General features: G+C 43.4%; 1 protein-coding gene across 3 annotated transcripts; it reads left to right on the top strand.

Moving 5' to 3' along the window:
• The first annotated feature begins 21,676 nt into the window (after positions 1 to 21,676).
• LOC148029874 (PGR5-like A protein) lies at positions 21,677 to 71,158 on the top strand. Of its 3 annotated transcripts, XR_015692109.1 has the most exons (8): positions 21,677 to 22,421; positions 61,003 to 61,065; positions 61,213 to 61,299; positions 61,420 to 61,657; positions 61,776 to 61,849; positions 68,996 to 69,327; positions 70,473 to 70,571; positions 70,679 to 70,695. XR_015692109.1 is itself a non-coding variant. In XM_087686169.1 (7 exons), the coding sequence occupies exons 1-7, from the start codon at positions 21,777 to 21,779 to the stop codon at positions 70,760 to 70,762; spliced, it is 1,290 nt and encodes a 429-aa protein (XP_087542295.1). In that variant the 5' UTR covers positions 21,678 to 21,776; the 3' UTR covers positions 70,763 to 71,155. The 3 variants fall into 3 exon arrangements, 2 of the variants coding, with proteins under 2 accessions (XP_087542296.1, XP_087542295.1); XM_087686169.1 differs by lacking the exon at positions 68,996 to 69,327 and having other exon boundaries at positions 21,678 to 22,421; positions 70,679 to 71,155; XM_087686170.1 differs by lacking the exons at positions 61,003 to 61,065; positions 68,996 to 69,327 and having other exon boundaries at positions 70,679 to 71,158.
• Positions 71,159 to 72,089: the final 931 nt, after the last annotated feature.

Here is a 72,089-nt window from a genome sequence, read left to right as displayed (position 1 = left end):
AAGCTCATTGCAATGTCGATTATGAGTTGCACCATATCCACCTAGCCGTTGGCAATGTCCGCATAGTAGCAGCTTTCAGCAAGGGCTGTGCGACTCCTACGAGATCCGCAAAGCTATTGGTAGAAACACACGTAGCCAAGTCTAAGGAGGGGGGTTGTGGCTTGTTACAATCCACCAAGCCTCTACGCCAACAACCCACTAAGGCCAAAGCCAATGCCCATGAACCCCAGTTTAGATGGATACCTAGACATTAGAGCCTGCCACACTAAGGAGAAATCAACCATGCCTTTGTAAGGCTAATAACGCAACCTCAAAACCTAGGAAGCCAAGACAAAGCTACAGACAATGACATACCGTCAAGCTGCAATGGGTTCCTAAGACCATATTGCAAGCACAAGGCTATTATGAGGGTAATCCCTAGATATGGATTCCTAAGGCTAAAATAACCAAAGGCACTGATCAAATGCCGCCCTCATGCTTAACCATACCCAGTCATACAACGTGTTAAGGCCTAAAGCCGCATAATGTGAGAAATGCGGGATCTAGAGCATGGTAGAAGCGGAAGCTATGAAGGATGGAAGATGAAGATACTACTCATGTTGACATTGACAAAGAAGACAACTGTTACACAAGTGAATTAGGTTTCAAGATTGAGACTTGAACTCATAAACACAATCTTGTGTAGGACTGACAATGACACAGAGACTTGACAGAAAGAGACAAGTACTATTGCATTATCATCATATGAAAGTGATAGTCAAGTACATCATTATATAGGATTGCTTGGTAGCACATTTCATCACTGTGCCTATGGGATCTGTTTCTCTTCCTAGAATGAACTGCACCTTCCTAGCCTAGTTGTTCCATACAAAGGGGCATACATAGGGTGTGATTGGCAGATTCTCAACACCCCTCCTCAATCACAACCTGAAAGTACAAAGTGTGTAGAGGCTTTAGTGAGAGCAGCACATGCAAAGTGTGGGCATACCACAAACATGGCAAAACACCAGAGGCTGTCGTAGAAAAAGGCTAAGTGTGGGTACCATAAACATGGTGGACATCCAGAGGCTGTAACAGGGGCCTCACAAAGTGTACAGAGGCTATAGTACAAGGCTACATGAGGAGTTTTTTTCAAGCTTATGAAAGGAACATTAAGGCAGGTACAATGCTTTTAAAACAGAAAATGAGAGACAAGGACTGATAGGCCCTTGTGGTCTTTTTCAGTATATGATTTCTCTTTGTCAGCATGGAAAATTTTCTTGTCTTTCATCTTTGGTTCTTCAAATGTGATCATTTGGTCTTCATGGCTGATCTTCTTCTTGTCCTTCTTCTCTTCTTCATTGTTTGTTTGGTCTGCTTCTTCTTTGACTTTGCTTGCAACTTTAGTCTTCATGTCGATGTCCCCCTCAAGCAAAGGTATCCTCTTTGAGGTACTGGAAATGTCTTCAAAATCTTCTGATGGATTCATTGATTGAACTTTGATGTAGACAGCTCCATGTCTTTTGGCATTTAAGATAGCCAAGTCTTGCATGCAATGTAAATGGACAACAAGAGTAATGTTACTCTTTATAACAGGTAACCACCCAAGAGACTTCATGCTTGGCATTTCCATGATGGAATCAGCTTAAAATTTCTGAAACTTTCCAGCACAGAGTTGAAATCTAATGTGTCAGAAGACACAACCAATGGCAGTGTGAAAACACACTATGTAGTATCAAAAGATACTATGGTTGAACTTGATGATGATTCTTGATGCTTTGATTTTGTTGATGCTTATCTTCTTGAATCTTTTTCTTGCTGGGAACTTCAGTAACACAGTGGATCAGAGTGACAGAGGCTTGGGTTGAGTGTCAGGAGAGAGAAAATGAAGAATTTTTGCGTTTGAGAGATTTTAGCTATGGTGGATTTTAGGGTTTCCTTATAGGGGCCTGGTTTTTCTAACATTGCATGAGCTATGGTGGATCATTTTTAAAACTTTTTTTATGGAAATGTAGCTTATGTGATGCTCTACCAAAGCCCTAATCTCCTCGTCCAGATCGCGGCCCGTACTGCACGTGCAGAGAAGAATATCGTGAACAGACGCAGTTCTTACAGATTTCCGCGATTTCGTCAATGTTGGAGCAGAGGGTGACCAATGTCATGGTTGTTGGTGCTGGGATGAAGCATCCTGATGTGAGGAATGATTCCTTAGAAGGAAGCAAGAGGAGATATGCTTTGTGTTGGGAGATCCAAGGACTCCAATCAAGGTATGTCCTGCAGGTCACAGGTTTAGGCTATGGCAGTGATTGACAATTTAAGCAATGCTGAGCTATGGAGTGGCCAATGTCAAGGATTGATGTGATACAAGGAAGCTTTGTGAGTTGGGGAATACTTCTCCAGAAGGAAGCTCCAAGAGATTTGACTTGTGGGGTGAGATATAAGTAGCTCAATCTGACAGGGTGCTGCTGGCTATGGCTGCCATGGAAGCTTCAGTGAGGATAGAGGTAAGAAATGGAACCATGAGCTGGACTTGAGCTGACCTGAGGTTAAGAGGGACTGACAGAGCAGATAAGGGAGTTATGCCATGCCCAACTGGGCTCTGATACCATGTGAGAAATGCGGGATCTAGAGCATGGCAGAGGCGGAAGCTATGGAGGATGGAAGATGAAGATACTACTCATGTTGACATTGACAAAGAAGACAACTGTTACACAAGTGAATTAGGTTTCAAGATTGAGACTTGAACTCATAAACACAATCTTGTGTAGGACTGACAATGACACAGAGACTTGACAGAAAGAGACAAGTACTATTGCATTATCATCATATGAAAGTGATAGTCAAGTACATCATTATATAGGATTGCTTGGTAGCACATTTCATCACTGTGCCTATGGGATCTGTCTCTCTTCCTAGAATGAACTGCACCTTCCTAGCCTAGTTGTTCCATACAAAGGGGCATACATAGGGTGTGATTGGCAGATTCTCAACACATAAGCCTTGAGACACCAAGTCCATAGACTCACAATTAAATATGCCCATGAAGACCGACCAAGTCTATCGGCCCAAATCTCAACCTGCTACTCCCAAACCAATACCACGTAACTCTACCAAGACTCAAGAAGCCGCATCTGTAAGTAGCAATGCCCCATTAGTAATCCATTGTGCAAGGGACCCAATTGTAATATCAAGAACGACCAAAACCACAACCATTTGTTGCCAAACTCTCTAGTTCTATCAAACCCCAACCACCCACACCCTTAAACCCTCCTACGAGCGGATATCATTCTTGATACTGGCCGCAAATCTAGCTAAGACATAGGGGATGATGTGATTGCTTGCCTTAGACATTTAGATGCCACATTCATGTCACTGGCTCTGAGCTATGACCACTTGGACTTGGACCTGTTGCAAGAGCCATTATCAATCGACGTTCGTATGATGCCTTGTTTATGGGACACATTTGAATTCGCATTCGTCAAAGCATCCCACTCAGCTTTAGAGTTGTTCAGCACTAAGATATCTAGAGAGCAAGCCATCAAACATCATCTCATTACGTCATACAATAAGCGAGCTACTTCTACTATCACTGACCAAGAAATCGAGGAGTTGAAACAGCTTGCTGAAGTCGAATCTCCATTCTTATGAAACTGGTACGCTCTTCAATTGCAATGGGAACTCAAAGGATGCCAAATAATAATCAATGCTGAGCAGCGACACACAATCAAGACATCGGAGTATGACCCAACTTATGTCTCTCCAACCTTGTATAGGGTGTTAACAACTATTTGTGGCCGACCCATGGAAGAGCACATAAAAAAACACCCTTACCTTGATCACCTGACCGAGGAAGAGTTACATATTGCTAGCCGTGTGGATTCCAGCGACTTCCTAACGGATGCCCTTACTTACATCATACATGTAGGCAGTTGACCCTTTGATCTAGACCAAGAAGCTCAGTTGGAGTACAATCGAGATTTCTATGCTTGGCTCATGCGAAGGCAAACACTCGACCTGTACCTTGAATGCCCTTGGCCCACTTACCTTCAATCTTAGGAGGGATTCTTCTCAAATCCAGAAGGGGAGGGGATAAGGTGAGTCAAATCAAAACCAATCAAAATGAAGCAAACGCATAAACACATAAGAAATAACAAACCACCATGAAAACCTCAGTTTACACTTTAATGCAGAAAGGAAAGAAACATGTTAACTTGTGATTGAGGGAAAATGTCACAAAAATTTTGAAATAAAGGGTAAAAAGTGTGAAAGAAAAGTTTATTTTGGAGCTTAAATGTTTTCATTCAACAAACATGAAGTCTTTCTTTTCAGCAAATAATTGTTTTGAAAGCACTAATGGGAATCATGGTTCATGACAGGAACGAAAGATGTTGCAGCAAGATCATGCTCACAGACTCCCTTTTATTGAGGAGGAGAGGATGGAGTACGGCATCAGCTTAAAAAACCGTACATAAATTAGATGAAATTCCGCAGTATCCATAACCTCAAGGAGGTGGTAGCCAAGGAGGAGGCTGCAAGGAGAATGGTGGAATAGTGTAACCTCTCGAAGTACCTAGAGAAGTTTGCACAAGAGCCTGACCACAAAAAGTGTGTGGAATTTTTGAGAACATACAATCCCGATCAAGAATGCAAAACAATGACTATGGGAAGAGGGGAGAATGCTAAACATGTGCAGGTGCCGTTGAACCAGGCCTTGGTGGAGAAGGCACTAGGGTTGGAAACTAAGGTGGAGAAGAAACATAAGAGAGATGTGTATGCTATACTAAAGATGAAGAGGGAGGATGTTTTGACAAACGACGGCATCAACATACAGGATATTCCTGAATCTGAGGCCCACATGCAGGCAAAATTGGTGCACTCACTCTTCTCCAGCTAGTGCTATAACACCCTCATGCACCGAATCAGTGTGCCTATGCTGGAGAATGTGGCAGGCCACACCTTGGATGAGGCAGATTGAAATGGCTATGTGCGCAAGACTATAGACCAAGCAGCCAAAGCACTAGCCCTGGGGAGCAAACCGATAGGCGGAGAGTCCCCAGCCTCTAAAAGTACTAAGAGAAAGAAACCTTCCTCAAAAGCCTTTTGATATGGAAGTGTGCTGACAACCATCATCCAGGAGGCTGTAAAAGAAGCTCAACAAGAAGAAGAAGGAGAGGATGAGACTCTAGATAGGTCACTGATCCACCGGGAGAAAGAGCCATCGAGCAACATGACAGAAACTAAGACAGAGAAGGAGGATCAGGAGGCTCAATCCATAAGGAAAAAAGCAAAGAAGCCCACTAAAAAGACAGCTCAGAAGAAGAAACAAGATGAGGGCAGGAAGAAGGAAAAAGAAGATCTAGAGAGAGCCAAAAGGGAATCCCTAAGAGAGACTGAAGAGAGGGAGAAGAAGAAAAAGCAAGATGCAAAGCAGTTGAAAGAGGAAGCCAGAAAAGCCAAGAAGGAGTCGAAAAAAGGGGCTGAAGAGAGGAAGAAGAAAGAGAAGGAAGAAGCTGAAAAACTGGCAAACGGATCAAGGAAAACAGAGGAAGAGAGAGAGAGAGAGAGAAGAGTTGCAAAAAAGGAGGCAGAGTTGAGAAGAAGGAGAATCAAGACATGGCCGAAGCAACTCACTGGTCCATAGAACAGCAAAGCCAACTCAATAACCTAGGGGCTTTAAGTTTGCCCTGGAATGAGGGACATGGCTCAAGCACTCATGCACTCGAAGTCATACTGCCTGTGGTCATCGAAGGCAAGGGCAAGGCTCCCATCCATCCCATCCCGCCCCTCTTGGCGCCCACCAACAAAGCAACCACTCTCACTCCAAGCATCCCGGCTAGTGTCAATGTAAATAATTTTGTGTCTTGGATGCATTGCTTCATTAATAAGGAACTTGCCCAAGGAAAGAGTGTGGAGACGATGACCACCGACCCCACAGATGCCAAGTCTAGGCAGGATCCAAAATGCCAAAAGGTTGAAGCTTCGACCACTCCAATCCCTACTACTATGATGCCACAAGCAAACTATGATGAATATGTTGTTGAACTGCTCTCTCAGCTAGAGAAGGCAAAGGAGGAAAGAAAGATAGCGATGGCCAAGTTGGAAGCGAAAAAGGAGTGGTGGCAACCTTCCAACTTGAAAAGATGAGGAAAATAGCTATGCAACAAAAGGAGATCTTTGATCTAAAATAGGAACTAAAGGACAAATATGACAAGGAGGAAAGCTAGCAGCAAACGGCTCGAAGATGAAAATCAAGAGCTAGTGAAAATGCAGAGAGGATATAAAATTTTAATCATGAAACATAAGGATTTGGCAACAAAAACGAATCGAATCGAACGAGGCATGGAAGAGTTTGTCGCAAGGGAAGAAGAAAGGAAGCAAGAAGAGGAGCAACACCACAGAGAGATGGAAACCATGACTAAAAAGTTGAGCCTTGAAAGAAAAAAGCAGGGGAGAATGAGCAAGGAATTGGAAGACTAGGACCAGAGACTCATGGCCCTAGTACAAAGACAAGGAGAAAGTATGGAGGAGATGAAAAAGAGAGTCGAAGAGTGGGAAGGCCAAAATGAACGAAGCGTGAAGACCTTGGCGCGTCGCCTAGCTCTCATGGAAAAAGAGAAAGTCCTAGCAGAAAGCAGAGCAGAGGTAGCCCAAGTGGGCTTCAATTCTCAACAACAAGCTTTCTTGAATACTCTGATGGATGCCACTCACACGATGAAGGGGAGTCCCTTGAGGTGGTAAAGAAGAAGTTGAGCATAGCATGCAGAGCCCTGCAAGCACGGCTACACATGCCACCACAACCCATTGCAGTTGGGTTGAGCCTTGATGAACAATGCAAGTACCTATTGTTGGTTGGCCTAACCCTGTAGGAAACTGATGCACTGGGGTTTGTAGAGGAGGTATAGCAAGAAGATCGCCAAAGAGGTGAAGTTGAACTACAACTTGACAGGGGCAGATTTGAAGAAGAAGTGATCCCACAACCCCCTTCACTCCACTCTGAAGAATAGTAACAGTCAACAAACACATCCGCGGAAAGAAAAACCGCCCCAAGGGAAAAGAGAAAGAAAATTGTGGAAGAAGCCAGACAAAGATTGAGGACCAAACCTATGGCACACCCATCCGCACCTCTTGCACCATGCCCAAGTGACCTGCCGGCCATCTTCCATGCAGAACTTGTAGTCTGGGAGAGACAAGAAAAAGAGAAACAACCTTTTAACTTCAGCTTCCTCCTCCCCAATGGCCTGCGTAGAGTCCTTCCCCTTAAAGTAGTGGAAGAGATGATCGGTGTTGGAAGCCAGCTAGGCCAACAATGGCTGGAAGAAAGAGAAAAGAATCCCACCCTCTGGGGCACCAAGGATGCGAAGTATTGGCAAAATAAGGTTTTTGAAGTGCCTCGGTTTGTGCCCAGATACAAGTGCCAGCCACTGTGATGGAGACGCATTTGAGATGGCAATATGTTCTCCTAGATGGATTTTTGTAATACCCTCCCCTCTGAGAGAAACAAACCCCACCTTCATGGCATATCCTCATAGGGTAGGAGTAGATTTTGATACAAACACCCATGGTCGCTACGACTTCCCCATCATATATAACCCTCGTACTACTACCTTAGGACAAGCGCTCATTTTGACCTCGGACAGCCTAGATGCCACCATGACCTGCTTCATTGCTGACTTCTCCTCCTGTCCCGATCCGGCCTTCATTACCACATACAAATACCTTAGGCTATTAAAAATATTACTTAAGCAAGATCCCACCTCGGAGAATGTGGTCTTCCCCTACTCTTTTTGAATCCTAACGCCATAGATAGCTGTGCAATGACCCGCCTAATGATGCGAGCCAGTCTTCTACCTTCCTTCTACCTAGCTATTCTCGAGGATATGAGTGATGGCCAATTCACCTGCTGTAACCACCCATTCGTCTCCACCACCTCTCTCCATGTCAGCTTGAACCTTAAGGGTTACATGCAAAGCTAGAAATTTTTGAGTCACGCCATTAAATCCCCTTCCCCACCACATTTTGATGATGATAACTAGCAATTAGCTACTGCCCGAATCATGTAACTCAGCAAGAAAAAAAAGAAAAAAGAAAAAAAGAAAAAAAGAAAAGCAAATAAAAAAAGAGAAGGCTGTTAATCCCAACACGAAGAAAGCAAAAGGAAATAAAAAAGATGCAGGGCAAAGGCGGAAAAAAGGTAGCTCAATTGAAGAAAGAAGAGGAGAAAAGGCCAAAAGCACAAGGGCAACCTTAAAAGTCCAAGGCAACTGCAAAAGGGGAAAGGTGCATTTTAAAATACAAAGGCACACCCTGAAATCTTGTAAAAGAGTGTCAGGCGGTGGAAATTCCGGAAAGCTAAAATAAAAGACAAAGACAAAGGCCAAGGCAAGAGAAATGGAAGGCAAAGGCGCACGAGGAAAAGCGCAAGACAAAACTTGTGTAAAAGAGCGCAAGCGTACCGCAGTTTAATTCAAGGAGCGCCGAGCTCTCATCCGTGCAATTTTTAAATATAGATGGGCGGCAGAAAGAAAGCCAGGAAGATAAAAGGACAATGGGAAAAAGGGCCTAGGCTATGGCCGGCCATATATAAAAGGGAAAAGGGAATAACCGCCCAAAAGGGATTTAGGATTTTGTATATAAAGTTGAAAAGTGAATGAGAAGCTCATTCTTGTGTGTGGCCAAAAGTAGCTCTCCTCTTCTTCTTCTTCTTCTTCTTCTTCCTTGCTTGAGCTTGTGCTTGAGAGAGGAAGTGTGAGAGTGTGAGGGAGTGAGTGTGTGAGGGTGAGGGACCGTGGGGTGGAGAAGCTCTCCATCTTCTCCTCTCTTCTTCTATACTCTTCTCTTCTCTTCTCTTGCTCGCGGTGATGGAGCTTGGAGCGTGGAGCTTGAGGATGGAGCTTGCTTGAAGCTTGCACTTGGATCGTGGAGCTACCGAAGTGCACGGGAGAGAAGGTAACTCGAACGGCATGGAGGTAAGCTCACTACATCCGTAGATATGGATGGCGCGTCGGCTATATGAGAGGTAGCCATTAGTGCTCGGCTTGGAACGCTTGAAACAATAAGCGGTCCGTGGGTCTTGGCAGTTGAGCGAAAGCTCCCCGGGACCAACGGATGCAAGCCTTGAGCGCTTGCGCGCTTCGAATCGAGCATCGAAGTAAGGGTTTTCCCCCGAACCGGTGCTTGAGATAGGTAGGAAGTGAGGGGGTTGAAGATGGTATTCGATCTCCTTGGCAAGTAGGTTTTTGCTTTTTTGAGATTTATGTTGTGAGATGGAGTAGTGTAGGTATTTACTTTGTGGTTTGGATGCATTAGAGTAGGAGAAAACAAAGAAAAAACAAACAAAATAAGCATTAGGGTTTACTGATGCAAAACAAGGCAAAAACATGGCAAAAATCGTGCAAAAAAATGGTAAAAGCTCGCTTGTGATGCCTAAGATCGCCAAGTGAGTAATAAGGGGCGTCAATACCATACCTGGGAAGGGGTATAAGGGCCAAAAGTGGCAAGAAAGGCCACATTGTGCACTGTAGGGTTTCAGGAGAGCAGGAGAGAAGAGGAAAGCTTGGTGACTGGATCCGCTTGGATCTTGGCATCAGAGGGATATTTGGCCAGTCCAGGTAATTCTACACCTTCCCCTACATGAGTAGGAGGGATCTGGAGCTACTTAACTAGGGGAAAGGCCTCCAGCACCCGGCAGGGCGAATTTTGTGAGGTTCGGTGAAAAAACGTGTGGCACCCGGCATGTCCGAGTGATGGCTACTCTGGGTCAAGGCCCAGAATCGGCCCTCGGACCGCTCAACTCGACCCACTTGACCACTACCACTCGGACGACCACACTCAGCCCGTCCGAATCGTGCACTTGGACTACCTCTGAACTCGGCCTCCACCCATTCGGCCCGCCTGACCTAGCCTCAACCTACTCAGCCCTCGAACACCCGGGTTTGGATCGGCCGAATTTGGCATTCGGACAGTTACATACGGCCCTTCCCATTTGGCCCTCAAACGGGCCGAATCAGGCACTCGAACCCTGCTATTCGGACTAGTTGGGCCGACTATGTAGTTTCACCAAATTCTCAGAAAACTTGACCTGACCCGGCTAAAACTCAACAATGCGAACTATCGAAAGCCCTTAGAACGCTCAGAACTTGATTCTGGCACACGGAATATGCAAAATCATAGGGCGCAACTGCTTAGCAGCTAGAAGTAGGCAGTTGCGAGACCAAGAACTTAGATGCAAACCGCTGAGTGGAAAAGCTTGATTGGACCCAAAAACAAACGAGGCAACGAATTAGAAAAACTTTGAACCATGAAATTGACCCCACAGGCTACATAGTGCGAAAGGTGCATCATAGATCCACCACTGGGCCAAAACTTCGAGCAAGTGGTTCAAGATTTGGCTGAACGATCCTCCAAACTGAGCATGGTGTTTACTGTAATGGACCTACAAGGAGGAGAGGGGACTGGCCCCCCGGACCCCCGCAGAGGGGGCTCTGCCCCCTCTGCACCTCCCCCAAGTAGATTGGAGAGAAAACTCACGTCGTGACAGGCCCTCCAACTTCGACCCTCAGGTAATGATGGCTCTACACGAGCATGGATTCTCACTTACAAAGAAGCAGCCAAAAGCCTGTACCCGAATAGAGACAAATAGAGACCCTAGAACCTCAACGGGCCAATCTAGCCATCAAGGGCAAGAAGGCCACACTGTAAGGACACATGTACATTGTGTTCAAACTACATCTAGTTAAAGCAAACTGCAACATCATCAAGCTACCAATGCAAGGATGGCTAGACACGACAGTCCTAACGATAGATGTACCTTGAGTGGCACTGCACAAACAACCTAGGATCTTAGTAGAGAATCCATGTTTGACTGTGCAACTAGGGACTCAAAGGCATGTATCAGAAGGCTTGAAGCTGTAAACCAGGACCCGAACGATGAAGACATAGTGCCACCTGTTTATCTTAGGGTCAAACTCACCGCAAAAAGAGAGCATAGTGTTGACGCTCTCATTGATGAAGGAGCAGATTTCAATATCTTGACTTATGAAGCATGGACTCTACTAGGTCAACCAAAGCTCAAACCAACTGATGCAACTCTTAATCCTTACGGGGAACACCCACAAGCACTTCTAGGGAAGTGTAGAATCCTTGTAACTATTGAAACAGAAAGCTTGTCAGTCCTATTCTATGTTCCTCCAAATAGCGAGAATTGTGGAAAGGAAATCCTCCTAGGAAGGCCCTTTAAAAAGGCAACGAAGTGTGAAGCCGACTATATAGCACAGAGGATACACCTAGCACTACCAGGTGTGAGGATAATCAAGACTTTTAGCAAGGGTGACCTCACCAAACCTCGAGGGAAAGGCAAGGAGCATTCGGACATACCAAGCAAGCCTAGTAATGAGAGCAAGGAGTTGTTGAAAGAGTTAATACAAGTGCAAGTTGAAAGGAGAGAACTGGTGAGTGAGGCCATACTTAAAACAAAGAGGTTAGGAGACAAGCCCAAGGATATGGTTTGGACTTACAAATATAATAGAAGATCACGAAAGAAGCCCAAGCCTTATAGATGAAGGCATCAGTGGAGAGCTAGCACAACGCCACGATGGATATCCAAGGCATTGCTTCATGCTCAAGGGTATAACCGCCTCGGTCAGAAGCCCAAATTAGGTCAAAAGCAACGAGGCATGGGAGGAACCCTAAATGAAAATCTGAGTCTCAAACCAAAAATATTGGAGTGATTGCACCCCTCACGATTGAAATCAAGAAACCGAACATGACCCATCAAAAATTAGATCCTCAATCTAGCATGCTTAGCAAGAAGATATCAGAGGGATCCGTCAAGTGTGTGCAAGGTCCACTAGTTCCTAGGGAGCCTTTGACTTCCCAAGAGGATAATGAGCACCACATGCACAACATCACTCATGATGAGGCTAATTGCTCAGAAAAGCTAATGACGGAATCCTCCAACAATCACGAGAAAATCATTCAGCCGATGCCAAGTCCACCTAAGAGTCCTAGGTCTCCTACGTCCTCTCTTCCCAAACGGACCCAAGAAGCACAACGATAGTTGTCAATGGCAAGGGCTCACTCCCAATCTCTATCTCCATCAAAGCTTCCAGACACCCAAGAGGGGAAACATGACATTAGCCATAGCTCTCGGCCCAAGGATATGCTCATGCGACCTAATGTGACTGGATCAACTCAGGATCGATCTACACAGGTGAATGCTCAAAGGACAACAAAAGACACGACCATGTCCGATCGCCTCAGGGACTCAACACTGCGATCCACTAAGAGTAACCAATCCACTGGACTAAATGCCACTGCTTCCAATCAAGGATCGTAGCAGTCATAGCCCTCGGCTGTGACTACACCCCTTGAAGAACATGTCCCTAACAATTCATCTGAGGAGGAGGTGCCGCAACCAGTATCCTTGACAACTCCAATACATCCTAAGCACCTAAAGCCTAGGCTCGAGGAGAAACCCCTCAAAGATGTGGCCAAGGAGATGATGCATCAAACCACTCAACCTAGCAAGGCTGTTCAGTGGGCCGCGACTATGTTCCATGAGGACACACTAGAGAAAGGAAATGCTAAGGCCCAAGCAGGCACAACAACGGTTGACCTAGTCCAAGGTCTTGAACCATTGAGAGATATGCCTTCATCACTGACCAAGAGAAAGAGGAGAAAATAGGGCAAACAACAACAGCTACAGGTGGTCGTGGACCCCAAGAGCATTGAGACCAAGAGCGCTGGAGAGCTAGGGAATAAAGCATCAAGTCCATCCACCAATGAACCCATTGATGTCTCTCTTGATAGCGATGAAACCTCAGACACATCTGTGTGCTTTGAAAAATTAAAGCAGCTGTTGCCATCAACAGTTGCTTTCAACACTCAATCCACTGACAATAGAACTCTCATCGACCAATCAAGAGTGGAGATAACGCTGTCACAACAGGGTGACAAATTCATACCAATCACGTCCAAGGAGAACCATGACGCAATAACAAAGCCTCAAGAGAAACATGGAAACCCCAAGCGCATGAGCACTCCTAGCGTTGACCAATCTTGCTCATCTAGGCCTGAGCCCCCAGCTATGCTAAAGCCCAGGTAAACTCCTAGAACCTTGCATGAGATGGCAACCGAGCACGCCCTCGTTGAATATAGAAGTGTCGCAGAATGCCTAGCTGAGTTGGATGCCAAGCTTAAGGTGTTCGCACGTGTCTATGTCCTGGCAGACATGCGCACATTCCCTAAAGAGTAGCTCGGAGAATACTTGCCCTTTCCTTTATCTTGGAAAGAGCAAGAACATCTTGACGAGCACTATAGCAGGCTCCTGCATGAATGCTTGCTACTCATCTCCGGCGAGGAAGCTGACAAACTGCGCTTAACTGTCACATTCAATGAGGCGCTCTACCAACCAAATCTCTTAGAGATAGAGCAACTAAAGCGATTGTCAGACAGTCGAAGACGATTTGAATAGTGTTGATGTGAAAACCGCGTTGCAATGGCTGAAATAGAAGCTGAGATCATGACAGTCTCTGAGGAGCGATTGGCCAAATGGTAATCCCAAAGAGACCCAACCTATGTGGCACCAACTTCCCTTCGAGTACTGACTGCCATTCGGGGCACAGACTTGGCTGAACCAAGCCAAGAAAACCCTCTGCTTGATAAGGTTCTCACTGAGGAGGGATTACATGTTGGTTCCATGCTACTCGATGTGGCAAAATATCTATCAGTATTAAGTAAGCTGCCACGTGTACTAGATGCGTGTGCCATGCTTCAGTACAATCCCGAGTTCTACAATTCGTTTCTATCCTCGTGAAGTGACAGGGATTCGTAGAAATGTATGTATATATATATATAAACAATGATTTTTGTGTCACCCTGTATAGACACTATCAACACCCACAAGCAATAAAAAGTCAAGCGTAGACAGAAGAATCGGGGCCAACAGGCTAGGCTAGTCCGGTCCCCCTTTCACACGATCATGTTTGCCTCCGGGTAAGGGGCATGCACCCCGCATTGCCACCATGGAAATCCCTGATCAACATCTCTAATGATGAAAGCAGGGCGCAGTCCCTCTCTATATACTTTTCCCTTTCCGGCCTATCCTTCCGAGGATGAGCCCTCCCAAACGCAGGACCACCAACCGATGTAACTCGGCATGAGTCAAGATCTGCTAGTAGCTAGAGGCTAAATGGACACCATTACGGGGGCCATCCCTCTACAACGAGTACAACATGTTTAGCACCTTCTCTTCTAGTCATATGCATTTGACAACCCACACTGAAATCCCTCCTATGCGAACAATCTTATTCCGTACCAAGGCCTAACCCTTGGATTGCATCTTGCAGGCCCCTAGAAGGAAAACATGGAGAACCACGGGTAACAGGCGTGCAGAGACGCTCTTCGCGGACAACGGGAACATGCGGCACGAGCCCCTCCGCCGGTGCGCTATGTGCCCACTCTCAAGAGATATGCAAAGAAACACGGACCTAAACGGTACCATTCCGGATGAAGGCCTAAAAATCCTCGAACCAGGAAAGTCGAAGCTCAACGAAGCGTGCAAGCCGTGGCAACACCAGTTGCACAAATCCCCCATGAGCGCTCAAGCACCAAATGCCCAAGGGCAGGAAAGGCTGCCATGGATAGGGAAGAGTTCAACGAATTATCTAAAGGCATTTTGGAAATAGTGGCGGCCCGAGACTATACCATCCATGTCCCGGCCGACATGTGCCCTGCCCGACCTCATGACAGTCCCGCACCAGCACTAGCCCAGTTGCCTAACCAATCGAACTCGCCCCACCTAGTAGAAATCGACTAAGCCCCTATGATGTACAAGCAGCTTGACAAGTTATCAGGACCTAACTTTTTGTCTTTTGATGGGTAAAAGGGCAACTCCCCACTTGTACATCTTCTTTTGCCTATCGCTAATATATGCCGCATCTTTGACAAGCAATCGCATGGGCATTGCAATTAACATCATAGTATTTTGAAAAGTCATGTTTTAACATAACTACATCTGTTGAATTACTTAACGAAATCAAGCATGTGCTCTCACGACGTGACAAGTGGATGCAGGATAACACAGGTCTTCGTGCAAACGTGTTCAACACCTGGGTCACCGCAAAACCACGACTGGGCACTAATCGCAATAAAGTCACGCTGCTGAACAAGAACAATCACCCTTGCGAGTGCCCACATCGCACGAACCAACTCGTAGTCATGGGCTACACTCTCTTCTTGGGCCAAGCTCTACACTCACGACGGGGGACGCTGCAATCGTACCAATATCGCAACAACGGCTCCCCTAACAACGAGGCTAGGGCCAAATCATCACAGTCATATCCATTGCCTGAGCCTCCGAGGCTTGACATGTTCCGACCCATTGAAAGGCTCATAGCCTCCGCATATTGCAATGGTTGTACTGTGGCAAAAAAAAAAAAAAACCGCACTTAGGGGTCCTCAAATTAGGTGCGTCCAGTGACCTTGGTCGGTTGGCTCCATCCCTAGTCCCCTAACCCCCTAACATCACCCACAATAGTTCATAGCACATCAAGGGCAAAATAGCCCTAGGAAGATTGTCTCGCCTGGGGTTAGACTTGTTACCCAGAACCATTCACACAATTTCCGCTTCCACTCTGTCTTACAACCATGGCAATCAATTGGGGCACGCACCGCACGAATGGCCACGAACAATACACCGTCCTCATCCACAAGCCCAATGTCTCCCACTTACGGCTCATACACTATCGTTGTGTCCTACTCTACTACGTCGTGCAATCACAATGCACAGGATGTTGCACCTGCCTTCACGTGTACTTCTTTCCACCATGGATCCCTTTGCTTCACCCACACGACCTTATGAGCCACCAGGCCGCGGTCTTCTACCTACATAATATTTAAGTATACACGAGCACTCACATAATATCTGCACAAAAGTCTATACACATGTCTCCCAAACTCATCAAAATATGTCTTGTGCACGCTAAGACGACTAGCACTACCCCTTAGGGAGAGACCACCTAAGAAGTTTTCCAATTGCAGGTATTCAAGACTCCAACGGCAACACCCTCAGCTCTACATCAATGCTCAACTCTAAACTCTTATCCTTCACTCCATCATGACAATCACCAGAGAATCATCACACGCAAACTCCACTAGGAGCATCCCGTGCACACTAACCCCCGTGCCAACTATGAGTGGCCGTTCCCAAGGAAGAGTCGCCCTATCGCCACCTATAAAAATCATTTCACCAAGCCAATCGGAACAGCCAGTGCCCCCAACGACCTTCATTTGTACCAACCTCAGAACTCCCCCAAGGCAAACCATAACCGTCTTTGCCACCCACGTCTTCAGTGCATGCTACCGTCTACTACCTACGATAGTGAGTGCCATGGGACTGACACTCGTCTAGGAGGGGGGTAATGCTAACCCCAACACGAAGAAAGAAAAAGGAAATTAAAAAGATGCAGGGCAAAGGCAGAAAAAAGGTAGCTCGACTGAAGAAAGAAGAGGAGAAAATGTCAAAAGCGCAAGGGCAACCTTAAAAGTCCAAGGCAGCTGCAAAAGGGGAAAGGTGCATTTTAAAATACAAAGGCGTACCCTGAAATCTTGTAAAAGAGTGACAAGTGGTGGAAAATCCGGAAAGCTAAAATAAAAGACAAAGACAAAGACAAAGGCCAAGGTAAGAGAAATGGAAGGCAAAGGCGCACCAGGAAAAGCACAAGACAAAACTTGTGTAAAAGAGTGCAAGCGCACCACAGTTTAATTCAAGGAGCACTGGGCTCTAACCCGTGCAATTTGTAAATATAGATGGGCGGCGGAAAGAAAGCTAGGAAGATAGAAGGACAATGGGAAAAAGGGCCTAGGCTACGACCGGCCATGTAAAAAAGGGAAAAGGGGATAATCGCCCAAAAGGGATTTAGGGTTTTGTATATAAAGTTAAAAAGTGAATGAGAAGCTCATTCTTGTGTGTGGCCAAAAGTAGCTCTCTTCTTCTTCTTCTTCTTCTTCTTCTTGCTTGCTTGAGCTTGTGCTTGAGAGAGGGAGTGTGAGAGTGTGAGGGAGTGAGTGTGTGAGGGTGAGGGATCGTGGGGTGGAGAAGCTTTCCATCTTCTCCTCTCTTCTTCTCTACTCTTCTCTTCTCTTCTCTTGCTCGCGGTGATGGAGCTTGGAGTGTGGAGCTTGAGGATGGAGCTTGCTTGAAGCTTGCACTTGGATCGTGGAGCTACCGGAGTGCGCGGGAGAGGAGGTAACTCGAACGGCATGGAGGTAAGCTCACTACACTCGTAGATATGGATGGCACGTCGGCTATGTGAGAGGTAGCCATTAGTGCTCGGCTTGGAACAGTTGAAACAATAAGCGGTCCGTGGGTCTTAGCGGTTGAGCGAAAGCTCCCACAAAGGCCAAACACAAAGACATCAAAATAATAATAATGAAAGGAGCACACGACACGTCCAAACACAATTCGTAGCACATAGCTCACAGTCACTGCACCTAGGGGTCCTCAAGTTAGGCACGTCCTATGGCCTCAATTGGCTGGCTCCGTTCCTAACCCCCTAGCCCTTTTTGACTTCCCACTTCACACTTAGGACACCTCAAGGGTAGGACCATACCTAGGGAGGCAACACTCACCTATGGTTAGACCTGTCACCCTAAGCTACACACACCGCATCTCCCTTCGCACGAATGGGGTTCTCAAGTGTGGGACATCAACCAGGCTTAGACTCAACTCCCTGTTTCACCAACACGAGCACAAAGCACTGCACGGTGAGGTAGACACTCCCCTTAGGTAGAACACTTTCTCCTTTCAGGTACAACAATATGCTGCAAACCACCAACTTCGGAGGCCCTCATCATCCACCTGACATACCTTGGGTTCTCCATCTAAATCATTACCAAATCTTCTTAATCAATGAAGTCCACATGTGGCCCTATCATCACGCCACTAGCCACTTGTCCAAAGCCTAGCCTAGAGCCCATCCTTCCACAATAGAGAGCTCGAAGTGCCATGGGACTGGTACCCGTCTCGGAGAGGGGTAATGCTAACCTCAATTCGAGATGGCGAAAATATGAAGCAAAGAGCGAAAAAATGACAAAAAAAAGAGCAAAGGCGCAGAGGCGGCCCTTAAAGCTAGGCTGAGGCAAAAAGCACAATTTTAAATGGAATGTGCCTAAAAAAACTCTAAAAACTCTTGTAAAAGAGCGCCAGGCTCTCTTCTATTCCATTTGTAAAAGAATAGACGGGTGTAGGCTTAAGGCATAAGGCAAGAGGCAAGAAAAGGGAAATAGGAAAAAGGACCTTGCCACAATGGCCATCATGTAAAAAGGGATGGGTGCCCATGGGATTTTAGGGCTTATATATAAAGTTCAAGAAGTGAATGGAAGCTCATTCTTTGGTGTGTGGCTAACAAGAGTTCTCTATTCTTCTTTTTTTCTCTTCACCTTGCTTGTGTGTGTGCTCTTGAGAGGGAGTGTGAGAGTATGAGGGAGTGAATGTGTGGGAGTGAGGGATCAAAATGGTAAAGCTCTTCACCATCTCCTCTTCTCTTCTTCTCTTCTCTTTTCTCGTGTGCATGTGGCTATGGTGATGGAGCTCGATGGAGGAGGCTTGAGGATGCTTGAGCTAGCATCTAGGATCGTGGAGCTAGTGGTGTGTGCGAAGGAGGATGCAACTCATTTCGGCATCGAGGTTAGCTTACTACGCTTGTAGGTTTGAAGGCGCATCAGCTAGGTGAGAGATAGCCATTAGAGCTCGCTTGAAACACTTGAAACAATAAGCGGTCCGTGGGTCTTGGCGGTTGAGTGTGAGCTCCCCATGAGCACCCATCCCTTTTTACATGACTAGCCATTGTGGCAAGGTCATTTTTCCTATTTTCTTCTTCTTGCCTCATGCCTTAAGCCTACACCCGTCTATTCTTTTACAAATGGCACAGGAGGGAGCTTGGCGCTCTTTTACAAGAGTTTTTTGAGTTTTTTGAGGCGCCTTCCATTTAAAATTACACTTTTTGCCTCAGCTTAGCTTTAGGGACCGCCTCTACGCCTTTGCTATTTTTTTGTCCTTTTTTCGCTCTTTGCTTCATATTTCAGCCATCTCGAATTGAGATTAACAACATGAGAGCTATGGCGGGAGAGTAAGAGCAAGAGAGAGAGAGACTCACAATGTGGGAACTCCAACAGTCACAATGTGTGACTTGCCTTCCCTTTATTCATCTATCACTAAAAGAATACAGAACAAAGTGACGGTGATGGGCGCCCGCCACCTCTAGTGTGCAGGTGCGGGCACTGTCAGTGTCGTAATACACGGACGGTTAGGCGGAGGCACCTTTACCCCCAACAAAAACTACATAGAATTAACTCTATGAGTGCTCAAATCTGTAGCTCTCATTGTGCTCATTGTTTCTAGTTATAGAATACCTAAATCCGATGTCATGTATAAAAGGTATAGCCAAAATATGAAAGTGTTGTCAAGTTGCCATAGCTATCCAACCATGACTTCTATTGCATACTTTGTATCCACTTAAAATGGTAGATAGAGTGGCCACTCCTCAAGTCAATTACTTAACAAGGCTTAGTTAAGTCTTGGGAAGCTCCTGGATAAAGCCGTGAGCAAGCTAGAATGAGCTAAAAGAAGGTAATACTCAATGTATACCTCAAGAGGAAGAAACAATGGTTGCCATGAAACCTTGAACTGAGGCTTTGAATCTGAGTTGAAGTAAAGGACGAAGAAGCTCCTCAAATGCTTGCTCTGATATCAGTTGAAAAATAAAACTTAAGTGGAAGCACATAAGCGAAAGCAAGAGGAAACCAAGAGGAAACCAAGAGCTATGGCGAATTGAGCAAAAGAGAGAGAGAGAGAGAGAGAGAGAGAGAGAGAGAGAGAGAGAGAGAGAGAGAGAGAGACACCGCATATGTAAAATCCAACAATCATAGTGTGTGGCTGGTCTTCCCTTATTCAATAGTCAGTGAAAGAATAAAAAATGAAGTGACAGTGATGGCCGCCTGCCGTCTACAATGTATAGGTGTGCAGCCACGATGTGTGAAGTAAATATAGAGTAGTGTAGGCACATGAGCCTTTGCCCCCAACATGTCTCTTAAAAAACTCATTCTTTATAATACCATGTGAACATGCATACAATATGTAAGGACCATATAGACAAAAGGTATTTGTTGAATAACATATATACAACTATCATTAAAACTTTAACATGGGAGCTTGGAAAGAAAGCCACATCAACTTAAAGTCTACATGCAAGTTTGATGTCTCCAAAGGTACTAACATGTATAAGTCACTGAAGAGCAATGTATAGTAACTATGACTTACCACATTAAAAAAAAGCCATACACTTGCATAGAACTCTTTGTAATTGAGAACTTGTCTCACCCTATTTGGGTTAAAGACCATGTGTGGATATTACATAATGACTCCCAATGTTTTGGCCATTTGTTGTGTAGAGGTTGTAGGAACCACCCTGTTCTCAATTTTTTCTTAGAAGGGAATGAAGCAAGTGTTGCTAAAACTTATATGTTAATGACACCATACTTTTTATCAACCATTGTCGTTCTGTGAAGCATTGGGTTCTTAGATTGGCATAAAACTAGATGGCCACTAAATAACATCCCAAATCCCCTTAAAAAATATTCCAATGTCTTGCTGCTGTTGACAACCCAAATCCACTAAGCAACACACATACTCTCTTAAATCCACCTTAAAAAAAGAAATCATATGTTTAGAGAGTCCCAAATCACCACATTCCCTAACACATGCACATGGAAGCAATGACATACATATACACTTATCATTATGAAACATTTGTGTTGATATGCTGTAGTGGCATAGACACTACTTGTGCACACATACACACCTCTTTTAAAGCTACACTCTTATACATACACACATGTGGTGCTTCTCTTCCTGCTTGAAAACCATGGAGCCTACAACAAAATAATTGCTATACAAAAACATTGCACATTGTGTGCTTGAGTATTGCTCGATGCAGGCTTTTCTTTTTCCCTTGTGCTAATTTTGATGGTTTTGATAAGAGAGAGAACAAGTTGTCATAAAAAGGAAAAAGAAAAGGAAAAAAACCTACAAGTGTTAGTTAAGTAGGGGTAACTTTTTGCTTAGGAATAGTAATCAAGCCCTTTAAAAAGAGCTAGTTAATTAGGGATAAATTTCATCTCAAGAAGAGGAATCAAACCCTTTAAATAAAATAAAAAGAAAATGAAAAACCCTATAAAGTGCTAATTAAATAGGGTTAATTTTCACCTAAACAGCATGGTAGATTTCCTTAACCATTACTATAGCATACCTTATGGGCAATGCCAGAACAAATAAAACTAAGTAATTCTAAGCCTAGTGTTTGTTTTTTATTAAGCATTTGTGTTTCTTTGAGCAACTTATTGTTATTATTGAGAATTGCTCATGAAAAACCGAGGTGTAATGTCAAGTAGATTGTAAAATCCAAAATTAAAGGCACAATTGAGGTTTAATGGCGAGTAAATTGTAAAATTTAAAATTAATGGCAAAAGTACCTTAAAATTGAAATTTGAAAATTTAAGGTTTTCCAAGTATGTACCGCATTTTCCATCTTACCCAAAGGCCAATTATTGGTATTGGCGATTATTGGAATTGGAATACTAATTACTTGGTGTCCTCATGCTGACATGGCGGCTTCTCAACCATGGAAGGGGTGGCACACGTAAGACGGGCTGAATCCATAATAAGAATCCTCACCTCGTCAGAGTTCCCTGTTGGTTGCAATTCAGGCACTCTGCGGCCCGAAGCTCTCTACCATGCTGCAATGGCGCTGAGCCTTAGGTCCGGACAGAAGGTCAACACCGAGCTGCTGACGAATTTATCTGGAGCGCCCAGACAGGAAGGACTAGTTCTGCTTGATTCTGGCTTTGATGACGGAAGAAGCAGAAGTAGTATCAGAAGAGGGAGAAGACGTAGCATACGAATTCCGGATTGGAGTAGCAGGAAATCAAGGAGGCACACAGGTGCCTCATGGAGACATGGCTGCACTTGTAGATGCGAGGATCGGAAACAGAGAATGGGATCTAGCAGACAACCGTTATTGCAGGTCTGCACATCTAAAGGAGCACTAGGCGTCGGTGCTGATGGCACGAGCGACAGAATGATTCTAGGACCGTTGAGGCAGTTAAGCATGTCCGGAAGACTGTGGGAGGCAGGTCTTATTGATGAGAGATGGAGATCAAGTATATGTGCATTGTCTGATAGGGGAGGCCGCATGTGCGGGCTGTATGGTCATGGTACGGTGGTGAATTCGAGTATAGCCACTTTAAGTTTTGGAACAATCCGGCAGGCCAGCTTGCAGACCTCTATTGGTTATGAAGAGCCCATTCTAGGGGAAGGCCCTTCATGTGTGTTTGTTGGACCACTGGAGACAGCTGAAAAAGGCAGACTAGAAGAGCTTTATCAGCAGGTAATTTGACATTACCAAAACTTATTTGTGGCTACTTTCAAGGTCTGAAGTGTAGTGACTCAAACCTGGGGAGGCATCGTATTTTTACTATCTGCGGCATTAAAGTTGCTACATAAGGTCGGTGTGATCATTGTGACCTTGACGTATGGACGGTTTGAGTGAATTAACTAAACATGATATATATATATATGTGATATCTGGTCAGATTTTGGATTTTGTTCTCTCAGTGGATGGTGGAATATTTCATCTGGGATAGTGCAGGTCTTTTATGGTTGTTATTCTTTGCAATTTTGAGTTGGCTGTAGATATTGTTTGGTGTCTGAGAAATTGAAACGCTCTTGTGAGTCTATTCGCTTTGCTGCAATTATTGCTGGATATTTTCAAGTCAAAGTGACTCTGAACGAGTAATGTGAATTCCAAAAGCAGATTGGCTGCATGTGGCAAACATAGGAGAAACCTTTGCATTCGATATTATTGAAATTCTTGCCTCCATGATGTGCATACCAAAGTACAACTTCTTAATCCATCTTGGTGCAGACTCACAATCTGCTGAACCCTGAGGTAAGAATGCACTCTCAGCTGGCTCACAAACTAAATGCAAGAATACGCCTTCTGAACTCACCAACGGAACCGACAGGCAACTTGCAGCAAAAGGGCAACCAGTGCTGGTCTCAGGCAGGAGATCATGATTCCCAAACTACTTCCTAAAGGGATAATCGGTTTACATGTGGTTGAAATTCCCTTACTTTAGTTATGATGCTCTTGTACATACTATGACCAAGTGGGAAACCTTGCTATCTCAAGTGTGCCTTTTTTGTAGAGTTCTCTTTAATTGTGAGTTGTATAGTGTTTAGGAATCGTCTGAGTATTGAAGGGTGGATTGTGAACTATAGAGAGGCAAGATAGCTCTAGTAATTGAACTTCACAACATCAATTTGAGTGGGTTACCAGCGCTTGGATCATGTGGATGAGGAATGCCATTCCAAGGCCTAGGTTTACCCTCCTTAATATCCTCCTAATGCCCATTAGACCTTGAGCATACCCACGTGGGGTCATCCCCTTGTGCAGTTGAGACAGAGTCCTACTCCTGCACCTTCCCCCATTATTCCTATCCCTCTTGGTGCCACATGACGTATGGCAAGCCGCTCGTAATACGATTTATGGACAAACCCCACAATTAGTGTCTCATGAAAATTCACAGTTGCCCGAAATGGAGTTTCAGACTTCCAAAACAGAAATGCCAAAATTGTGAAGACTTTTTGGAACCAAAACACTTTTCAGGATTGCTTTTTTTAGTTGAATTATTAAAAAAAAAACCTTTGTTTCTCCGGGACTGCCACCGTTGGGGCAAGAGGGAGGGGCTTGAACTTTACCCATCTATTTATTTTGTTTTTTGGCTGATGGTCAATGTGTTTTAGTTTTAACTTTCATTTACAGCCTTCAAATTCTACGAGGATGCATGGAGTCACCAATAAGATTTGCATAACTATGAATGTTGTACTAACTCTTTAACTCCTATTGGCAACTGGTAGCTACAAAGTAGTGTAATGGGTATGCTTGGCAATGTCAGCATCAAATTGTGTAATGGCTAAAGTAGTAGCTTGTAAAATATACTACAACTACACTCACACAATCTCACATACACTCTCACACCCTTATATTTATATTTATATCTATATTTTTCGGGTTCTCGATTTCCCATTTCACCATTTTGGACTAGGGCTGAAACTCCATTTTGCAAAGTAGGCAAGGTACTTATAGTCAACAAACTTAATGGGAGTTGATGAGGGAGATTGATATGTTGGTTTGATCTCTTGCCGCATACCCATTGATTAGATGAATCCAATGATCAAACGCTAGGGTCTAGGGGAAAGTGCTATAATTGTGAGTGAAACTTGGGTAGCAATGTGTGCATTAATTCTACATTTGTTGTGGGCCGTGGCATTAACTGTGGGACTCAAAAGACTTGTTGCATAAGGTTCATCCATGTTGTGAAGTTTAACCCGTTAAAATGAGTCTTACAACTAAAAGCACTTTGGGCCAAAGCAACCAGAATGTTGGTGCTAAGAGAAGGATGACGACAGGGATGGGAAATGGAGTACACTTGGGGATTGGTCCCCAAGTGCTGACCATGCACTAGTGACGTATGTAGAATGGGTTCTATAGTGTAACTAGTTTGACTAGACATAGGCATGGTTGCCAATTGAGTAGGCTAGGATAGGGGAATAGACGCATTATAAGCAGGGGAAGGATATCCTTGTGTTTGAGTGGCCAAAGGAGTGTGGATAAGTGTGCCATAAGTTGGGTATGGATATCCTCGCACTTGAGTGGTTGAGGATAGAGGTCTAAGGGGCTGAGGGGTATACGCAACACATTCACACTAGGATAAACAAGTGCACTCACTTGTGGGTAGATGGGAGGTATGGGGTGTTAGAATGCAGCGGTGCGGAAGCGTAGGACTGAGAGAGAGAGAACACAGAGAGAGAAGAGAGAGAAAGAGACAGTGGAAGATGAAGATCTGCTGTATAAAGTGTGCTGTATACAAAGATATGCAGATATGTACACGGGCGCAGTGCGCTGGACTGCGTGTCTCCACCTCGACGATGGAACCTGCTGTTCACCTCGAAGTCCGCTGCAGTCTGCACTGTCTCCTGTTAGAAATCTGCGAACAGAGACGGAATCTGCGGGAGCCACCAGTCTGTAATCTGCGAGCAGAAAAGTGTAGGAGACTGTGGGAAAACCTGGCTATAAATAGCCAGGAAACAGGCGCCAAAAATAGGCCTGTCGGCTGCAATGCAACCGACTGACAGGATAGGTCGGACTGCCACGTGGCAGTCCGACTGTGCAGTCTGACTGCACCTGGACAGGATCTGATCTGCTAACACCCCCTCTCAGAGCCTGGGCGGGGCAGAAGCCTGAGGGATCTGGAATGTCTCCGAAGGAGAGCCTGGGGAAGTGCCTTCGTAAATAAATCTGTAAGATTGTCCTCCGTCTTGCAGTACTCCACAGTGATGGTCTCATCCAGAAGCTTCTCTCTGATGAAGTGGTACTGGATCTCTATGTGCTTCGTGCGGGCATGAAAAACAGGGTTCCGTGCCAAGGCAATGCAACTCTCATTGTCGCATTGCAACAAAGTAGGAGGAGTCTGGGGACAGCCAAGCTCCGCCAACAATCTCCGAAGCCACACAGCCTCACATGTGATAGAAGACGCGGCCGGATACTCCGCCTCAGTAGTAGACGAAAGGGCTACCGTGGGCTGCTTCTTGCTACTCCATGAGATAACACCTACACCCAAGGTAAAACAGTAACCTGTAGTAGACCGCCTTTGGTCCACATCACCGGCCCAATTCGAGTCGCTCCAACCTGCAAGTACAAGATCTGAACCATCTGTCCCTGCGGAATAATGAATCCCTAAATTAGATGTCCCCCTCAAATACCGAAGTATCCTTTGAGCAGCCTGCCAATGCACCGTCTAAGGTTCACTCATGAACCCTGCCAAGAGCCCAACAGCAAAACAAAGATCAACACGAGTGTTGAGGAGCCAAATCAATGAGCCAATCAACTGACGATAGCGGGAAGCATCCGCCATGGGAAAAGCTGAATGGGAAGTGGCCTTCTAGTTCGAATCCATAGGAGTAGAAAGGGTCCGACAATCCTCCATTGCAAAAGAAACTAAGAGCTCCTATACATATCTCTGCTGAGAGATGAAGATCCCCCTTTGAGACTGATAAATCTCATGGCCCAAAAAGAAATGGAGTAGACCCAAGTCCGTCATCTCGAACGTCCGATGTAAAGCTACCTTTGTCTCTTGGACCTTCTGTGCATGATCACCTGTGACAATTAACCATCAACATACAACACAAAAAGCACACAACCATCCTCGGAAGTGTGAACATAAAGCTACGGATCGGCCTTAGAACGCCGATATTCCAATTGTGACTGAAGGAACGAATCAATCTTCTTGTTCCATGCACGCGGAGCTTGCTTGAGGCTATACAAGGCCTTCTTTAACCTATAGACTTTCCCATTTGAAGATCCAAAGCCAGGAGGTTGCTCGACATAGATCTCCTTCTTCAAATTACCATTGAGAAAGACCGACTTCACATCCAACTCGTAGACAGGCCATCTCCTATGGCTAGCCAAGGCAAGAACAGCTCGAATAGTCGCCATACGAGCAGTGGGGGCAAAAGTATCATGACAATCAATTCCTGGGCGCTGTGCAAAACCTTTAGCAACAAGGCGAGCCTTGTGCTTGTCCAAAGAACCATCGCTAAGGTACTTGGTCTTGAAGACCCATTTGACGCCAATCACCTTCTTATTCGGGGGGCGTGGCACGAGTGACTAAGTGCCATTCCTCTTAATAGCCTCCAACTCGGCTTCCATAGCTTTCTTCCATGGTGCGGACTGTAAAGCCTCCTTCACGGAGGTGGGCTCTCGATCCTGCATAACACGGGTCATCAAACAATAGTTAGAGCAAACAAGCTCCGTAGAATGTGCCTGGTGCCTCCATGACCACCGCGGACCATCCTGCGGTCCCCACTCCTCAGGAACCCCCTCGATCCCTGAATCACGGAGTGTGTCATGGGCCCAACGAGGAGGAGGTTGGACCTCTCCTTGTCTCTCTCCATTAGCTGAAGACTCTGGAATATCCACCGGTGGTAACTCCTCGGGGGGGACTGGTGGAACAGTGGACTCTGTGTCAGAAACAGAATCTGAATCATAAGACGCGGGCTCCAGAGGAACTGTAGCAGGAGCCTAACTCTCCCCTGGATCTCCAAGAACGGGATGCTCCTCACCCGCTGGTATGGCCGGAACCTCCACAAACCGCACATCTCGACTGGTGTACACATCCCGCTTGACGGGATCATACAAACGATAGCCTTGGGACTGGGAGCTGTAGCCAGCAAATACCTGTCTTTGGGAAGCTGCTTCAAATTTATCACGATGAGCCTTGGGAATGTGAACATAGGCATCACACCCAAAGACCCTAAAATAAGAAACATCGGGCTTAGTCCCAAAGTAAGCCTCAAAAGGTGTCATCCCAGCAACGGCCAAAGTGGGGGATCGGTTAAGGATGTGGACTGCAGTAGCCACAGCCTCGGCCCACAGAAACTGAGGTGTCTGTCGGTGCTCCATCATGGTGCGCGCCATCTCGATCACACTGCGGTTCTTCCGTTCAAGAATGCAATTTTCTTGAGGAGTGTTGGTATTAGCAAACTCCTGGTGAATACCTTTATCTGCACAAAAACGAGCAAACTCATTAGAAACAAATTCACCACCCTTGTCGGATCGTAAGGTCTTCAATCTCCGGCCCGATCGGTTCTCCTCAAAGAGAAGCCAATCCTTGAAGTGGGAGAAAGCTTCTGACTTCAATGCCAAGAAATAGGCCCATGTCATCTTGCTGTAGTCATCTACGATCAACATGAAGTACGAGCTCCCTCGCAAGGACTCGTTCCTCATAGGGCCACAAAGATCCGTAGATACAAGCTCCATCGATGAAGTAGACCGCCGCGAAGCTGTGTGGGGAATGGCATCCCTATGCTGCTTCCCATGAATGCAGGAGACACATGGCTACTGGCTCACCACTATATCCGGCAACCCTCGAACAAGCTGTCCACGTGACGTCCTCCGAAGATAATCATAGTTGAGGTGACCAAACCGAGCATGTCATAACTCAGACTGTGTCTGAGAGATAAGAAGAAGAGTAGAGAGGGCGGTGGAAGACTTCAATTTATAGATGCCGTTCTCCTCATATCCGGATGATAGAACCTTCCTTGACCCACGATCAAGGACTCGCACCGAATCACTGTCAAACTCCACCAAAAGTCCAAGGGAGCAAATCTTATGAACTGATAGTAGATGATACCCTAAACTTGGTACATGCAAGACCTCTGAGATATGGGTACCACCACATCCATCTGGAATAAGCTGCATCTCACCCCGTCCTGCAATAGACACTGAAGAGCTATCTCCAATGAGAATCTGCCCACGCGAGGGTCGCAACTGGGCAACACCATCTGATGGAGTCATGTGCCGGGAGGCACCACTGTCAACGATCCACTCTCGAGCCTGGGGAGCTGTCATCGCAGCATCAGAAGCATTTGGTGTAGAGTCCTCAATGACAGCTAGATGAAGAAATGCAGCTGATGAGGGTGTAGCCACCGCTCCAGAATCCTTCGTGTCCTTCTTGTCTTTGTCAGGGCAATCCTTCTTCCAATGGCCAGTCTTTCCACAAATATGGCATGTGGATTCTTTGTCCTTGTCCTTGTCCTTCTTTGACTTGTTATCCCCCTTCTTCTTCTTTTGGTCCTTCCCCTTCTTCTGAGAGGCTTGACTTGTCAGTGCCTCCGACTTGGAAGCATTCTGTCCCTTTAGCTGTTCCTCTTGGTCCAAGACCATAGGAACCAACTCTTCCCACTGAAGAGTGGACTCGCGCCCTGAGGCAATAAGGGCAGAGTAGAAAGCACCGAATCGTGGCGGCAACTGGGACAAGAGTGTGATTGCCATGTCTTCGGAGGAAAACGGCTTCCCCGCATTCTGAACCTACATCTGAAGCTGTCTAAGCTTGTTGATGTGCTCCTGCAACGAAGAAGACTTGTTCACGGACACGGTCCGCATCTGAACCTCCAAAGAAACCCGCTTCATTAGGGTCATCCGGTTATACATCTGATCAAGCTCCAGCCATATCTTCCGAGCCACCGTCAAGTGCTCGATGTGAGCTATCACGGCTGTAGTACAAGACAGAAAAAGAAAGGAACGAATCCTGGCATTTAGTTTGTCCCAGTGAGACTGTGCCTTGGCCAACTCCGCACGAGCATCGGAAGAGAGTTTGGACTCATCTCTTACCGAGGGCCGGTCGATTTCCTCCTGTACAAGCTCCGCCAAATCATAGGACTCAAGGATGGCCAATATCATGACGCGCCAGATGCGGTAGTTGTTGCCATCAAGCTTCTGATCTGCGGGAAGAGCCGGTAAAACAGGCACCTTCCGGTCCATAATCGTCTGGAACTCCAAGTCAATCTCGGTAGACATCTTCACCTGTAATGCCTTCACAAACGCAAAAGCAGCCCCCTCTGACTGTGATAACTCAGCTTGCTAGAGCTCTTCCGCGTCCTGAAACTTCTTCACCCGCCGGAGGCAATGAAAAAGCAAAACCTGCACTTGAAAGCTGAAAACTCAAACTTTCTCCTCGTCAAACAACAGTAGCAGCAGCAAATCCACCACCTGGACTCCTTTCCTGCGCGCCCACGCTCGCTTCAGCCTTGTTCCGAGGCGCGGCCCTCCTGCCTGCCCTCAAACGCTGAAAACGCAGCCTTGTGTCGCGATAGAAACTCCTCTTCAGGTTGGTTCTGCACTCAGTCAGCCCTTTAACACTGCTCTGATACCATGTCAGAATGCAGCGGTGCGGAAGCGTAGGACTGAGAGAGAGAGAACACAGAGAGAGAAGAGAGAGAAAGAGACAGTGGAAGATGAAGATCTGCTGTATAAAGTGTGCTGTATACAAAGATATGCAGATATGTACACGGGCGTAGTGCGCTGGACTGCGTGTCTCCACCTCGACAATGCAACCTGCTGTTTACCTCGAAGTCCCTTGCAGTCTGCACACTCTCCTGTCAGAAATCTGCGAACAGAGACGGAATCTGCGCGAGCCACCAGTCTGTAATCTGCGAGCAGAAAAGTGTAGGAGACTGTGGGAAAACCCGGCTATAAATAGCCAGGAAACAGGCGCCAAAAATAGGCCTGTCAGCTGCATTAAATGCAGCCGACTGACAGGACAGGTTGGACTGCCACGTGGCAGTCCGACTGTGCAGTCCGACTACACCTGGACAAATCTGTCCGACTGCACCTGGACAGGATCTGATCTGCTAACATGGGGTGTGTGTGACATTCCCGACAATAGAGTATCACTGTATGAGGGTGCAAAGTGGCATGCATTTGAGGGGGATAGTGTAAACCTAAAGGCCTAACACCTAGAGAAGAGGGAACTAAGCTTACTTGAGGAATGGAAAAGGAGCTTGGACTTGAGGCTGTAGATCCTAATCCTCATGTGTTGAAGAGATATGGAATAGGACCTAAAGTTGAAGATGCTAAAGTGGAATCTAATCCTAAGTCACCAAAGGCATGAGAAAGAGAACCTTATCGAAAATTTGATAAGGAGGGGACATGACATATTTTTTAATGAGTAACACCAAGAATATGCCCAAAAGATGAAAAGAAGGTAAAGTGGCAAGTGTATATGTACGCATTCTTCACTTCTACTGGCTTCTTGTAAGCTATCTCATGGGCTATGCATTGATCCCCTTTGATCCATGATTAGGCCTCCTTAGGCTTTTAGACTATCATTAAATGAAGTTGTTGCCCCTAGTGTCCTAGACCCAAAGTGACACTAGGGTTAGGATTTCATATGATGGCTAAGCCATTTAGGGTTAGGCTTTATTATAAAAAGGCATTTTGTGCATCACTAGCACATGAGTGTGGCATTATTCATTGTGGTCACCTTGAGTGTGATACTCTCTTTCAATCACATTGATACATCACCTCTCATTTTGTTATTGAGTATCATTGTGCATTGATCAATTCTTTCATTATCTTTCATTCTCTGTCAATTAATTGCACAATTACTCCACATGCTATCAATGGTATGAGAGCGGCTTACCTCCATTGGCATTGCTTGCGACCACCTTCTTGGCAGCCATTGCCATTGAGGGCGACACCTTGGCCGATTGTCACTTGAAGCCATTGCCATCATGTTGGCTTTCATTGCTGCCCCGACTAAGTGGTTCCGGGTTGTTGCACATCATTGTGTCACCATTGTTGCTATGACTTGGTCTCATCTTCGACATGCCAAGAGCCTATCCTTCACCTCAAGCTCTCTTTGTCGGCAACAAGCTTCTCTTGCTTGCTACCAATAGTTGCCGGTGGCTCCGCCCCCAAGAATTTGCTATGTGCCTTGATAGACTTCAGTCACCACTTGTAGCCTCTAGAGGATGCCACCTCCAATGTCTCGGCTTTAGCATTTTTGCCATCTTGGTCGCTGCCTGCAAGGTAGCAATGCTGCCTTGTGTTGTACCTTGCCCAATGCTTGTTGCCAGTAGTGTCACTTGGAGCTGACCACCTATAGCTGTGCATTGCTGCCTATGAGCCTGCTGTGTTGGTTGCTTGCCACACTATGTTCTGCTGGTCTCACATGGCCGCCTGTTGGTAGCAACACTGCATGGTCATTCAAACTAGCTGCCCCTACCTTGAACCATTGTCGCTTGTGGACGTGTCACCGCCTGTCTGCTGACCAGAGCTAACTTGCACAACTTGACATCACCTTCTTTGCCATGCCAACATTATTAACTATTGCATGTCTTCAATTGGGCCAGCACACCATATGTTTTTAAGAGAGTTATTTTTGGTTTATTGTTTATTATTTTACTCCAGCAAGGCCCGTGTTCACATAGTCTGCCCCTCCCAAGCATAAATTGGGCCAAAAATTTTCATATAATCTCTTGATTCAACCCAATTTGCAGAGAAAGATTTGGGCTTTCCATCAATTACCCAAAATTCATCTTCGAAATTGAAAATTTTTTGACACTAGTCAACATTGACAATTTTGGGGCTTTTTGTCAGACGTCTTCAAATGACGTTTTTGGTGAACGCCTATAACGAGCAAAATGGTCTAGGTGTATACAAAAATATTATTATTTGGTGTGCCGGTCCCCATTTCTCTCAATATCAGAGCAAATTTCATTTTTTTGGGCACTATTTTTCGGCGAATCTTCCCAGATTCTGCTGCTGTTTGCATCTTCAGCCATTAATCTTTGAATTCAGCTTATCGTTGATGCTTGATCGGGAAATATTTTATTTCACAAAATTATTATTATTAGCATATTTTTTCTCTCCTCAATAGGAAATCAACAAGAGAAAAATATTTTCACATTATTCAAAAAGGAGAAAATTGGTGAAACTTATTATTTTTAGTATGTATTTCTCTCTCCTTAGTAGGAAAGAGAGAAATTTTATTTTCATATTTTCAACTCCATTGAAGTGGCCAACAACTCTTCTATTAGTGGTTCACCATTATTTGGGGTTTCATTTCCATGCAAAAAACTATCTTTAGTTGGAAATGATCATTTTCTTGCTGATTTGCATCATGGCCAGCAATAATAATCGTTTATTGGGTATGCTTGGGGTTGAGGACAAGCTTGATGGCTCCAATTATACTATGTGGGGCCTGGGCATATATGATGTGATGTGTTCTTGTTGCGAAGAATCTATGTTGATTGTTCTCTTCTTTGTGCAAAGAAGAAGAAGAAGAGTTTTCCTTGTCCTTTTGATGGGCTGGATAAAGAATCCACGACTTTCCTTTGCCTTTATGATGAGAGGAGGCAAAGGCCTGATCATCGGATGCAATAGCAGAGTGGTTGAGATGACTTTGCTCCTCCTACCATAGAAATAGGGTTAACTCATCAAGAGAGTAGTGATGCCCATTGCGTTGAGAAACTACCTGCAAGATGGTAGCAAACGTTTGATAGGATTGTGGAAGTCCGTCAAGCACAATAGAGACAAGATAGCTCTCTGATATCTCCTCGTTAAAGCTCACCAATTTCTCGTGCCAATGTGTAATCTGTGTAACATAGGCATCCATGCTATCCCCTTGCATCTTCTTGGAATCTAATTGCTTCCTCAAATAGGCAAGACGTGTCTCATGCCTGATCTAATAAAGAGATGCGAGCTTATCCCAAGCACTCTTCGTAGTCCAACATGAGTGGATGTGCAGAATAATGAGTCTCTTGATTGAAAGAGTGATCAAAGAGTGAGCTTAAGCATCACATACATTCCAATGTACTTGATCATCAGTAGGAGGAGCTGCAGTAGTAACTCTTGAAGAGCTGGAAGTGGCAGTAGAACCACTTGAAGTAGAAGCACTAGCACTTGCAGGTGCAATATGGCCTGCTGGCCGAATCTTTGTGGGTATATTAGGGCTTGCTGGCCGTACCTCCAAACCCATGACAATTCTCCAAAATCCTTTTGCGACCAGTGCATACTTCATCATGTACGACCAAGTGGAATAGTTGTACCATCCAACTTGTCATCAACAAAAAGCATCCCAAACAACTCATTTTGATTTTGTGCCATTTTTGCACATGCTGAATGTACAAATGCAGCTGAGGCAATTGCTCCAATTTGTCTAAAATGGGAAGGGCATTGCTATCCCAACACTTGTGTGCGAGAAAACTGGTTAAAAAGTAAAATGAGGTGAGAAAGAGCTTACAATTGATGTGAATGCTGTTGTAGATGATGTTCGGGCGTTCACACAGAAATCTCAGGTCAACAAGCTGAAATTTGTCAAAATCGGAGTCAAATTGGGTGATTTGGACAAAAATCCCCAATTTTGCATGGGAATGTTCGAGGAATTACCGAATTTGCACAAATTCAATGAAGATCGATGCAATGGAAGGTGAATCCAGCAAAAGCCCCAAATTTTTTGATGGAAATTTCAAAAATTGTGGGTCAATTAAAAAGCCGGTAAATTTTTGGGCTTTGGGCATGTGAAATTGAAAATTTCTTTGAAATTCAGGATGAGACGAGCAAGTTAGATATGAAATTGCATAAATTTTTGAAAACCCCCAAATTCAAAAATTAGGGTTTTTGCACTTTTAGGGTTTTTGAGTTTTTCTGCACAGCAAAAAATGGTAGAGACAAGCAAAGACAGATGAGAAAACCCCCAAGTTCAAAAATTAGGGTGTTTGAAGTTTTTTTTTTTGGAGATTTACATAGATAATGGTTGGTAGGGTTGAGGAGATGGCAGGTAGGGCTGAGAGAGGTTGCGTGCAGGTTGCGCAGAGAGAGAGACTACATGTAGTGTGCGGAGTGAGAGATGCTGCGTGCAATGTAGCAGAAAATGGGCTGATATGGCTACAACCATGGGGGCTTTGGGTAGCAATCCCATGAAGGACTCTTGTTTCTGAGTTGGCAATGGAATTGATGCAGCAATGGCAGTGAGGCAAGTGGTACAATGGTTGCGATACCATTGGATCGAATGGAAAGCTCGATTGATGAGAAGTGGAGCGGAGAGTGAGTGTGAGTAGATACACAGAAGTGCGTAAGAATACCTTCACTAAAATGAATCAAAGAATGAATGTACAAGGTACAACCCTAAGGTTATATAGACAAAACCCCTTCCACGCAAGAGGGTAAAAAGTGCTTGTGGATAGATTATGTTTGCACCAAAACGGCTTAGAGGAAAATACATGTCGTATTTAACAAGAGATACGTTTGAGGAAGCTCAAGGAATGAAGGCTGTCCAACAACCATTGACTCTTGTGGGGGCGGGATGAGGGAGAGTATTGGAGTGCGCTGCCCTTTGAGAATGGATCTTGAGTGTAGCAATCCATCACTGTTGGAGACAACTGAGGTAGGGGATTGGAATGATGAAAATGCTGCAATGCACTGCCTAGGAATAGTCTCTAATAATGTAGAAAGGCAGTTGCTCTAAGAACTCAGCTACTTGGAGATCTTTGGCAATCAACAGCAGCTGTTTTTGGCTGAAATCAGACCACCTCGCAAAGAATTTCTGAAATTTCTCTCTCCTTAGTATTCTCTCTCATTCTCTAGCCATTTCCAGCCTTGCTCTAAAGATTTTAGCATCCTAATCCTTGGAGGTTGAGAAATTGTATTTTTCTCTACTATAAACCCTAATTTACCTAAAAAATTAGGGTTTGATAGCAAGCTCTGGAAGTGTGCCAGGAGATTGAAGCCTCAAAACTTGAATTTTCAGGTTTGAGAATTAATTCTTATCAGGATTCTAGTGAGGGACCAGCCAACATTTGAATTTGGGACAAATTTCATTTCCCAAGGAGTCAATGAAGGCCAATTGCCCGAGAAATCGAGGGGTAAATCAATTTGGAGACTTGCTGGTCATTATTGATAGTAAGGAGCTTTTGGATTGCGAAGGGGATTGAAGAAATCCCATTGTACTCGAACTCAATTGCAACTAAAGATAAAGAAATATTGAAAGGGGTGCCAGTTTTGTGGCCAATAGGGTGTCCAATGTCCAAGATTGATTGGTAAATGCTTGTGTTTCAGAATTTCATTAATTATTGCTTGTTGTAATTAAGTTATAATCAGGTTATTAACATCCCTCCATGGAAGGAAAGCTGGTTTCATGCTTCCATTGTTGGGATACCATCAAATCCTTTGAATTGGTGGGCTTGAGGCTCTTGATTGTAAGTCAGAAGCTTTGCTTATTGCTGAAATTGTGCTCAGCTGCTGATTATAGCAAGTATGTCTTTACACGGTGATATCGGAGGAAGTGGTGATGATGTATCTCAATTTGGTCATTCACATGGTGAAGGGGGAAATGCCATGCATGATCTTGAATAAGGTTCTCAGCATGGATAGCAAGCTGAACATGTGGGAAATGACCCAAATGTAGGAACTTCCATGCCTCAATATGCTAATGACCAGCAAGAGGGTGAATAATTTGATGATATGTTCAAAGGATCAAACGAGGACAGCAGCAACTCTGTTTGCTGAATTGGCAAAGGATCCTCAGTTTACTTGATTTTTGAAGGCCCAAAGAATGACATCAAAGGCAAAGAGAAGAAGATACATTCTTGAGCTTTGGGACAGCTTGAAGAACAAAAGGAAATGCCTAAGCCTCCATTGGAAGAGCCCAAAGTTGCTCATGAGCACAAATGGTTGGTACCCATGGGACAACAAGTGCAAATGCATGTCCAACTTGGTAGTGCCAATCCATTGGAATATGGACAGCAAGGTATTTATGCAAATGCAAACATGGGATAGCAAGGATACTTTGATGGTGGCACCATTTTTCATGCAATGGTTGGTCAAGGATTGCATATGGGAATGTATGGCATGAATCCCATGGTATGCAGCAACCAATGCATGGTTCTCAATGCCCAATGTGTTTGGGTATGCTAGGTGGAATGCACAATCCCATGTATGGTAGTATAGGTATGATGCGTGGGGCACAAAGTGGGCCATATGAAAATGTATCTGCACCCCTTGGGGCTGTTGGAGCACAAGGTTTTAGTGCTGGTCATATAAATGCATCTGATAGTGCTAGTTTTCATGGAAATGCAGCAAGTGCACCCTTTTTGCAGCAACCTATTTATGACAATTTGACTCCCATAGGTCCGGCAAAGGACTATGATGAGGGTGGAAAAAGTGTGAAGTTTGAACCTTTCAGTGGTGCGCAAGATAGGTTGAAAGCTCTCACTTTCATACAGCAAATTGATGCAACGTATTTGGGAGGCAACTTCACAGAGGGATCTAAAATTTGTAAGGCTATCACATTTTTGAAGGAAAATTCATTACAGTGGTGGTCTACACTTTTATTTAGGTAAGAGCACCTACCACTTGAGTAAAGTTCAAGCAAATTTTTCCCTCAAACTAGTTGATAGTAAGCTGATAAGGATGATAGCAAGAGAAAGAAGGGCAAAACCTCAGTTGGTTTAGTGTCTGATATAGTGGTAGATTAGTCCAATGATAATAGCACTAAGCTTTGTAGAGCATGGGGCAAAATTAGAGATTAGCATGCACTTATCTTTCTTCATCTAGGAGCACGATCAAACTTTATCTCTATTGACATGGTTGCTTGTCTAGGCATCAGAGAGGATGAGATGGGGCCCATGGGTGAGAGTGGTATGGCATGCAAGGGGCACGCAGAGACGGTCACTCCTATCATTGGAAAGCTTCATTTGCACATTCAGGGTTATGTGGGTAGTAAAGAGTTCTTTATTGTACCTTTGAAAGGATGTGATGTCTTGCTTGGGATACCTTGGTGCCATTGTGTTCATGCAGTTGTTGATACTGACGATAAAATTGTGACCATTTATCACAGAGGCAAAGTTTATACTTTGGATGTAAAATTGAAAGGGGAATTTGTCTCTCTTGTATCTGCTTTTGCCATTTCCAAAGTAATGAAAAATCATCTTTTAGCTTACTTGGTTTTCACTAAAGATAAAAGTGATAAAATTGTTGGAAATGTGACTCACTTGGAGAAAAATCGCATGTCATTTCTGAAAATGTATGCTGATTGCTTTTCTCAGTCACTTCTAAGGCAACTATTGCTTGAAGGGCTCGAGGGTCATGGCATAGTCTTGATTCGTGGCAGTAGCCCTCTTGACAAGCCACGTTACAGAGTTCGTGCAGCCTAGCAGGAGATTACGAGTCAGGTGAATAAGCTGTTAGAAAGGGCTGATTCAACCTAGCTCATCTCCATTTTGTTACTCAGTGCTTCTAGTACAGAAAAGAGATGGGTCATGGCGCATGTGTATTGATTATTGTGCGATGACTAAAATCACGATAAAGAACAGATTTTCGATCCCTAGGATCGATGACATCTTGGATAGATTGTAGGTGGCAGCCATTTTCAACCGTATAGATTTGAAAAGTGGATACCATCAGATTCGGATTAGACGTGAAGATGTATCTAAGACAGCTTTTCAAACATCTTTTGGTTTATATGAGTTTCTTATCATGCCATTTGGGCTTACCAATGCTCCTGCCACCTTCAATAGAACGATGGATCACATTTTTTGGCTTGTCTATTTGAAGAATGAGGCCAAGTATCGGAAGTACTTGGCAATAGTATTCAATGAGTTGTGTAAGCATTAGTTGTTGATAAATGACAAGAAAAGTGGGAGTTGGTTAGCTTAAAGGTACCACTTTGGGCCTTTAAGCGGGAGGTTGTTGGATGTAAAGTCCCGTCGTCTTCGTGTATAAAGTTATACGGGTGCTTGTACCCGAACATATAAATACATTCTTTATTCTTTGTGTATCATCACAATCTGGTACACCTATCTCTGTGTTCACTCTCTTTCACACTCAATACGACTGCTCGTACTTTTGACGTGCACTTCTATTGTGCACTTCACTTCTTAAATGAGATCCACTTTTTGAGGCACATTGTAGTGACTGATGACATTCTTATGGTGTCAGAAGTGGTGCAACAATGGAAGCATAGACAAGTGTTGAAATATAGTGTTGAACACAAGACAAAAGAGAAAGAAATAGAAGAACATTGCAAAAGAAGAGAACTCAGAGATATGCTCGGGAAATCGAATCCATATACCAAACACGAGACATTCACATACAACAGTGAGTTAGTGGCTGCGTGCACTGTCATCAGCTCCTCTCTCCAACAGGATGTCCACTTGATGAATGATGATGATTCAAGAGGAGGAGCCCTACTATGAATAGACAATAAATATGTCAAATACAGTAGCTGGCCGGCCAACATTAAATGCTGGCCGACTAGCATAAAATGTGACAAATGCCACAAATAAATCACTAAAATAATGCCTAAAATAATGATAATGTGCTCAGCCAAGACATGCATGCAGACTCACATATGAGTTGGTAATCTTGCTAACACCCTTAGATCATGGGTGATTTGATACAATACAATGATACAATGATAATAACTCATCATAGTCCATACAACATATAATCACTAGAGTAGAACCATGGATACCAAGTAGTGGGTGATCAAGCCTCCACTAAGGTGCCTTGGAGAAAACCTGATGTTGATGTTGATCGTGCTGGCTCCTGAAAATAGAGAAGAACCATAGCATGTCTTTGTGTCCTCAATGTCTCGCAGTAGCATACAAGACCATCTTGTCAAAAATGCCTTTGAACATATGTAACCATGGATTACTTACCTTTGGCTAGATTGCCAAAGTGTCCCCTCAAATAAGCACAAGTCTAGGAGCCAAGTCCGTGCTCTATCAAATAACCAGCTCATCATGAACTTGGATGTCAATCCCAGCTCTAGGGTTTGAACCTGCCAGTTGATGCATCAGGGACGTCCCTCTCTCAAACATGTGCACATGTATACTTGTATAGATGAGGTTCACCAACCCCTTCTAACCACCCTCTTACACTTCCTCTTTGGCATTGGAGAGTTGTGAGAGATGACTGCATCACTTGGACTAGAAAGCAACAAAGGAAGGGGCAGCCAAGTTCTTTTCTCGATTTGAAGAAGCAGGTTCCTTCTGTGCCATAGACTTCTCCTTGGTTGGAGGATCGGAGTCGGGGTTCGAGGAAGAGGATGACTCGTTGGAGGAGTTTGCATCCCGCTTCTTCTTCTTCTTCTTCTTCTTCTTCTTTCGTAAGGCTGCTAACTCCTTGTAGTTCTACTGCAAATGGCCCTTCTTACCACGGTGATAACACTGGGCCTTCGACTTCTTCCTCCTGTTGCCCCTCTTTGAAGCGGTAAAGGCCTCATTGGAACCTCCACAATGAGATGGATGCCTCACCTGTAAACACAAAGATGCCTCATGTTCAAGCAAAATCGAGGACATATGTATGAAGCTCACAGGTGTAGATGATGTTTGTGCCCTCAAAGCATTCGCCACTCCATCAAACTCCGGGGGGAGCTTGTAGAGTAGCGTTCCCATGAGATGTGCCTCTAAAAGGGCAAAGTGCTTGTGTCAAAGCTGGTCCTGTACCTGTGTAACATGGATCAAAAATGAGTGAATAGTGTCCTTAGGCTCAAACTTCATTTGCTAAAGTAGGCCATAAAGGGTCATTGCACGCATGGTGGAAGGTGCCTTGTACAACATCTGAAGCTTTGACCATGCTTAAGGAGATTTCTTACAGGAGGTAACCACTAGGAGAACTTTAAAAATACATGGAAGAAGAGCAGAATAGGCACGTTCATTATCCATATTGTGAAGAAATCAGAGTGCAAGCCAACATTGAAGTGTGTGCACAAGAGGGAGAGGAGGCACAAAGTACAAGAACATGTCTTGCTTATAAAGTTGCTTATGAGTACAACTAGAGTCACCTCACTCAATCAGTTGATGTAGACCCATGGATTGTTTATATAGCCCCAACTGGCTAGGATTAGGGTTTTCTCTTCCCCTCAGGACCATTCATACCTGCCTGCCTAGCTACAAGGATGGTTATAGGCAGAAAGGATATAGGGCTCAAAATAGTTGATCATCTGTGGATTGGGAGGAAAAATTGGCCTCCAATTCCTTAGGTACTTCAAGATGGTTAGAACATTTACTGGTAATACGTCCTGTCTCCTTACATTTATTACATTTCATATTTCCTAGGTATTTTTTCTAATAGTTGTTTACAATATGCCCTTTCTTTTTACAAATAGTACACTTATTGACAACCATAAGCACCAAGACTTGGTCACGGGATGTTGAAGTAGATGCCTGACTGGTACTTCCTTCTTTGTGATTTCTTTTTTCTTTATCCAAATAGGATTGGATGGTACTTGCCAAGGTAGGATTGGGAATATTAGTAAGAGTTGTTACTAGTGTGGAAAAGACATTTTTGACAGCTTTTAAAAGAATGGCAATAGCATTCTCATCATGGATTGGTGCTTGTGTTGAAGAAAGCTGTGCCACGAGGCCCTTTATATGAGAAATAAATTTTCCCAAGTCTTCTCCTTCTTTATATTCCAAGCTGAAGAATTCAATCTTAAGGAAAATCTTAGTATTTTTACTTGTAGCACCATAGAGCTTTTCAAGCTCATCCCATTTCTCCTTGGCAGTGGAGAGCTGATCAACATGATGAATCAAGGATTCATCTAAGTGTAACATGATTATTGCTTGAGCACATTGATCATCCTCCACATCAGAAGGATTTGTAGAATCAACAGCTCTAGTCCCTTGAATGAGAGACCAATAACCTCTCTCCATCATTTTGTACTTAATGAGTACTTGCCAGGGATGAAAGTCTTTGCCATCAAATTTACGAATTTGAGGACGAAGATTGGCATAGGCTGAGGCCATAGTTGTTGGGATAAAGGCCCTGTTTAAACCCCCCGTGTATAGTACACGCACATTGTACATGTGAATGCACCCTTTATGTGCCCATAAAGATGGGTGTCATTGATGACATTCTGACAAAACATTGACTGGACTAGTCAAAGCCTGCAGCTGAGCACTTGAGTGCATTTACAGGGATTCTAAATCAGCTCAAAGATGCAAATTTGGACTTTGATGATAAGTTGAGGGCGATCTTTTTGATCATGACACTATCCGACTCTTGGGAGACCTTGGTGGTTTTAGTCAACAATTACCCCAATCTCTCATATGATGGGGTGAGGGGTTCTATCTTGAATGAAGAAATTAGACATATGTCTAGTGGAGAAGGCAGCAACTCAGCTTATAATGTAAGAGGCGGGGCTGAAAAGAAAAATGCAAATGCAGGGCATAGAAACAGGAGCAAGAGCAAAGGAAAGGAAAAGAGTGACATTGCTTGCTATCATTGTGGTCGGAAGGGCCACAAGAAACCTGATTGGAGGTATTACAAGAAGGAACAAGAGAGAGAGAAGAATGCAGGAGATAAAAAGAAGAAGGAAGATAAGACAGATGCATGTGAGGCAACCAAAGGTAAAGAAAAGGCCAATGTGGCCTCTAGTGTGGTCATAGAGGAGCTTTCAGATACAAAGGCTGATGTATTATGTGCAGTTGATTATGATGCCCTTGTATGTCACATGTAGGATATGCAGATTACCAAGGCTGATATGATTGATGCACTCTTGTTAGTTGATGATGGTGTCGTTCAGACTTCGATTGTGGACTCTGGTGCCTCTTTCCATGTGACTCCTTGCTTGGAGTGTTTTGCTATGTCCAATGCAGGCAGTTATGGAAAGGTGTATCTTAGAAATAACCATGTTTGCAACATTGATGGGATTGGCATTGTACACTTGTCTTTAGACAATGGTCAAAAGCTTGTGTTGAAAGATGTCAGATATGTGTCTGGTATTAAAAAGAGTTTACTATCTGTTGGTCATCTTGACCTGCATGGCTACACCACACTGTTTGGTGGTGGTTTGTGGAAATTAAAAAAGGGTTCCATGCTGATTGCAAAAGGAACCAACAAGGGCACTTTGTATTGTTTGCACTGTAAAGCCTTGAATGGCAAGTTTCTTGCAGTTGCTGAAATTTGCAGCCACCTGGAGTTATGGTATAAGAGATTAGGCCATATGAGCCAAAAAGGACTTGATGTCCTTACCTCTGTGAAGAGGGTTGATGGAAAAGGCTCTAAACTTGACTTTTGTAAGGAGTGTCAGTTTGGAAAGCAAATAAAAAATTCATTTTACTTTGGTGTCTCTCGTAAGTCCAATGTCTTGGACTTAGTGCATTCTGATGTATGTAGTATGCTCCTGAAATCGTTGGGTGGTGCTGCATATTTTGTCTCCTTTATTGATGACTATTCCAAGAAGATTTGGGTATACTTGTTGAAAAAGAAAAGTGAAGTGTTTGCTGTTTTTAAAACTTTTCATGCATTTGTGACCACTCAAACAGGTAGAAAGCTGAAATGCTTGAGAACTAATAATGGGGGTGAGTTCACATTGACTGAATTCAAGTCCTTTTGTGACATGCATGGTATTAAGAGGGAGCTTACAACCCCTTACAACTCTTCTTCAAATGGGGTGGCTGAAAGATATAATAGGACTTTTATGTGAAAGAGTGCGGTGCATGCTGTCCACTGCTAATCTCCCTCATGAATTTTGGGGGGAGGCACTCAAAACCTCGGTTCACATTTGCAACCGCTCTCCAAACAGGTCCTTAAATAATGGCATCCCTGAGGAGGTTTGGTCTGGCAAATCGGCCTCATATGACCATTTACGCATATTTGGCTGTGATGCTTTTGTGCATGTTAGGGATGAGCTGAGGAATAAACTTGACCCAAAATCCACCAAAGGCATTTTCATGGGCTATGGTGATGAGGGTGAATTGGGCTACAGAGTGTGGTTACCTCAGTCCAAGAAAATTATTCGCAGCCGCAATGTTGTGTTTAATGAGGCAAAATTGCTGAAAGGTAATTTAGCCTCTAATAAAGATATGAAAAAGGTGAGGTTTCAGAGTTTACAGCCACCTATTACTTCAGAAAATGAGCCTCATGGTGTTGTACCACAGGCTGAAACTGATGATCAGCCGGTTATTTTTGAGCCAGATGACGATGGACAGCAAATAGGAGCACAAGGAGGTCATGGACAGCAAGATAGGCTTGCTGATTATGAAAATGCAGGTGCTGGAAATGAAGATGAAGGTGTTGTACAGCGTGAACAGCATGCTGAAAATGGCTTACAGCAGCCAATAAATGCTGAAAATAATATACCTCCAAATGTAGACACAATTCCTGAAAATGTTGATCATTGGGTATGTAGGTCTACACGCGTAAGAAGGCAACCACATAGGTTTGACCCATCCTTGCATTATGTGATGCTTACAGATGAGGGTGAGCCTCTTACATACAAAGAGGCCAAGTCATGTGAGTTCAACAGTAAGTGGGAGCTTGCTATGCACGAAGATATTAAATCTCTATATGCAAATGATACTTGGGATCCTGTGTCATTGCCCAGGGGGAGGAAGCCACTTCCAAACAAATGGGTGTACAGAGTAAAGACAGTTGATGGGAAACCCAAGTACAAGGCAAGATTAGTTGCCAAAGGGTATGCACAAAAGGAAGGGATTGACTTCCAAGAGGTCTTTTCACCTGTTGTAAAGATGATCACTCTACGTGTGCTTTTTGCTCTCACTGCTGTTTTAGATTTAGAGCTATATCAAATGGATGTAAAAATAACTTTATTGCATGGTGACATTGATGAGGAAATCTACATGAAACAGCCCAAGGGCTTTGTAGTTCCTGGAAAAGAGTAAATGGTGTATAAACTAAAACGCAGTCTGTATGGGCTGAAGCAAGCACCACGGCAGTGGTACAAAAAGTTTGACACCTTTATGCTATCTCATGACTTTACACGCAGCCATGCAGATCATTGCTTGTACATGAAAAAGGATACAAATGGCAGCTCTATCATACTTGTTTTGTATGTGGATGATATGTTACTAGTTGGAAAAAGGAAGACTAGCTTGGATGCTCTAAAAAATCAGCTGAAATCAGCCTTCTCCATGAAAGATTTGGGGAATGTAGAGCATATTTTGGGCATGAGGATTCGTAGAGATAGAATGCAGAAATTGCTGTTTTTATCTCAAGAAAAGTACTATCTCAAGAAAAGTACATTGGAAAGGTACTGGATAGATTTAACATGGTTGAAGCTAAGCCTTTTGGGGTACCATTACCTCCTTATCTCAAGCTTAGCAAAGCCAACAGCCCGAAAGAGGACGTGGAAGCAAATGCTATGAAGGGAGTTCCTCATGCATCAGCTTGTGGCTCTGTTATGTATGCTATGGTTGCTACTCGTCTAGAGATTGCTCCTGTCGTGGGAGTTGTTAGCAGGTTTATGTCAAATCCTGGCAAAGCACATTGGGAGGCTGTCAAGTGTATTCTTCGATACCTTAAGGGTACACAAAGAAAAAGTATTTGCTATGGGCAGGGTGCACTTAGTTTGCAGGGTTATTGTGATGTAGACATGGCAGGTGACTTGGACACTCGTAGGTCCACCAGCGGGTATGTCATTCACACTTGTTGGTGGAGCTGTTTCTTGGTGTTCCAGGTTGCAGAACATCGTTGCACTGAGTACCACTGAAGTTGAATACATATCAGCTACTACTGAAGCTTCTAAGGAAGCTATATAGTTGAGCAGACTTGCAAAAGATCTCGGCATGTCTATGGGTATTGCAGTTTTGGGATGTGATAGCCAGAGTGCTGTGTATCTGGCTAAGAATGCCATGTGTCATTCACGCACAAAGCATATAGATGTGCGATATCATTTCATCAGACAGATTCTGGAAGATGGTCAACTCACATTGACCAAGATTAAAACACAAGACAACCCTGCAGATGTTCTCATTAAAAGCCTAAGCAAAGCTCAGCACGAGCATTGCATATGACTAGTGGGAGTTAGTTAGCTAGAGGTTCACATCGGACCTTTAAGTGGGAGGTTGTTGGGATAAAGGCTCGGTTTAAACCCCCTGTGTATAGTACACGCACATTGTACATGTGAATGCACCCTTTACGTGCCCTAAGTATAAATACATTTCATTCTTTGTGTACCAACACAATTGTTGGTACACTCTTGTCAAATCGTACTTTCACTTTGCTCACTCTCTCTCCAGCTGTCACACTCTCACGCTCACTCCTCTTGAACTTCTGTCAATCTCAGCTGAGCACCAACAATAGGAAGGCCTTACTACTTGCTTAGTGCAAGTAGCAGTGTCTAATTCTTTACAAAGGGCCATTAGTGCAAGAACGAAAACAATGTAGATTTTATAATTAAAAGTGCAAGGACTAGAATGGTTGAAAATCATACATATGGAGTATTTCAAAATAGGGCTTAGGTGGCCCTTGCCTTTGAACAACCCTTTTTTTTATGTTTGATTGTTTTCCTTGGATTTAGTGAAGTGAACTTAGACCGCACTTCTGGCTCCTCCTGATGATGTGGCTTATTAGAGGAGTTCTTGGTGGAACAAGGCTGATCAATCAACTCTATGCTATGGGATGAATCGGAGGAGAGTACAATAATACTCATTTCTCTGATTTACTAGCAGCAAACAGTAAGAAACACCAGCTAAATACATCAGTAGTGCTGAAAAACCTCTGCATTTGAGCTCCATTGGGCAGTAACTGGTATCCTGACAAAGGTTTTCAGTGATTAGAATCACTATTGATAATGCCCATATTAAAAAATAAATCAAATGCCCAAGTTTGCAAGCTTTTGGCTATTGCAGACTATGACCCACAGTTAGGGTTTTGTCTGTTGTAGGCAGTAGGAAGAGAGTTAAGACAAACCCTCTTAGGGAGAGATGGCCTACTATAGGGGCTACAAACCCTCTGACAGGCAGCTATGGTGATCAATCAACTCTATGCTATGGGATGAATCGGAGGAGAGTACAATAATTCTCATTTCTCTGATTTACTAGCAGCAAACAGTAAGAAACACCAGCTAAATACATCAGTAGTGCTGAAAAACCTCTGCATTTGAGCTCCATTAGGCAGTAACTGGTATCCTGACAAAGGTTTTCAGTGATTAGAATCACTATTGATAATGCCCATATTAAAAAATAAATCAAATGCCCAAGTTTGCAAGCTTTTGGCTATTGCAGACTATGACCCACAGTTAGGGTTTTGTCTGTTGTAGGCAGTAGGAAGAGAGTTAAGACAAACCCTCTTAGGGAGAGACAAACCCTCTGACAGGCAGCTATGGTGGAAGAAGAGGATAAGATGACATGAACAACTCAAGTGCACTTAGTGGAGTAATGAGGCTGAGGGAAGCTAAGGATCAGAGGTGGCTCTGATACCATGTTTATGGACAAAAATGATCAGGACTGGGCCTCCCAGTTTGCTATTACCTGATCTGGCGTAGGGCTTAAGGGGAGGTTGAGGGTAAGCTTGAGTTATCTCCTTTAGATTCGGTGCATAGAAATAATGATCTTGTAGGACCTTTGAAATCTCCTCTATGGACTGGCCATCTACAAGTGGAACCTGGCTTCGGATTACACTTCGCTTCTATAGTTCTTCTTTTCTCTAATGCCAAGTACGAATCCTACTATGTCAGATTCTATACCAACTAATTCTGTATTTTATGTTGGACCGGGGGATGCTCGTCAAGAAGGGACTCTTTAAAATAACCTTTGGTTTTTAAGTAATAAGAAAGACACGTATTTATTTATGAACTTAAATCCAGGTAAAAAGTTGAAAGAAAAACTTAGAAGTATTTCTTACTTTCCTTTTCCTTCAAACAATTTTGTTTCTTATGGTGAATTTGGAGTAGATGCATCTTCATCCAATTCTCAATCTAATGTATTCAATGGACAAAAGGAACCAACCATATTTCCCACAACAACATCTATTACTAATCCATTTGGGCTCCCATCCATCCCTTCCTCATCTTCCGCTGCTCCTTCCTTTTTGCTTCCCTTAAGTGCATGCACATTTACCACCCACAATACACCGGGGGGTTTCTGAACACTTAGGTAGAGCCTTTAAGACCTCTACATTCCATTTCTGGGTGGTGTACCTATGACGGAGTCTCGACCTCCTACACACACACACTTTCGGGTTATCCCTCTAGGAGAGTATCCTAGAGAGATTCGAGTGTGGATCATTTGGTAGTGCAATTTGTCTCTATGTCATTACCTAGTGGACCATCCGATCATTATATTGTGCCCCAGTCAACATTTAGATAGGGGTATTATGTCCTAGTGCCTCCACCTCCACCTATTGTATCACATGGACCAATGTGAGTTTCGGTACCTCCGCATTGATTGGCACTCATTGGACATCAGTAGTCTCCACCATTACCCCTTCCTTCTCCCGATCCACCATCGCCATCTTATCCTTCACACCACCCCACCTATCCATCTTCACACCTCATGGTTCTAGCTCCTTATTTGCCAAGCATGCTTTTAATGACAAGACTCATTTCAATGGGTTAAACTACACCACTTGGTCAAACTTGATGAGGCATGTCTTAGACTTAGAAGCTATGGGATTTAGTGCAGAGGTTGGAATCCTAACCTGATCCTGCACTTTTTCCATACGAGGTTATTCGCTCATAGAAGGCTTGTAACACCTCTGCAATTGTCAAGCTTATGCAGGTCTTATGGCCTAAGTTTCACTCTCAGCTTTAGCGTTTTGACTTCACATCTGAGCATTGGGCACACTTGATTGACCGCTATGTGGCTTGGGATAGGACGTGTTGCATCAATTTGGACCATGAGCTCTAAAACTTTAAAAATCATAGATAAGGATGGCTTGAAAGTCAAGTTGACTGAGTATTAGTGGTTTCTCATTGAGTTCTCAATCACTAGGGCTCTTAAGTTCTCGGTTGGGTGTTCGATTCACGTCGGGTTCACCAGATGTCGCACGGAATACCCGGGTGAGTTCGCGAAACGTCGCTCGTTGTGAGGGACACGTTGCAAGATGGAAGTCCTCCTTCGCGGAAATCGCTTGTCGCAAGGATGCTATGCAAGAAGCCCTTCACTCTCCTCTCAAAATACAAGGAATTTAACAAGAAGAAGAGTAAGATATAGAACTCATATTAAGTTTCATATTCAAGAAGTCTCTTAAAATTCAAGAAGCCTCTTATGGTTCAAGAAGCCTCACATGGAATAGGATTCGATAAGGGTCTCATATCAAGATCAAGATACAAGAGGTTTCTCAAGGAGTAGGTTATCTCCCAACACCTCTTAACAAGAAACAAGAAGAATTTCATGGGGTGAGGCCCCAAATATCAAAGCCAAAATACCATAGATCAGCTTGATAGTGACTCTTTAGCAAATCCCAAAACCTTGTCTCCTTTTATCCTAATCTTGAATTTCCTTCATTCTTCTTTTCTTACATTCTTCATAAACTTCAATATGGTGTACTCATTCTTGGAATCTTCAAAATGGACATTCTCTTCATATGAACTTGTGTTTCATGCAATTTTCCGTAAGAAGAATATCCTTTGAAAAATGTGCGTCGTGTCCATCCATTCATGATTTGAGAAAAGATGCAATTGAGGATCCATAACATGCAACCAATCAATCGATGCTTCACACAAAAATATGAATGCACTGAAGAACTGTGCCTAGCCTATCTAAATGTGCTTGTGTGTCATGCATAATGCAAACAAAAAGACATACACAACGGAAAATGAATTTCTAATGACGCTGACTAATGAGTTCAAATTCCTAGCGAAAAACTGCGCCCTCAGGTTCGCAATGGTTGGCGTGCAGCGTCATGACAGCGCACATAGAGATTTGAATCATAGGGGATAGAATGGTATCCATGAGTCTGTAAGAACTCGTCCATCCTCTAGAACCAAGTTTTGGAGCTTGCTTTAGCCCATAAAGAGCTTTCCGCAAACATAATGCCTTATGCAAACGATCAGCAGAAGGAAACCCGGGTGGCTGTTCCACATAGACTTCCTTCTCCAAATAACCATTCAGAAAGGTGCTCTTGACATCCATCTGGTATAGCGGCCAACCGTGGTGAGCAACAAGCGTAACTAGCAAATGAAAAGATGTCATCCGAGCAGTGGGTGTGAAGGTCTCCTCATAATCAATACCTTGCTTTTGATGAAAACCTTGCACTATAAGGCGAGCCTTGTACTTGTCTAGAGTCCCATCAGCCTTTAGCTTAGTCCTAAAATTCCACTTTGTCCCGATGACCTCCTTGTGACTAGAACAATCCACCAAGGTCCAAGTCTCATTTTGGTATTCAATTCCTTCTCCATTGCCTCACGTCATAGAGGGTCTTGGAGAGCCTCCTACCAATTGTCGGGCTTGGAATGTGCAATGTAATCAGCTGTAAAGACTGAAGCATATGAAGCCTGAGGGGCAAGCCAAGCAGATCTTCTAGGGCCCTGCAGAGAGCAATCTGGTGGAACGATTCCCGAATCTTGCATAGTCTACTGGGACCAATGAGGTAACGGGTCTCGCGGAGGGGGCCTGGGAGCGGAAGAATCTTCAGGAAGGTCAAGAGCGGGTAGTAGACCCGACTTAGAAGGCACAATGTCAGATGATGTGGGCTGAGGTAAGGACTCAGAGTCCGGTGCATAAGACTGCACTATGTCCCTCTCATCAAAGATGACATCCCACGTAACGATCACCTTGTTCGCCTGAGGATCAAACAAATGATAGGCTTTCGCTTCGGAAGAATAACCCATAAAGATCAATAGATCAGCTCGGGGAGTGAGCTTTCCTATCTTGTCGTTAGGCGTGTGCGTGTATGCATGTCTTCCGAAGACTGTGAAGTGGGAAATAACAGGCCCCTTCCCAAAGAATGCATCGTAGGGAGTCCCTTGAGGAAGTGTCGTGGTTGGGTATTAGTTGAGAATGTACACTGTAGTGCTAACAACCTCAATCCATAGACGATTGAGAAGCTCTGTTGCAAACGGCATAGAGAGTGTCATGTTTAAGACTGTCTGATTCCTACGCTCTACAACTCCATTCTAGGAAGGGGAGTTGGTAAAGGTGAGGTGGCGAGAAATGCCATGCTCTTGTAGAGACTCAAAAAATTCGTGGGAGATAAACTCGCCACTATTATCACTCCTCATGATATCTACACGACGTCCATTTTGGTTATGAACCAGGATACCCAAGCACATGAAATAGGTGAAAGCATCAGACTTGTGCTTAAGAAAGTACACTCACATGTATCGAGAGAAATCATCCACTATAAAAGAGAAATAAAGTGTACCATTTAAGGTGGTAGTAGGGTTGGGCCACAAAGATCAACGTGAATCAATCTCAATGGAGCCTCAGCTCTATGAGTGGACTATTGTGGAAATGGAGTACGGTGTTGACATGCGACCTCTCGAGATAGCTTTAGATGGAGAATGCCATCAACCATTTGGCGAGGTGACGACTCATAAAGAGAGTCGCATTCAAGATGTCCTAAGCAGTAATGCTAGAGACGCTCAGTGTTGCTGCTCAAGGGCTCCCATGCAGTGGCTAAAGCTTGGAAGTGATGGAACTCGGAGTTCTTGGTTGTTGGCACGATAAGAAAGTGCGCCGGGTGACAGGGGCTCTTAGGTTGTGCCTTGCCGCAAGCAATAACTAAATCAGTCTTAGTCATCAATGACTTCTACGACGGTCGATGTAAAGAAGATTGCTTGCCCCAATTGACAAAGCTGTTGAACAAACAATAAGTTTATCCCAAGCTGGGGGACATGATAAATGTTGTCGAGCGTAGCATGATCTTGACTCTCATCGGTGGCAAAATGGATGCGACCACAAGCTTGGATCTTGACCGAGGAGTTGTTCCCTACTTTGGCTCTCCCAGCTGTAGGATGTCTGGTGAGAAAAATGTCATCTATAAGGGTCATGTGATGAGTAGCTCCACTGTCTACAATCCAAATAGAAGTAGAAGTGCTTGGTTGTGACAAGTGAGCCTCTATGACCGTCTTCTTGGAAGACAGCTCACAGATATGGACGAGACTAATCTGATGCCTCTAAAGAGATGGTGGGCCTTTGCAGACCAGTCAGACAAGCCCTTTGGCATTGAGAACGTTCTCAACTGTGATGGCTAACCGGTGGTAGCGTGAGATTGAGCTTTCCATGACCCCTGAGATTAGTTGCCACCACCTTGCTTCCCTTGTTGGGGGTTACCCTGTTGGGGTGCGGAGGTTTGAGACTTGGATTTTGGTTGTGTACCTCTTGCCTTTGATCGACACGTCGTTAAAATGGCTAGCCTTGTGACAATGTTGATGATACCTATTCTTCTTAGGTACATTCTGCCACCTTGGTTTAAGAGAGGATTGACTGTTCACTTAGGTCTCACTAGATGAGGTTTGAGTGGAATTTTGAAGTTTCTTACCCTTTCCTTGCTATCCCTTCTGAGAAGTGGCAACAAGGGCCCCCGCTACAGGAGATGCCCCATGAAATTGATCGAACAATCTAGTATATCGCAAGAGCTGACACTCAAATTCATAGAATGTGGGAATAGTGGGTTGTGAGATGAGCTACTGCACAAAGTTAAAGTATTTCCCTGGCAGCTTGTTTAGAAACAACATGACCTGGTCATCAAGGGACTTAGGAGCCCTCGTCACAGAGAACTCAGTAAGCGAGGAGTTGCCGATACTTAGACAACTTGACCTTAAAGTCATTCTTAATATTAATGGTGAAAATCTAAAGCTCATGGTCAAGATTAATGCGACAGGGCCTATCCCGAGCCGCATAGCGGCCAGTCAAGTGTGCCCAACGCTCTAACGCTTAGTCGAAATGCTAAAGATGAGAATGAAACTTAGGTAGTAAGCCTTGGATCAGCTTAACTATAGCGGAGGCATTACGAGCCTTCCATGAGCGGACAACCTCGTATGGAACAAGTGCGGGATTGGGTTGGGGCTCCAAACCTTGCACAAGATCCCATAGGTTATGGGAGTCTAGGACATGCCTCCTCAAATTAGACTAAGTGGTGTAGTTATATCCGTTGAAATGAGTTTTGTCATTGAATGAGTTCTTGGCAAACGAGGAGCTAAAACTATGAGGTGTCGGTGGAGGGGGATAGGTGTGATGTGGTGGTGGATAAGATGGTGGAGGATAAGGTGGGGGATAAGAGATAGGGTAGGTAGAAATAAGCTGCTGAAGTCCAATGAGTGCTGATTGTTGTAGAGAAACTGGAACAAAAGTGCTTCCATAAGGTGCCAAAGGTGGAGGTGGAAGGCATTGGGACACGGTAGCCCTGTCTAAGAGTCGGTTGGGGTACAACAGAATGACCAAGTGGTCCACTAGGTAAAGCCATAGAGGCAAATTGTGGTACCAAATGATCTACAACTCGAAGAATGCCCTGGAGAGGGAAAACTTGAAAGTGTGTTTGTGGGAGGATGATCTCCCATCAGGGATATACCATCCGAATAGGAGAAAGGAGTCCTAAAGTGTCATGAGGACATGTACTTTTGAAACCTCACTTAACATGTGGATTAATTTTTAATCACATGATTAAGTAAATGTTGCACATGTGAGGTGCAACTGGGGTTAGAGTAAATTTACGAGCTCGGGACCCGAGAAAATCACGAGATATCAAAGGCAAAAGTTGGTATAAGTTATGTTGCACATGTACTTGGTGGTATCTAGTGTCAATTGTTGGCCTAGGTCATTCATTTGGCCATAAGTGTCAGTTGGTGACACTAGAGATGGCGTTTAATGGTACATAACGACGATCTAATGGTCAAAGATGGCACAAAGAGACTCGGTAGTGGAAGATGTCTAGCCAATTTAATTATTGGCCAGTCAGATTATTTTTCTGGGCACTAAAATAATTATTAGATTAATTTTGTTGGGGTAAAAGGCCCTTGGGCCTGCCCATGTATAGTGACTGTCCATATTCTTTATTCATATATATATGAAAGTGCAATAAGGCTGTCATAACATTGTTGACAGCACTTACATTGTGTGTGCTCTTCTCTCCGCGTCTCGTGCATTCCTTTCAACTGGTATTAGAGCAGGTCCTTTGCGAGCGCTTCCCGGCCTTTTCCGGCATCTACACGAGGTATGAGAGCTTGCTTCTCACTTAGTTCTTAGCCATTCTTTGACATGAATAGCAAGGTTTCATGAAGAGGCAGCCATAGCTTCCATCATTGAAGCTTGTTCTCTTCACCTCTTGCTTGGACTTGTCCTAGTCTCGTGTAGGCCTATTGTAGGCCTTCATTGGGCTCTTGCTTATTCCCTATCCACCCTGATTTAGCTCCTCAAGTACAACAGCATGCTCATGTTTTTTTTTGCGCCTGTTTGTAAAAATGGCTCAAAAATCACTCTTTTTGTTATATCTCGGACATTCGGAACTTGATTCAGGCAAGGTAAGAGTTTAAGTTGGGGTTTTGGCACACTCCGGATGCGATGGTGATGTCGGATTTGCCAAATTCTGATGACAAAATATTCTGCAACAGATTTCAGGTCTGAGACAGCATGTATTTGTTTGTCTATGGCTTATGTGATGCTTCTACTGATGTCTATTGATACCGGATCACTTATGGATGTTATGCCTCTTATGTGAGACGCATTTGGAGCTGATTTAGCTCAGCCATTGACTGTTTTGAATAGTCCCAGATTTGTCCAAAACAGGGCAGCCACCTGTTACTTCAATTTTATGCTTACAGGTCTTGGCATTTGATGCCCGATTATGCCCAGTTGGTGCCTATACATACGGGAATGTATGCCTATGGTTTGCCTATGGATTTGAGCTTGGATTGAGCACTGATTTTCTCAGTTTACAAAGGTTATATGCTGCTGGAAACTTCAGGGCTGAAGCTATTTATGCTACAGTTGGGTTATGCCTATTGGTCACGGGGTGCTCCCGGCTACTCGGTATGATGTCATGATGTATTTGGACTATGGCCCATGTCTTGTTTATGCTTCGGAATGCTTTTGAGCTGAGATTAGAGCTCGATTTGTGTTTGATTGTCACTTCTTTGTAGCTGGCATGTCATCTATGACATGGTTTATGTCTAGCTACCCAGTACGGGTTATGATGTCTTAGTGAATGCTTTATGCTTTGGCTGTAGATGGCAGTTGTTTGAGCTTGTCTCGACATTCATTTGAGTATTCCCTTGAGCAGTTGGACATTGACTTGGCTTTTTTCGTTATGACCTTGGATGCTATATGGGATTTGATGCTTTGATTATGGATCTTGGCTATAACTTGGATGCAGATACATGTTTGAGTAGTGTTTGCTCCATTGTCTTAGCAGTTGGTTATTGAGCTTTCATTGCTCATTGATGCTTGGTTCTTTGCGGGTTACTTCTTGATTAGTGGACTTCTTGATAGTGCTTGGGTTTAGCAGTTATGGCTTTGTTGCTTCTGTGTTGCCTAACTTCTATGCTAGTTGGGTTGCTTTTGCCCATACAGGTCAGAGAGCAGTTGCTCTTGATGCTTACGCGGCTATGCACTTTGTCTACTATCATGTACTTTATAGAGCCACTTATTTGGATGTTGTTGCACAGATACTTGGGCTTCTCTTGGAGCTTGACCATTGCAGGATCTTATGCCACTTACCGGTCTTGCATTGACTTGGATGCTACTATGTGGTTTGATATACTACAGAGTCATGTTTGCCATTATGGTTATGGGCTGATTTTATGGCTGAATACCGTATGCTCTTTTGACAGATGTCTTGGCTTTTACACTGTTGTGGTTGGTTATGTCATGCACTTAGCTACAAGTCTTTTTCATGTGGGAGCTTCTGCATCCCTAGTTGATGCTTTTGTGCTTTCCTCTCCAGTGCGGATGGAAGAGTACTTGTAGTAGCATGCTTCTACCACTTGTGCTTCTACTGACAATTGTCTTGATGAGCAGGGTCCCTATGTTGGGACAACCCTAGACTCTTTGAGTTCCTTGGATGTGGATAGCCCTATTCATGATGAGTTGGATTCCTTGTTGTCTTCTATAGATTCTTCTACTTTAGATGTTGTTTACTTCCATTGTGGGAAGCTTGGGCATGTTCAAAGAAAATGCTTTAGACGGATTAGAGAGCAGTAGAGACAGAGACGGACTCGACATGAGGAGAGAGTTAGCGATGCAGCAGGTGTCACCACTCTTTCTAGTGATGAGGTACATGCAGTTACCCATGATGTTGCACTTGAGCCTGTCCTCTTGTTATCTAGTTTCCCTACCGCTTTCCTGCTCAGTGATATGGCCTACGCCTCAGATTGTCTATTGGATTCTATGGCATCTTGTCATGTTACTCCACATAGAGCATGGTTCTCTACTTACAAGGAGTTTGATGGATGCATTTCTATTCTTGGTATAGGGAACATATACCTAGCTTTGCCTAATGGGACTTCTCTTATGCTTAGAGATGTTTTATATGTTCCCATGCTCAGTAAGAGCTTGATTTTAGTCAGTCAGTTGCATGATGCAGGTTACTCTGTTTCTCTTCAGAATAGGTCATGGAAGATTTGTCGTGGTTGCTTGGTTTTGGCTAAAGGTTCTAGAGTTGGTTCTCATTACCTAGTGCATGTCTCTCATGTGGGAGATTCTATGGTTGCAGTTATCCGGATACCACATGCATTATTATGGCATTATCGCCTAGGCCATATGCACCATAGAGAGATGGAGATCTTGTCTCGTTGAGACTCATTGCTGTCTCCTATGTCACTTACAGATCTTGATGCTTGCCCTGATTGTACTCTTGGTCCTTGCAGAGCTCCCTTGGCTTATGGCGATCGTACGAGGCATGCTCCTCTAGATCTTGTCCATTGTGCAGTATATGGACCTATGCCTTTCCAGTCACTTGGTGGAGCGTCGTACTTTGTGACATTTGTTGATCATGCTACCCACCGTGTTTGGACTTTTCCCTTGGTGCAAATTGAGGATGCTGCAGTTATGCTTGACAGGTTTATGGATTCTGCTGGTAGCAGGCTTGGGGGCTTGCAGATGGATTATGAGTCCTGCTCTCTCTCTGAGCTTTCGGACCTCTTGTCAGCAGTATGGCATTGATTTCTTGTGCCCACGGTATTATGGGATTGCTCATGGCATGTACCTGACCTTATAGGCAAAGGTTGCTTCTATGCTTACCACACTTGGGTTGTCTTATGGCTTTTGGGCTGAGGCCCTTATGACGACAGTCTACTTGGTTAATCGGACGTCGCGTTTCTCTTTGGATGTTATTACTCCGCATGAGGCATGGAGTGGCATGAGACCCTCTTATGATCACTTGAGGATGTTTGGCTGCCAGGCATCTGCTAGTATGCCATATGAGCCTATGTCACGCAGATGCATACTCCTTGGTTATGGAGATGGTGACTTTATAGCTTACAGGTTTTGGGATTTAGATGCCTAGCAGGCTCTACGCAGTCATCATGCTGTCTTTTATGAGACACAAACACCTCTCAGGCCTCTTGATGTGCGTTCAATGCACTTTATGGCTGATTCTATAGCCGTATGTCAGTCTTCCGCTTTGCTGAGGCCGCATACTGTCTTGAGACCCCGTTTGACTTGTGTCCGGGATGCGGGCCCTCTTTCGATGATTGATCTTGGAGAGTCTGTATGCTCTCGGCTGTCTTTTATGCGCTGCGCTGATGCTATGTGCTACTCTGATGCTTTACAGCCGTGCACTTATGAGTGGGATTGCTTGCTTTATGGGAAGCAATCATGGATTGCTCTATTGTCTAGAGCTATGGGATCGCTTATCTCCTGGATGTCATGGACTCAGGGATGCTTAACTCTTTTTGTGAGGAGGTTTCCGGTACTTATTGCACAGCTCGCTTTCCGATTGAGCGTTGGGTGAGATGTCATGATTCCTCACCCAGTCTCTTTTCTTTTGTTTTGTTTTTTCACTCCTTGGCCCATTGGCCTTTTAGTGGGAGGTTGTTGGGGTAAAAGGCCCTTGGGCCTGCCTGTATACAGTGACCGCCCATATTCTTTATTCATATATATATGAAAGTGCAATAAGATTGTCATAACATTGTTGACAACACCTATATTGTGTGTGCTCTTCTCTCCCGCATCTCCTGCATCCCTTTCAAATTTTTAGTAATCAAAGGCTGAAAATTAATATTTAATGATAGATAATGTTGGAAAAACCATTTGGGAAGGCTGCCACTTGGCAAACTTGCCCATACAGGCTGGTAAAAGGCTGAAGAAGAGGAAAAACGAGATGATTCTTGTTGTAGCAAATGCGGGAGAGCTGTGAGCAGCCATGGCCAGCCTATTTTCAGCCATTGCAGCCAGCCACGGTGAGTTTTGAGGAGGCGATTGCAGATTTGGACCCTCCACAGCTGGGCGATTGCATCCAGGTACAAGGCGACAACTGATTTGGATGTCTCAGCTATAGGCGATAACATTTAATGCTGTTGTGGCAAGGCAACAGCTGCACTTGACTGATTTTCAGTCATTCTTCGCGACAAAACTCTGAATTCTCTCTCTCTATAGCTTTCTCTCTCATCTCCCAACCATTTCACAGCCTTGCTCCGAAGATCTCAGTATTTGGACCCTTGGAGGTTGAGAAATTGCAAATTTCTTTGCTATAAACCCTAATTTACAATAGAAATTAGGGTTTAGCAGAAGCCTCGAGAAGCTACCAAAAATTGGAAGCTCCAAGACTTGGATTTTTTAGGGTTGAAGGCGAATTTTCAGCTAAATTCAGGTGGAGGACTAGCCAGCCATTGAAATTTAAGGCATTTCCATCGTTTATGAAGTGGGTGAAGGCCAATTAAGTGCCCTAATCAAGGGGCAAATTAGATTGAAGAGTTGCTGTCACTTTGGACAGCAAGGGGAGTTTGGATTGTGAAGAGGATCGAGAGAATTGTAAATCAACTTCTTCTTCAATAAAGCTAAAGAAATGCCGAAAGGGGCGTCAATTTAGGGGCCAATCGGATGCGCATTGTCCAAGATCATTAGTAGGTCAATTTGTATTTTCAGTTTTGCGTTTATTGTTTGCGGTTGTAATTAAGTTGTAATCAGGGATTTACCACCCATCCACGGAGGGAAGGCTGGTTTCATAAAGGCTGTTTCCAATGGAGGACCCTTTGGTGTGGTATGTGGTGAATACATAGGTACACTTAATGGAGATTGAAAGGAATATGCAATGGAAGATGAGGGAGGGATTGATGGGAGCCCAAATGGATTTGTGATGGATGAAGATGTGGGAAACATCATTGGTTCTTTTTGTCCATTAAATGTAACAAAATGAGATATACCTACTCCAGTATGACCATGAGAAACAAAATTATTTGAAGGACAAGGAAGAGAGGAGGGAGGTCAACAAATGAACCAAAAGATGGGCCCCTAAATAATAATAAATAATCTCGTTTCGCATTTTGCTAACTTGGGTGATAGCAGGGTCTTTAAAAAACATGGACGATTGGAGGGGACGGGATTCGGCACATGGTAGTGGCGTGCTTGCTTCGTACTATTCTTGAATTAATTATTAATTGATTTGTTTGCTTGAGTTGATCTGAAAGAGAAAAAGCAATATAATAATTGTTGGATTGGATTCCATCGCCTTACTTATGCTCATACACAGTCATGCCATGGTCAATAGTTGGCAGATAATATTTAGATTGGGTTGGAGATGGAGATGAGATAAGGTTTTGATCAAGAGCACTTTTCTTTCAAACCAAAAGATGTTATGTATCACCCCTTCTTCAAGAGAATCTCCCGAACCATGAGGAATAGAAGAATTAGATACCACAGAATCAGAAACAAGATTGTGCATACCTGGCACTGGAGAAAAGAAGTAAGATGGAAGTGATATGTAATCCGTGCTAGTTTCCACTTGAGGATGGCTAGTCCAAAGTGGAGTTTCCGTCGTACGTGCATGGTCTATAGTTCTGTGCATCGAATCTAAAGGAGGAAACTCAAGTTTACCTTCAATCTGCTACGGAGCCCTATGGATAAGGATGAGACCTTACTTAGTGGCTGAAATCTTATACGGTCGATGGACTCAATGATAGTCCGAAGTTTCTCCACCCATGCCAGATCTAGCAGGGGCAAGGTGGGAGGCCCACTCCTACTCGTTTCTTGACATGCTTGGCTGTGGAGTTTGGAGCAGTGTGTTGGTGTTCGAAGTCATCTGAACCTTTTGTTATTATTGCTTCTGTGAATGAGCTCTTCGATCAAGTCCAAGGTTTCTCAAAGAGAACTTGGCTTTGATACCATGTGATGAGATGCTCGAAACACAAAAACACAATACCAATCGTACGACAAAGCACAAACTAATAACACAGAACACAATTAGGGTTAGGGTAACTCAGAGACAATGAACACTAATAATAATAAAGTAAATGACTGTTGAATATACAATGCTCATGTAGCAAACACACTATGCAAAGAGTGAATATTGTACCACAAACTCCCGTATCTCAAGGATTAGGGCAGGGGTAATGAGCTGGAGAGTGTGTTGTACTCTGAACGGATCCTGAAATGCAGCAAGGCCAGCCTACGAGTGTTGAACACTAGCAAACACAGACAAGAAGGATGGATTGGATGCAAACGGCAGTGTAGGAGAGAGAAAGACTAAAAACGCAGGTGAGGAGAGAGAAAAGAGCAAAACGCAGCCTGTTTAGGCTGGGTGACAGCTGTAGGAGTGAGAAAACTGCCAGATGCAGCCAGCAAAGGCTGGGCGACAGCTGGAGGAGAGAGAAAGCTGTGCAGCTGGCAGCTCCAACAGCAAACGCAGGCAGATTGATGATGTGGCAGGCTGGCAACAGCAAGGAAAACCAGCAGCAGCAATTGCTTGGCTGAGATTAGCTCTGAACAGTGGGTGGAAGGCTGGAAATAGGTGCTAGACTGTTGTAGACAGTAATGGCCAGCTTGGACCGCGATGTCCTCCGCGTCCGGGGTGTGGGTAGCAAGCTGAAAGACCTGAAATCTGCAAAAACGAGATTGGGGAAGAGTGGAGGGCAGACTGCCTATTTATAGAAAGTTTGGGAGTCCCCACTTAACTCTCTCGAACCGTGCCCCATTTTAGGGTTTTAAATAAAATAAGCCTAAAATAGGCATAAAATAAGCTGTTTCAGGCTGTTTAAGTGGCTAATGACATTTCTTAGCTCAACAGGAAGCACAATTCACACTAGAATAATGAAAAAGACAATGCACATAAGTTGTTAACTTTGAACAAATCCACTAAGGATCAAAAGTGTAATGGTAGAGTGCTAACACGCACACTCTAGATATTCCCTCTCTCCACACCGAGAGACTCTGCAAGTACAAGTTTATGAGTGTGGCCACTCATGCTGTTTTTCACGAAAATGGTGATTTGATTTATGAGGAGCAAGTCAGTGAACTATCAAATAGGCAAAAATGAAGCTGACCCTGAATTAGATCTTGGGCGCACATGAACCTGTGAAATAACAACTCCCATTGGAAGGTGCTGCCTGTTTTTGACTAGAACCACTCAATGAGGTGCTTTGCAGTATGTTCCAGGAAAATATCCACCTCATGTTCTTTGAAAGAAACTCAGCGCAATTTTCAGCACCTGAATTTGGTTCTCTCCTTACTACCTATAATATAGCCATTGCCTTTGAAAGAACACCAAAAATATTGGTTGTTGCAAATGTATACTTATTACACCAAGAAATTGATGGTATTTCCCCCAATGGGATTGATGTACGAGAGTTTGCGTAACAGTTTGGTTTACTGATTGCTTTCCCTGGTTGGCATATCGTTGCAGTAAGAAATGTACTCTTTTGAGTTACCAACTTGCTGAGATCTGCTGTGAATGATGTTTGGCTTTGAAGATTTTATTGACTAGTACGCTTTGTTCTGTATAGGCACGAGATTCCTACTACAGTGGAGAGCCCTTGATTGTTGACGACATGTTTGATAAAGTAGAGGTACTAACAATGAATGAGATTATACCAGCTGTTTTTCTGTTTGTTGGCCTGATATCATTATTATCTCTGGCCTGTGAGCCTTAGGATTGTCTTTTTTGCTCTAATATCAAGAGTTCTAATGAATCATGTGTAAATGATGCCAAGCAGGTCAGGCTGCGTTGGTATGGGTCTAAGTTGGTCCTGAAATACCCCCGCTGCAGTTTAAAGCGGTTATCCGTGTATGCTGATGCTGAGGTAAGCTCATTGTAATTGAATCCACAGTCTGAAGAGTATGAAGGATGTTTTGAGCATGATCATTTTCTTTCAATAAGAAGGTTTCTATGTTGATTGCGGGTATGGAGGGAGGGGGAACAGGCTGATGATTCTCAGATGTGGGCACTAGCTAGCATATGGATAATGCTCTTGATAGGTGGACTCGTGACAGCTGTGGGTCCACCTGCTTGTGCGATTAATAAGATTTGCAAAGATGCTGTCCTTCTGCACTTCTCACGTCATTTTGCTCCATTTCCGTTTGAATCACTAACAGCATTAAATGGGATAATAGGAACTGCAATTGGACTTGCAGTGGGCATCCCAATATCAACAGCATCATGTAAGCTCTTCTCCATCTTGAGACTCAATGTAGATTGAAATATTGTCTTATAGTCATGTTTTGTTCTGCTCTGGCTAATAATTCATACACCATGTTCATAATTGTTATTGTTAAGCAGTAGGAGCACTCAATGGTCTATGGAGGGGCGATCTTGTTGCTCTGAAGGGTTCTTGTCCGAGCTGTGGAGAAGAGGTAAACATTTTGTCTGATAGTGGCAGAAGGTATATCCGAGTAGAGATGTTTGGGTGTGGTAATTTGGCTACCTGCCCTATACTGCATCTTTGAACTGACTATTTATTGTTTTAGATGTAAGGTGTATTTAAAGCCCTTATACTGCTCAAAGATGCATTTTAGTTTGACTACTTTGGCCTCAAACACACCCCAGTTTATTTCCAAGTCTGCGAAGTTCTGAAATAACGCTTTCTTGCCTCTTCATTATTATTCAAAGCCACATGATGAGTAAATGCTACTTGTATATGGTAAAGCGTACATTTTAGTTTTTGTGAATTTGTTAATTGTTGTAATTAAGTGCTTAATCAACCACCCTTTCCAAGAAGGAAGATGGATTTCATGGTTCCATTGTCAGGATACCATCGAATCTCTTGACTTAGTGGGCCCGAGGCACTTGATTGCAAGCTAGGAGCTTTGTGCTAGTGTTGAATTTGTGCTCAGCTTAGTAATTACAGCAAGATGACTTCATACAGTGAGATGGAATCAAGTAGTGATGATGCCTCTCAATATGAACATTTAAATGGGGAAGAAGGAATATAATGCCTGATCTTGGACAAGGCTCACATCATGGGCAACAAGCTGAAAATGTTGCTGTTGGACAAGATGCAGCCTTCAAGGAAAAATGATGTTGATGACTAGCAAGGGGAAGAGGAATTGATGATCAATTCAAAAATTGAATGAGGACAACAACAAATCTCTTTGCTGGATTGGCAAAGGATTCTTAGTTCACTCAATTTTTAAATGCTCCAATGAAGGATAGCAAGGGCAAGAAGAAGAAATTATCTTCCACACCTTTAGCACAGCATGATATACTGAAGAAAGTGCCAAAGCCTTCTCATGAAGCTCCCAATAATGCTAATGAAGAAAAGTAGTTGGTACCAATGGGGCAAGGTGTGCAAATGCAAGGCCATCATGGAAGTGCCAATCCAATGGATTTTGGACAGTTGGGCATACATATGATGATGGGGTGGTGAGGATACTTTGGTGGCAACACTATTTTTCATGCAGTGGTTGGTCAAGGACCGCATATGGGAATGTATGGCACAACTCCTTATGATATACAACAACCTATCTCGTCCTTTCTAATGCCTAGACGGGCTGCCATATTTGTAGAGATGAAGTTGGCTTGTTCTCCATTATCAAAGAAGATTAAAGCATGCTGATCTTTGATTTTTCCCCATGCTTTGCATAACTTAGCAGCATCATCATTGGGCTGATCACTAATAACATCTGGCACCAAACCAATTGATGTTTTGGGCTTCTTACTTGGGATCTCCCCGATTTTTAGATTTTCTAGCTTGCTGTGTATTGGGACAATCCTTAGTAATGTGACCCTCCTATTCTCAAACAAAGCATTTATTTGCAGCCATTAATTTCCTACATTGTTCAAGTGATTTCCAACCCTTTCTTTGCTGTTTTGACCTCTTTTTAGGCTGATTTTCAGATCTTCACCTTTTCTCAACCTTTGACAACTTATTTGGCTTCTCCCCACTTTCTTGGAAGGCTGAATCTTTCCCATGCAGCAATGCGTCAGTTGTAGTAGTAGTCTCTATGAGCTAAGACATGCTAGAGATGGTGGATTTAATGCAAAAATCCTTGATTCCTTTAGGCAGCCCACATACATATTTTTTCACTTGCTTATAAAGAGGAATTGGAGGATAAGAAGTTACTTGCAGCAAAGCATCCCAAAACTTCTTATTATACTTATCAACCAATTCGATGCAAACATTTTCTTGAATTGTATCCATGTTAATGGTGCTTTACCTTACATTAAGAGCGTCGATCACCATTACAATGCATTTCCCTTTAAGAAAGTGATTGCCTTTCGAATCTTAGAGGATTTGATAAAGTTTCCCCTTGAATAGATTGCATCAAATTGTTGAATAAAAGTCAAAGCTTTCAGTCTATCTTGTGCACTAGTAAATGACTCAAATTTCATCACTTTTCCACCCTTCTCATAGTCTTTTGTTGCCCCTTTGGGAGTCAAGTTGTCACACTGGCTGTTGCAAAAGGGTGTATTTGCTATATTTGCCTTATGACCAAGACCAAAAGAAACATTTGCATGATCAACATTCCTTCCTTCAGTCCCATAAGCATTTGGTAGTGCAGACACATTACCAAATATGCTACTTTGTGTCCTAGGCATCAAACCCATAGGATTATGCATATTACCGGCCATACTCGAGTACATTGGGCCTTGCACACCATACATAGGAAAGCTTCGTTTGCACATTCAAGAATATGTGGAGAGTGAAGAGTTTTTTATTGCTCCACCTAAAGGTTGGGATGTCTTGCTTGTTATGTCGTAGTGCTATCATATGCATGTAGTGATTGATTTACATGCTAAAGTAATCGCTATTTAGCATAAGGGCAAGACCTATACTTTGGATGTAAAGTTGAAAGGGGAATCTTTCCTTGTTATATCGATTGCTGCCATTTCTAAAGTAATGAAAAATCACCTTTCAACGTACTTGGTTTTTACTAAGGATAAGGTTTGATATTGAAGATGTTGGGAACATATCAAAGTTAGAGAAAGATCGCATTTCATTTATGAAAATGTATGTTGATTGCTTTTCTTAGTCACTTCCAGAGTAATTAGTACATGCAAGGCCAAAAGATTATGGCATAGATCTTATCTCTGGAAGTAGCCCACCTAGTAAGCCACCCTACAGAGTTACTGTATTGCAATAAGATGAGATTATGATAAAGTGAATGAGCTGTTAGAAAAAGGGTGATTCAGCCTAGCTTTCACCGTTTTGCTCTCCAATTCTTTTGGTGCAGAAAAAGGATCGTTCATGGCATATGTGCATTGATAATTGTACTTTAAGTAAAACCATGATAAAGAATCGATTTTTGATTCCTCACATCAATGATGCTATGGATAGGTTGCAAGGGGCAGCCATATTCAGTCATATAGATTTAAAAAGAGGGTATTATCAAATACACATTAGATCGGAGGGTGTACCTAAGATAGCTTTTAGGACATCTTTTGGGTTGTATGAGTTTTCGGTCATGCATTTTGGACTTACAAATGCTCTTGCGACTTTTGATTGGATGATGGATTGCATCTTTAGGCCACGTAGGGCATTTATAGACACTTTCTTTGATGACATGATTGTCTACTCAAAGAATGAGGTAGAGCATAAAAAGCACTTGGACATCATGTTCAATGAGCTGTGTAAGCACAGATTGGTCATTAATGACAAGAAAAGTGAATTCTTTTTGCAAGAAATCCACTTTTTGGGGCACATTGTATTGGTTGATGGTATTTGTATGAACCCTACAAAGGTTGAGGCAATATGTTCATGGCCACCTTTGAGAAATGTAAGTGAGATTCATAGTTTTTTGGGTCTATGTTCGTGTTACAGGAAGTATGTACGTGGTTTTTCTGAAAATGCATCTCCATTGCACGCTTTGCAAAAAGGAGTACCATTTAGATGGGCAATAGTGGAAATTTCAGGATTTGACAAGTTAAAGGAAAAGATAACTTTAGATCATATGCTTGTATTGCCCGATCTAAAAATGTCATTTTTGGTTAAATGTGATACATGTGGGAACAACATTGGGACTGTATCAATGCAAGATGGCCAAGTTGTGGCTTATGAGAGTCACCTTCTTTATGGTCAAAGAGGAATTTGCAGGTCTATGAGAAAGAGCTCTTGCTTGTAATTCATGCAATGTCTACATGGACACATTATTTGTTAGGGGCTGGTTTCACAATGCAAATAGATCATTAGACATTGAGGTACTTTTTGATGTAAACAAAATTGTCAGAGAAGCATATGAGATAGGCAAACTTTCTCTCCATGTTTCATTTTTAGATTGTACACATTGATGGTAAAATAATGTTGTGGCTAATGCACTATTATGTAAGCCTCAGATTTCAACCGTTAGCATGGTCTATCACATTGAGTTGGATACCATGAAGGATCATTATGCTGCTGATTCGGATTTTACTAATGTGTATGATCGGCTTTGTAATGGCCAGAGGCATGAGCACTTTGTGCTTAGAGATGGTTTTCTGATGATCACAAAGCAATTGAGGCCTAGAGTGATCATTGAGAGTCATACTTTTTATGCATGGCATAGAGGGATTAATGCCACAGTCAAAGCAATGGAGCAATTTTTTAATTGGCCATCTTTGAGGCATGATGTAGAGTAATTTATCAAGATATGCATCGTATGTTAGAAAGTGAAGCATGATAGGTAAAAGATGCTAGGTTTGTTATAGCCCTTGGCTAATCTAGATAGGCCTTGGCAGAGCATTGCTATGGATTTCATCTTTTAGCTTCCTAGGACACCTATGATGGGATATGGACTATCATTTGTAAGTTCAACAACCAAGGCCCATGTCCATTTCATTCTAGTGAGGAAAAAGATAAAGACTGATCATATGGCGTGCTTAATTTTGTAGCATATATTTACGTATCATGATATACTAGAGTCAATTGTGAGTGATCGAGATTCTCGGATGACAAGTTTATTTTGGAAGGGGTTGTTTGAGAAAATGAGTTTTATGTTGAAACTCTCATAGTCCTTCCATCCACAGACAAATGGCCAGTTTGAAGAGGCAAATTTTAGAGTGTCAGATCTTTTGAGGTGCTATATATATGTCCATAAGACATAGTGGAAGCAGTGTTTGCCATTCGTAGAGTTTGCATACAACCATAATGGTGCATAGTTCCACTAGCAAAGCTCTATTTGAGGTTATTGAGGGTGGCTAGAAGATATCACCTATTTTAATTTTTGCACACTAAAGATAAGAACTTTGAGGTTGGTCGTTGTATCGAAAGCTTGAGTGCGGCCTATGCAAAGATAAAGTAAGGTACTTTAGAGATCTTAGAAAAAGCAAAAGAAAGCAGTTAATCACTATAGATACTCTTTGCACTTGGCAGAGAGTGATTATGTGTTGTTGCATTTTAAAAAGGAAAGGTTGAAAAAGATAAAAGGTAGAGAGAGGTTGTATTTGAAGTTGAGTATGAGATACTATCAGCCCTTAGAGGTGTTGGAGAAGATCAACAATGTTGCATATCGACTGAAATTGCCTCCATATTGGTGGATACACAATGCCTTTCATGTGAGTTTGTTGAGGCTCTTTCATGGTAAGGTGCTAGAAGATGTATCTGCTGAATTCAGCCTGGGGTTGAGGAGCTAGATGAGATTTTGGTACCTAAGCAGATTTTGGCACACAAAGAAAGAAATGTCTAAGATAAAGTTTCTAGAAGGTATTTGGTGAAGTTTCAGAACTATGTACCAATGGATGCTAAATGGATGGAAGAGGATGACTTAGCAGACCATCCTCAGTTTTTGCAGCTTTATCTTGATACCTTTTAGTTAGAGCTGACTTTGCATCGGGCTCAGTCAGGTTCAACAGAGTAGGGCTCTAGAGCATTGATTGATGCTCAAGGAGGAGGTGGCACTTCCACTCCGCTAGTAATGGATAGCTCTTGTATGTAGTGGATCTTGGAAGTATTTAACATACATCCAAGGTATTGTGTTGACTGTATGTCTACCATGAGGTTCACTATTTAGTGTACTAGTCACTGTGAGATGTACATAGATGAGTATGGTTGTAACCGTGGCTCTACAACTATACATTTGCATCAGCTTTTGCATCAGTTTATGATCAGCTTATGATCAATTTGGGATCACTTTTGGATCTGTTTGTGATCAGTTTTGAGATTAGTATATGGCCAATTTATGCTTAGTATCAATGGTTTTTAGCTGGTTCTATGGACAACAACATGTTTGGTAAATGCCATTGACAGTTCAGCCATGGTTTATGTTTAGTTTATGCTTTACTATGGTTCTTTAGTCAGAATAGTTGAGAAGCATAAGAAATGGATGCATCCGATGAGTTTCTAGCAACAGTTTTGGACTATTTTTCAATTCTATACTATGTTTATGTTGGCTGAAAAATTTCAGGAGTGTTAGGCATGTGGCATGGTTAAATAGTAGTGGCCAATGTTGTGTTGATTATGATGCCTTATAGAAATTCGAGTGCAATATACTTTTTCTTTGGCACAATGCAGTGCAACCAACGATGATTGTAGGGATTTCAAGGGGGAGGTCTGTCACAGAGGGACGTGAAATTTTTGGATGCTTTGCTTTTGCTAGAAACATTTGATTAATTTAATAATCAAATGTGTAATGTTGTAATGCACATGTGATGCACATAGAGTAGTTATTTCATGGTAACAAGCCAAGGACCCCGAGGAAGCAATGGGTGTCAAAGGAAAAAGTTGAGACAAGTTATGCTAGCTGGGTTCTGGGTGACAATTGGTGTTCGTTTGGCCCTAGGACAATTAATTGGCCAATAACTATCAGTGGTGGTTACACTAGGGACTAGGTACTAAACAATTAATTAATACCTGTACATGGGTCAGTTAAGGTTGGGGACCACTTGAGGTTGCAAATGGCCTAGCCAATTAAATTGTGGATGGGCACATCTTTTTCGCTCCCCTCCGCCATTTCTAATCTCTTTGACATTTACCTTGGCCATTCTCAACCATTCTCAGGAGTTGGTGGGCAGCAATGATGTTTCAAAACCTAACATGAGGGTTTCTCAGCCACCTTGAAGACCGTGCCCATTAATTGAAGACCCGGTGGTTAGTGTAGCAGCAGTGATAGAAGAATTCACAGCTGGTCTGGAGGGTTTGCCTATCTACATTTGATTTGTCTTGCATGCAAGTTTTCATGCCCAAACTATAGCCAAATCAAGGGGGCAAATTGATTCTTGATACCCCTAGTCATTCGTGACAGCCCACAATGTTGGAATTTGTAGAGGGATCAGCCAATATCTCTTTGTACTACAAGTTCAAGTAGTACAAGCTAAAGAACTACCGCAAGGGCACTGGTTGTTGGGGCCAATTGGGTGTTGGCTGCCCAAGATTAATCATGAAAAGTATTATTTTCAAACTTCGTGGATTTATTGCTTGCTTTAGTTTAAATCAGATCATTCACTACCTTGTCCAAGGAGGACTGGTTTCACCTGTCCATCATGCACATCTTGCTCTTGCTTCCTCTCTGACATCCTCTCCTCTTGTGTATAGTCAAAGTTTCGTTGCTGCTTCCTCTTGCTTATAGCAACATTCTTCTTGTGTGCAGGTGTCGATTAGTCGGTCAAATCAAGCTTAAAGATGCCCAAAAGAAACCTCTAATCCAATGCTGGAGCAGCCCGTAGCTGACATCAAGCCTATAAACTTCCACTTGATCTTTAGCAAGGATCAACTCTGCTGTTTGTGGGCCATAGAGTGGGAATGTTGAAAGGCTACATTTTTGATAGGATTGCCAGACCCTTCTTCAGACTTCGTATTCTGCAATTTGCTCCAGGCTTTCTTCCTCTTGGACACAATGCACATTCCTGAGGCTGTCCTTTTTGGCATAGGGGTCTTCATGCGGCGTGACCTCCAAAGCAGCATCCTTGTTGTTGCTATCTTGTAAGCATCATGATTCACATCATCTACATGATTACTTGGTTCAATGGTTTAAGTGTGGAAACTTAAAGACAGAACAACATACTATGCTTCTCTCTTGTCCTTCTTTTCTATGATTGACCATTGAGTGCTATTTTGGGAGCTTTTTGGTACCTTTTTGTTGGCATGTTCGTACATGCAGTCACTGGGGCAAACAGCTTGAAGGTATAGGTAGTGGTGTTGGATTTGTTGGTTTGTCAGTCCAGATGAGCCAAGTTAGTTTAAAGTTCCCATATGATGAGATCATCACGATTGTTTGTATTCTTCATGGGCATTGACAAGGAAGATAGAGCAAGGTCAACAGCCACAGTAGAGGGCCTGCCAGCTGGCAAGTGCAGTCATCATCAATCTTCCCCTCTGAGCCATTCTTTTCTGGCCACAATTCCCTGCGTATTTAGCATGCACAAGCAGCACGCACACCCACCACCACCACACACGCCCACCACACACACATGACCTGCTCTGCAGACAGATCTCTGTCCCAAAAAAACAAAAAGGAAAGGAAGAAAAAGACCTAACAAATCAACAGGCCAAAAAACAAGTGTGTGCTAGCATGCGCTGGAGCACTGCCTGTTCCTCCCGAAGAAGGGCACCATAATTCCAAAAGGCAAGGGTTCTTTTAAGATTTTGCTTTAAAATGAAAGAGAAAGTTTAGGCAAAAAGTGAACTTGATCTAAACTAAATTAGCTCTTAACAAGCCTAAAAGCAAGCCATTTAACTCAATTTAACTAGGGGTGAATTTTCAAAGAATCACCACCTGGTTGCCATACCACTGTAATAGCATATGCCCTGGTGGGCAATGCTAAGAAAAGAAAACAAAATCACCCCCCAAAAATACCAAAAAGGGAAGGAAGAGAGAAACCCGACAAAACTACCTCTTCCACTCTCTTCCCTTTACAAACTCCCCTCCCAAAACACACTTCCTTAACTTCAGCAGACACTCCCGCTTATTGCTAAGTTCATGTGCATCTAAAGAGATACATCGATTAAGATCCCCGAGACGTGTGTCAGCATGATAATCAAATCGCATGTTGACAGAGAAAAGTGCTTCAAGTTGATCGGCACATAGTTGCAGTTTGGTAAAGCTTTTGTTTGTATGCAAATTGCAGGTATATGCCTTTGTCCGAGCAGATAGCTCAAGTCACCCACGGCATAAAAGTGAGTGCCATGTCTGTGAGCACCCTCTGGTTTTCCATGCAAAAGTGGAGGTATGTATGTAGGTCACTGTTCTGCTGTTTTGCAGTTGTACATTTTCAGAAGTATAAATGAATATCTCAGCACTTTGATATTTAAAGGATGGATAACTCTTTTGCAGCGATCAGGATCATCACTTGGGCGACCGTGGGCCTATGGACGAGTCTACCTAGTGACTCGACCAAAAGATTTGGCTCCTCCTTGAAACCTATGCCCAATAAAGGATTATGTAGATTTTACATATTCATCTGCTTTTGCCTTGATACATTTGCTGTAAACAAGGCCAGCATTCTTGGCTATTGGATTTTGGTTCAAACAATTTGAGGCTCAAATGTCATTAGATGTAATGGTTTTTAACAGTCTGTTCCTATGCACCATGAGTATATGCCCGACTGTATGGGGAATTGCTCCCCAGCTAGGAATGGTTCATTTTCTATCTGGCCCACCAGGCATCTTTAGAAAAGAGCATCTGCGTTTTTATAGTTGTCAGCATCTTCACAGTTTACATGATAGTCAGATTGAATGTTTGCATAGTTCAGGTGCTAAGATAGTTCTTTACACCCAATATACCTTAAAGTTGATGTACTTAAGTGGTTGCCCTGACAGATCACATGTAAATAGAGTTATTGTGGTTTTGTATTGATGATCGTGACAGTGTACCCTGATTATGTTTTAGAATAGCTTGCCTTGGTGAAGCATGTACATGGAAGTTAGGTGTACCATTCATGAGAACTAGTCTCTATAAGGGAGACAACATGTACCTTGCACGATAATTAGGCTCTAAATGATTGGTGATCTTATCAATGTACCTCAATAGTGAGGCATGTAAATGGGAGTTAAAGGGGTGTGTTCATACACGAGCAGATTCTAAATGTTGATATATTTGACAATGTGGTCAATATGCATCATCTAACAAATAATTAAGTCCTATATATGGGTTGTGTAATTCACTCTTGGATTACTCTCTTATTTGCATTGGAATATAGAGCTCAAATCAAGTTATATTTTAACCTAAAGTAGACTATAGGTTAGTAGAAACATCTCTTCAACTATGTTTAGCTCCTTAGCATTGGTTTGGTCGAGAATGTGGTAGTCTATTCCTTGAGAGAATGTGTTTGGTTGAGAATGGGGTAGTCTATTCCTTAGCAATAGTTTGGTTGAGAATAGGGTAGACTATTCCTTGAGAGAATGTGTTTGGTTGAGAATGGGGTAGTCTATTCCTTAGCACTAGTTTGGTTGAGAATAGGGTAGTCTATTCCTTGAGAGAATGTTAGTAGCCTTTCAACTTTAGTCAATGTCACAGGACTTGGTAATTACATTTTGAGAAGTTAAAAGATCTCTTTATTTTGGTGAAAAAGAGCTTGTTTTAACATTCTTACCTTGTATTTCAATGAGCTAATATTGTTTTTGCAACTTGGTGCACTCCGAGTGATGGTCACTTTCTTAAGTGAAAGCTTTTAAAACATTGGATGTACTAAGCTTTATTGCAACTTAATCATACTTTGGCAAGCGTTCCATTCAATATGTTAACC

This window comes from Lygodium microphyllum, chromosome 10, assembly GCF_053477565.2.
Source record: "Lygodium microphyllum isolate KBCC chromosome 10, Lygodium_microphyllum_v1.1.10, whole genome shotgun sequence".
Lineage (NCBI taxonomy): Eukaryota > Viridiplantae > Streptophyta > Polypodiopsida > Schizaeales > Lygodiaceae > Lygodium > Lygodium microphyllum.
The sequence above is the reverse complement of the archived record's forward strand: the minus strand, read 5'-3'. Positions and strand labels throughout refer to the sequence as shown.

Coding starts and splice junctions, on each gene's coding strand:
- LOC148029874 (XM_087686169.1), top strand. CDS start 21,777: ATGGCGCTGAGCCTTAGGTCCGGACAGAAGGTCAACACCGAGCTGCTG. Junction 61,850..70,472: donor GTCCGAGCTGTGGAGAAGAG/GTAAACATTTTG, acceptor TGCAAATTGCAG/GTATATGCCTTTGTCCGAGC. Junction 70,572..70,678: donor TTTTCCATGCAAAAGTGGAG/GTATGTATGTAG, acceptor ACTCTTTTGCAG/CGATCAGGATCATCACTTGG.